At 37.2% G+C, this 72,089-nt stretch overlaps 1 protein-coding gene across 2 annotated transcripts; it reads right to left on the bottom strand.

Moving 5' to 3' along the window:
- Positions 1-45,599: 45,599 nt before the first annotated feature.
- AREG (amphiregulin) lies at positions 45,600-66,297 on the bottom strand. Of its 2 annotated transcripts, XM_054554062.1 has the most exons (7): positions 65,910-66,297; positions 55,178-55,746; positions 53,840-54,088; positions 51,371-51,572; positions 50,061-50,213; positions 47,929-48,040; positions 45,603-45,846 (listed from the first exon to the last, which is right to left on the bottom strand). In XM_054554062.1, exons 2-6 carry the CDS (start codon positions 55,236-55,238, stop codon positions 47,947-47,949), a joined length of 759 nt encoding a protein of 252 aa, XP_054410037.1. In that variant the 5' UTR covers positions 55,239-55,746; positions 65,910-66,297; the 3' UTR covers positions 45,603-45,846; positions 47,929-47,946. The 2 variants fall into 2 exon arrangements, with proteins under 2 accessions (XP_002814920.3, XP_054410037.1); XM_002814874.5 differs by lacking the exon at positions 65,910-66,297 and having other exon boundaries at positions 45,600-45,846; positions 55,178-56,845.
- Between the last annotated feature and the right edge of the window lie 5,792 nt (positions 66,298-72,089).

Below are 72,089 nucleotides of genomic sequence, written 5' to 3'. Positions count from 1 at the left end.
AGAAATCTTGGAACTTAAGATTTTAATTAATGAAATAATACAATTGAAATAATCAATAATGAACCACATTAAGTAGGAATATAGAATCTGTGATTGAAGGTAGTTCTTTCAAAATAACTTAGAGGAAAAAGAAGAATAAAGAATGAAAAAGGATGAAGATAGCCTACAGGACTTCTGAAATATCATTAAGTGAACAAATATTAGTATTATGAAACTTCCAGAGAAAGACAGGACAGAGAAAGGAACATAAAGTTTATTTTAAAAAATATTTGCTGAAAACTTCCCAAGTGTGGGGAGAGATATTGACATCTAGATCCATGAAACTCAAAAGTCCCCATATAGACTCAACCCAAAGGCATCCTCCATGAGGCATATTATAATCAAACTGTCAAAGTCAAAGACAAAGAGAGAATTTTAAAAACCATAAAAGAAAAGCATCATGTTACACATTAGACTATCAAAATATTTTCAGGGGAAACCTTCAGATCAGGAAAGAATAAGACAATATATTCAAAGTGCTGAATGAAAAAAAGTCAGCCAAAAATTTAATACCCAGCAAAGCTGTCCTTCAGAAATGAATGAGAAATAAAGTCTTTCACAGACAAACTAAAGTTGAGGGAATTCATTACCACTAGACCTGCCTTACAAGAATACTTAAGGGAGTTTTTCAAGTGGAAATGAAATTTTGATCATTACTATCATAAATACATATGAAACTATAAAACTGGTAGAGGTAAATACATAGTCAAATCCAGAGTATTTTAATACCGTAATTGTGCTGTGCAAATCACACCTATTTCTACTATGAAGGTTAAAAGTCAAAATGGTAAAATATAACTAAAGCTACAAAAAATTTGTTAAGGAGCACACAATCTAAAAAGCTATAAATTCTAACGTCAAAATCATAAATGATGGATGGAAAAATAGAAGTCTGGAGGTTTTTGTATGCAACAGAAGTTAAGTTGTCATCAGCTAAAAATAATAGATTATAACTATAAGATGTTTTATGTAAACATCATGATAATCACAAAACAAAAATCTACAGCAGATATACAAATGATAAAGCAAAAGAAATCAAAGCTTAGCACTACAGACAACTATTAAATCACGAAGGCAGACAACAAGAAATAAAAAAAGAAAGGAACAAGGAACCCACAAAACAACTGGAAAACAGATAACAAAATGGTAATAGTGAGTACTTAACTATCAATATAGCCTTGAATGTAAATGGATTAAATTTTCCAATTAAAAGACACAGAGTGGCCTGCCTGCAAGAGACTCACTTAAGCTTTAAGAATACATAGGCTGAAAGTAAAAAGATAGAAGAAAATATGTTATGTAAATGGTAACTAAAAGAGAGTAGGAGTGGCTACATCTATATCTGATAAAATAGAATTCAAGTCAAACAGTGTCATAAGAGTCAAAGGTCATTATTTAACGTAAAAGGATGAATTCATCAAGAAGACATAACCTTTATAAATATATATGCAATCGACATTGGAGCACCTAAATATACAATCAAATGTTAATGAAAATGAAAGGAGAAAGAGCAGATAGCAATAATAGTAAGATATTTCAATACCTTACCTTAAACAATAGATAAAACAGACAGACTATTAATAAGAAAATGCTGGACTTGATTTGCACTTTTGACAAAATGGACCTAACAGACATAAATAGAATTTTCCATTCAACAACAATAGAGTGCGCATTTTTCTCCAGCACACATTAAATATTCTCCAGGACAGATCATATTCTGGCCACAAAGCAAGTCTTAACAAATTTAAGAAGATTGAAATGATGTCTACCATTGTTTCAGACCAAAATGGTATAAAACTAAAAACCAGTAAAAGGAGAAATCTTGGTAAATTCACAAATAGGCAAAAATTGAACAACATACTCTTAAATAATCAATGGGTCAAAGAAGACATCAAAAGGAAATTTTAAAAATATTTTGAGGCAAATGACAGTGGAAACACAATGTGCCAAAACCTACAGAATGCACCAAAAAAAGCTCCAACTGGAGAATTTATAGTGATAAGTGCCCACATTTAAAAAGAAGATAAATCTCAACTAAATAGTCAACAACACACCTCAAGGAACTAGAAAAAGAAGAACAAGCTAAACCCAAAATTAGAAGAAGGAAGAAAATAATAAAAATCAGAACAGAAATAAATAGAGAGCCGAAAAATGATAGAACGTATCAACAAAACTAAGAGGTGGTTTTATGAAAAGATGAAATTGATAAGCTCTTAGCTAGTCTAAGAGAAAAGAGCAAAGATTCAAATAAAATAAAAGGTGAAAGTGGAGAAATTTACAACAGATGCCTCAGAAATAAAATGGGTCATAAGAAACTATTAAGTACAATTAGACGCCAACAATTGGATAACCTAGAGAAAATGGAAAAATTCCTCAAAAAAACAAATGCAATCTACCAAGACTGAGTCAGGAAGAAATAGAAAGTGTGAACAGACCAATAACAAATAGATATTGAAGAAGTAATTAAAATAATTCCAACAAAGGAAAGCCCAGGACAAGATGGCTTTACAGTGGATTTTATCAAACACTCAAAAAAGAATTAATGTTAATACTTCCTCAACTATCATGAAAAATAGAACTAGAGAACATACTTCCAAACAAATTTTATGAGATTAGTATTACCTTGATACCTAAGCTGAATAAAGACATCACAAGAACAAAAACTATAGGCTATTTTTTTCTGATGAACATCGATGCAAAAATCTTCAATAAAATATCGAATATTAGCAAACTGAATCCAACAACACATTAAAAAGATTATATATCATGACAAAATGGAGAAATGGGATTTGTTTCTGTCATGCAAGGCTGATTTAACATATGAAAATCAATCAAGGTAATACACCATATTAACAGAATAAAATATTAAAAGTACATGAGTATCTCAGTTTAAATAGAAAAAGCATTTGACATAGTCTAACATCTTTTCTTGATAAAATGTCTCAACAGTTAAGTATAGAAGAAAAATTCCTTAACATAATAAAGGTAATTTATGAAAAGCCCACAGTTAAATTTTATAATCAATGGGGAAACACTAAAATCTTGACCTTGTACCAAGATTCAGTACAAGGCAAGGATGCCCACTTCTATTTAACATATTAGAAGTACTGGCCAGGTGCGTTGGCTCACACCTGTAATCCTAGCACTTTAGGAGGCCAAGGCAGGTGGATCACTTGACCAGGAGTTTGAGATCAGCCTGGCCAACGTGGCATAACCCTGTTTCTGCTAAAAAATATAATAATAATAACAATAATAATAATAATAATAATAATAATGGCCAGTTATGGTGGCACATGCTTGTAATCCCAGCTACTTGGGAGGCTGAGGCATGAGAATTGCTTGAATAGGGAGGCAGGTGTTGCAGTAAGATGAGGTCGTGCCACCGCGCCCCAGCCTGGGTGACAGAGCGAGACCCTGTCTCAAAAAAAAAAAAAAAAATATATATATTTATATATATGTAGATATATACTTAAAACCAAAACATATATATATATGCACACATAGACATATATATATATGTTTTCATATATATATATATAGACATATATATATATATATGAAGTACTAGCAAAAGCAATAAAATAAGTAAAAGTAATACAAATCAGAAAGGCCGGGCGCGGTGGCTCATGCCTGTAATCCCAGCACTTTGGGGGCCGAGGCAGGTGGATCACGAGGTCAGGAGATTGAGACCATCCTGGCTGACACGATGAAACCCCGTGTCTACTAAAAATACAAAAAATTAGCCGGGCTTGGTGGTGGGCACCTGTATTCCCAGCTACTTGGGAGGCTGAGGCAGGAGAATGGGGTGAACCTGGGAGGCGGAGCTTGCAGTGAGCCAAGATCAGCCACTGCACTCCAGCCTGGGCGACAGAGCGAGACTCCGTCTCAAAAAAAAAAAAAAATAAAAAACAAATCAGAAAGGAAGAAATAAAATTATAACTATTTACAGATGTTATGATGATTCTATATGTAGAAAACCCCAAAGATTCCGCAAAAATCCTGTTACACTAATAAATGAATCCAGTAAAGTTGCAGGACAGAAAATAAACACACAAAAATAAGTAGCATTGTTATACGCAAGTAATGACCTAGGGGAGAAAGAAATTTTTAAAAAGTCCCATTTACAACAGAATTAAAAAAAAAAATCTAGAAATAAATTTAACCAAGGAGGTAAAACATCTGTACAATGAAAACTATAAAACATTGATTAAAGGAATTGAAGAAGACAAACAAATGGGATGATATCCTGGGTTCATGGATCAGAAAAAATAATATTGTTAAAATATCATTACTACGCAAAGCAACATACAGATTCAATGCAATCTCTGTCAAAATCCAAATGGCATTCTCCATAGAAACAAAAAAAAATCCCAAAGTTTGTATGGAATTATAAAAAACTCCAGATATCTGAAAATGTTCTGGAAAAGACAAAACATAACAAATATTGGCAAGAATGTGAAGAAAAGGAAACTCTTGTGCACTGTTTGTGGGAATATAGATTGGTACAGTCATTCCGAAAAATAATATGGAGATTTCTAAAGAAATTAAAAATAGAACTATCATATTATTCAGCAATCTCTCTTCTGGATATTTATCCAAAGAAATGTAAAGATATCTGCACTCCAATGTTCATTGCAGCATTTTTCACAATACCCAAAATATAGAAACAATCTAAGTGTCCATCAATAGGCAAATGGGTAAAGAAACAAAATTATGGTACATATATACAATGGAGTATCATTTATCCCTAAAAAAAGAACAAGATGTTGCTATTTGCAAGAACATGAATAAGCCTGGAGGTCATCATGCTGAGTGAAATATGCCAGACACAGAAAGGAAAAATACTGCATTATCTTACTTATATGTGGCATCTAAAATTTTTAAAAAATTAAATGTACAGAGAAAAGAAAAAAACAGTAGTTATCAGAGGCTAGGAGGAAATGAGGATATAAAAGTCAGAGGATGCAAAGTAGCAGAAATTTTTTATGAACAAGTTGAGAGATCTAATGAACAACATGAGGACTATAGGTAATTAAATTATACTGTATACAGGTTCCATGCTAAATGAGAAGGTTTTTGATGGTCTTACCACAAAAACAAAACAATGGGTAACTATGTGAAATGATGGATATAGGGCTTTGTAACAGTCAGGGTTTGAAGAAAAAACAAAACAACAACAACAAAAAACAATTCTGCAACTCAGTAGTTGTAGCAAGTGACTTGGCATCTTTGAACCACAGTGTTTTTGTGTGTAAAATGGGTACAATTACATCAACCTTGCAGGTGTGTTGTTATATAAACCTAGCAAATTAAATACTGGCTATCATTATTAATAGTAGAATTTATTGATCATTTCTTTAAAGGGATCTCTTAGGTCCTGGCTCTTATGGCAAACTTTTCCATGTAAAGCGAGCTCCCAATCTCTGCCCTATGATATATCTTTTAGGGGCATATTGAACTTGTAGTAATTCACTGACTTGAAATGCAGAGTATTGTGCCTTCTATTGAAGGACACCCATAATTGAATTTGATTCATATCTTATAAAGTATTGATCATTTCAGGGAAAAGAGGACATTCACATATATAGAAATATGCAAAGTAGATTGTACTAATTATCTCAGCATAGTTTTTAGACATACTGAATTAGAAGGGCTGGTAAAATATCCAGGTAGAGATGTCTATCAAGAATTTGAAAATGTAGGGCTGGTTCTAAGGAATGAGATGCATGCTGGAAAGTAGAGACGAGGTAACTATTCACTTAATGGCATTTTAGTCTGCTTTTGCATTGCTATAAAGAAATACCTGAGGCTGGGTAATTTATAAAGAAAAGTGGTTTGTTTTGGCTCATGATTCTGCAGAGTGTACAGGAAGCATGGTGCTGGCATCTGCTTCTGATGAGGCCTCAGGAAGCTTATATTTATGGTAGAAGGCAAGAGGGAGCTGGTGTATCATATGGAAGGAGTGGGAGGAAGAGAAAGAGCGGGGAGATGCCACAGGATTTTAAACAACGAAACCTTGTGTGAACTCACTCATTACCATGAGGAGCGTACCATGCCATTTATGAAGAATCCACTCTTGTAACCCGAACGCCTCCCACCAGGTCCCATCTCCAACACTGGGGATTATATTTCAACAAGAGATTTGGAGGGGACAAACATCTAAACCATATCAGATGGTATCCTTGAAGACGTGGGATTCATAGTCTGAAAGGAAAGTGAAGTGAGGAAAAGGGAAGAGGAAGAAGGATAAGTAAAATGTTATGGAGCACCTCTACTGAGGCAGACCTCAAACAGTGCCAGTGCCCAGATCCTGTGCTTCTCCAGGGAGAGAGGTGAGACACAGACGACTGCAAAGCCACTAGAGATAGGCCTACTACTATTTCACTAAGTGGAACAAAGTAAAACAAATTTTAAGCATAAAATTAACATTTTATTTATATTAATGTCAAAGATCAATTTAACGTTATTTTTCTATTTAGTAGAAGGTTGCCTGGTGAGTGGTCAACTACAAATGTCAAAGAACTTGAATTTGGGAAAAAAAATATTTTAAGCCAACATACTTTCTCAAATAGAGGGGGGAAAAACCAATTAAGTCTAAACTATGTATGTGTTAGCATTCTATGTATCTGGGATAATTTTTTGGTTTTTCCAGTTGGAATATTCATATGGAGATATTTTTAAAGACAGATAACAATGCCATTAAAAAGTTCACTTTCAGCAAAAAGGTTGCAGAGGTGCGACATACTCAAGATTGCCTGAAAAGCATAAAAATAAATGAGAACAAATTGTTATGTAGTCATCAGAGTCTACTGTCCTCTCTTGGTTTTCCAATTGTGGTTATCTATTGGGTTAAACAGTTTTAAAATGGCTGAACTGGAAACCGTGGGCTGTACTTGTGTTTATTTTTAAAAGGTTTGTTTCTAGGAATAATTTCTGTACTTTGGTACAATAACTCAATTTTTCTCCTTGTGGGATTTTCTACAATCATCACAGTTCCTGTTTGTTGGAGACTATCCCTGAAGCAGAGCACGGCTTTGGCAGTGATAATCATAATTTATAGAGAAATGACCTGTTTTTACACCCAACTCAAAGAGCTGTCATTTTAAGAAAAACATTTATTATTGTTCAATTCTTGTTTACCTTGTCTTATTATTGAACATGGTCTTATTTTACCCAATTATTTTTAACAAAAAAAGGAAAACTTGACTAGTAGAATGCATGGTTGGTTTTGAAATTAGAACAAACTTGGTCATAGGGCTACATCTGAGATATTAAGCCATCTTGAGGCTGGCTGAGAGACTTGTCAATCTGAAATAATAAAAAGGATCAGAACCCAGTTTAAAAGCTGAGAATGGCCATTCAGATAACACAGACTCCAAAGGAATAGAGTTAGAAATCAAAGAAAATTAACAAGATTATGTTTCCTATATGAGACTTATGTGTTATAGCAATTTGATTGGCTACAAGCTTGTTTTATTTTCCTTTTCCAATTAAAAAGAATATATTTAACATTCCATCTTAGACAATGTGGTAGTCATGAGGCCTTTTTGTAAAAGAAGTAAGAAGGACGTTAATCTATGATGAAGATCAACAGCGGAGAGGGACAGGGTCTTCTTCTAGTGTGCTATACTCTTTCACAACATTTTACAAAAGAATGTAGGTAAAGAAAAATTTGTCTATTATCAGAGCAACAAAGGTTACAGCTTCCTAGTTATAGCTGCCTACCATGTGACTCAGGTCCCATAATCTCATTCCTTTAAGGCTCAAAATAATTTAAAATTTCAACAGCTTCGATTTTGAATGACTTATTTTTACAATCTAAAGTATAACAATTAAGATGCTCCACATTGTTTTGAAGAACTTTATTTTCTAACTTAATGTACTCCAAAACATGTGTTTACTTGTTAATTTATATATGACTAATTGGAGAACAGATTTGTGGTGGATTTTATAGTTCTAAGATACACTTAGGATGATGAAACATAGACTGAATGACCTGAACAAAATGAAAGTTAAGCCTTGAGAGATACAGATCTATGCTTTAACTAAATGGTTTCAAAATATTCAATGTGTCATTTACTCATCCCACTCAACAAAAATAAGATATATTGAGCCCCTGTTGTGTGCATTGTTCATGTCCTCATCAATCATTTAGTCTGTGGAGTGACATATGTTAAGCAAATACATACTTAATTATGTTTGTGATCCTACTTCAAAGAAATAATGGAATGTGCAAAGAGCATGTAACAGGGACACCTGACAGGGCCTGTCTGGGAGGGCATGGTCAGAGAAGACTTACCTGAGGAAGCAACATCTAAACTGAGGTTTGAAGAAGGAGTAGAAGCTGGACAGGGGATGGAAGAGGGGAAAGATAAGCCTTTGTGAGGTAACTAAAGATGGAGAAACCTTGGTACCTTTGGAGAACTCTAAGAAAGTCAGTGTGGCTGAAGCACAGTGAGAAGATGAGGCTGAAGGTGGCTGGGGACCAGTCACAGGATCTTGTATTATGTGACTGTGTTTCCTAGGGAGACAAGAAATAAAATGCAGACCCATGCTCGACAATGTTAACAACAATTGCAATGAAAACAGCATTGTTGAGTATTTACTCTGTTGAGCTCTGTCCTGGGAATTTTACACGTATCATTGCATTTAATTTTCACAACAACCTACAAGGTAGCTATTTATTATGTTCCCATATTAAAAGGATAAGTGTATTAACTTACAGACAATGTTCAACTTTAAATTTACGTGGCCAGTAAGTGATAAAGCCAGGAATGGAACCAAGAGTTTCCTAACATCAGAATCTGCACTCTGAATACCCCTGTAGGTGAATTAGCTGTAATAATTATTTCAACCTCTTTGTGTGTGGCAAGTACTGTTTTTATTTACTTCTTAGGCAAAGACTTGGCAAAAGATACAAAAGATACCTTTTCTTCTTTATGTGCTTTCATCTAGGAAAGCAAAATGAGAATTCACTTGCCTCTCAATTGGTAGAGATGTTTTATATGGCATCTGGGCTGAGAATGAAAGGGAAATAGGATTTTTAGACCACAAATTCTTTGCACTAGTTCCCTTAAAACACCAAATACAGTAAGTGACTGAGAATAATTTACCCATCCAGATGCTGGATGAAGTTGAGACATAACATTTTGACAAACTTCCTCAATACGTTGGAGACCCTAATGAAGCCTATTCTGAAACTTCGTAATATGGTTCAGAAGAGGGTTTAGAGTCTAGCACAGCATGATTGAGTTGAAACTCAGATACTTATTAGCTGTGGGATTTTGGCAGATTAATTAACCTCCCTGAATCTTTGCTTCTCATTCATATATAAAGATAGTGAGAACAATAAATAAGGGTTACATTGATACCTACTTCACATGAGTGTTGTGAAGATTAACTGAGATAATGTATATTCAAAGTTTAGTAATTGCTAGCCAGTCATTATTAATTAACTTTCTGGAGAAATTGAATACCAAGTAGTTTCAAATTTTAAGTCACTCACAAAAATAGGTCAATATGATGTATAATGCCCTAAATTATATAGCTAAAAAGGGCATGAAACATTAAATAGAAAAATTGAATAACCCATCTCAAATATAAAAATATTTTTTACAAAGATAAAAAAAAATCCAAGGGCAGTAGCCTTAAACAGATTTTATGTCTCCAATAATGTCTTATTTATCTTTATCTTTATAAGGTCAACACTTAATGCAATGCTGGAAAATACATATGTCTCAATAAATGCTTGTGAAATGAATGGATGAATAATAAATAAAAGAATTAATAAGTGGATGGATGAATATAGCTTCGTATATTGCGTAGTGTAAGTGTAAATTCAGTGACTGTCCAATGCAATAGTCACTTACTTCAAACTGAAACTAGTAAAGAGAAAACAAGTTTGGAAGATAATCGGAAAGCAAAGCAAAAAGATAAAACCTCCATTAGAATCAACAAGAAAAAAAGATGAAGAATCCCAATTCAATTATTCCTGACTATAAAGACAGGCTTTTAAAAGAATGCATATTTAATTTCAACTTAATGGACATACCTGTGACGTAAATGATCTTTCATAAAGGGCAGCTCTGCATTCACGCACACCTAAGCCTAGAATGGACACCTTCAGAAGCCATTTTAGAAGTCTGTTCTAAAGAATGCACATTTCCAGAAGATGAGATATTTGCTTATCCTTCAATTCATATATGCCACTTAGTCATGTTTAATTTCCCAGAAATTTCCATTATGCACTCTTGCTATCCAAATCAAGACTTTTAAAATACATTTGCCCTTCACTCCATCCTTCAAAAATCATGTATTCAAATTTTGGAGAGAAAACAAATCAGATGCAAATGATTGGCTGTTTGGAGAACCAAATCAAAATGTATTAAAGTTGAATTAATTAATATAGAATAGATATTAGCAAATGTGGCCATGAGGGTGTGTATGATACATGCTGTCATCGGAACTTTAATTTCCAGTAAAAGGCACACACATAAGTTGAGAATGCTATTTATGGACTTTCCTTAATATATATATATATGTATACATACATGAAGAATACATACGTGTGTGTATATATATACATATGCACACTTATAGTATTTATATATAGACAAACTTATATGATATCGAGAACACAATGTCTTAAGAATACATATGTGTGTATATGAGGGATCTAGCAACTGGAAGTTAAGAGCAGACTTTGGTTTATTATATTTGCGGAAGGCTGAGGGTAGATTATACTAAAATTTAGAAGAGCTGTCTTTACATGGCTCAATATTTTTCCATTCTGTCTTTGTCAAGAAAGCCATGAAAAAGAATCAGTAAAAAGTTGGTTTAATGCAACGCAATAAGAATAAAGTATAGAGAAACTTTGGCTGCGTGTATTAACAATGAACACAAGCTGGATTTGGGCCCTCTTCACATAATCCTTTGTTGGTTTAGATACAGTACTTGGCATTTATCAACATGTGTGTTAACAATGAACTGTTTTGTTTATATTTGTAGGGAATGTAGGACCAAGGAAAGCAGGTAAAGAACAGCGTGTTCATAAAGCACAAAAGGAATAAAGATGATTAAGAAGTCATTTAAAAGAATATTTGTGACAATACCCACAATATACCAGTGCACCTGTGGGCATTTATCTTTATAAGACTGTAATGTTTATTATCATGATATCTCTGTCCTGCACAAGAAATGTGAAAATTGAAGTAGCTCTTATTGCAAAGGTAAAACTACTCTTAAACAACAACAAAAGGCCAATGTGTCCCACATAAATCCCTCCTTCATTCTACAGTTCCTAGAATTCATGAAAATTTTCTCCTCTTGCTTCATACAGTGTATATAGGTAAGCATACACACATATACTATAGCATGTATATATATATGCATACTCTAAATATACTGTATATACACATATATGCTTGATGTGTAACTAATAAGATTATATATTCTTCCTGGGCAAATAGTGTCTTCTATTCATTTTGCACAACATATTTTCTTCTTTCTTCTAATACTCCATATTCTGTTTCATATTAGAGAAGCCCTAAATGTGTGTGGATGAACAAATAAATGAAGGAATGCATAAACATGGTTTTAGACTGCTAGATGATAAGCCCCTTGGAGGGTAGGAAACTTTTCCCAACTTTGCGCATTAATTGTGACACAAGAGTGCCCTCCAGAAACAAACTCTCCAAAGTAAACAATCTCTGAAGATGTGTTGCCATTACCTCTTCTCAAGTCCCAAACTACTGAGACTAGACTTGGTGTCAGTGTCTTTCTCAGTTACAAGCCACTTCAGTTGCTTCCCAGTCAATTATGAGTACCTGTTTTTGAGTCATCTCTGGTACACAGCAGTGAATGTTTGCCAAATTGTAGATGTCATCTACCATTTTCCATTAAAACAGAAACCAAAATGCGGAGAAAAAGTGAGACAAATGCAAAAACGCAATATTGTGGTTTATATTGCTTTAAGTGGGAACACTGGAAGGGTCTTTATTTTATATGCTCTTTCCTTGCTTCCATAGGTACTAAGCATGATGTGCATTTATTTTAACATTTATTCAGGTTAACAATCACCAAACTGCTCCAGCCAAATATTTAACCAGATTGTTTGCCACATCCCCATCACACCGATAATAGAGAGCCACAGGCCTGGAACAGAAAGCAAAATGAGGGAAGAGGATGACATTTCCAGTTACTGCATTTCTCAGGGGCTAAAATGAATAGCAGGCCTTTTGGATGAATATAAATACTTAGAGTTACCTCTTTCACAGGAATAAAGGATTGCTTTTTAGGCCTTGCACTGGAAATGCCTTTATTTCCTCTCATACATCAAGAAAATTTAGTTATGATTATATGATGTAAACAGTAAGCAGGAGGAGTAATAGTCATAATAACAATGTTGGAGATCATGATTCCATATAGACAATTGTCACTAAAATTAGACTTAGACTTAACTAAAATTTATGTTAATAAACTGACTTTCAATGTATTAGAAAAAACTAATATTAATATCAAATATATTTTATTTTGAGTATTTTTGTAAAGTGAATCCTCACAACATATTCTTTATCTAAATGTGGATTTTTATATATTGCTTTTTTTCCAAAGTAGCCACTAAAATATTGCTTTTTCTTTCTGTTTTTGTATTTTTAATTGATATATCATAGTTGTACATATTTTGGGGGTACATATGATAGTATGATACATGTATACAACATGTAATAATCAAGTCAGAGAAATTAGGATATCCATCACCTCAATTTTGATTATAATTCTTCTAGCCATTTTGAAATATACAAAAATTACTATTAACTATAATTTCCCTACTGTACTATTGAATACTATAAGTTGTTCCTTCTATCTAACTTGGAAATCCCTTTTTATTTCATATTTGTGGCTACTACAGCTCAAGTGGTAAACTCAGTCAAACATCGCCTCTTGACTATATTATGTACCAGAGTTTTAACTAGGAATGCTGCTAGGTTTCAGCCCTGCATCTTTGAATCTTAAAAAAAAAAAAAAAGATGTGCATTTGTAACAGTCTATTGTTAAAATGATCTGATTTGTAAATAAGCATATCAGCCAAAAAAGGTTTAACAAATTGCATAAATACAGAAAGCACTTAAGACTATTCAAAAACCATGAAAACTGGGGGCATTATCTTCAGAAAAAGAAGGCAAAGCCTTCAAGTGGGCACTGGTCTTTATTTTTTAGTTCATTGCTCATAAACATTGGTATTAATTAGCACTTCTTATAGCATCTATAGCATCTTATCACATTACATTGTAATATTTGAATCTCTGTTTCTCCTGTTAGAACCTCCGTAATAAGAAATGTATCTTAGGCATTTTTCCAGCCCCAGCATTAAGGATACTGCCAGGAACCCCTGGGAGGTGATTGAATTTTCCCTTGTAATTGAGTAAATAAATGAAGATTGCATCTGTGAATAGATTTCCACTCTCCAAGCTTTAGCTCTCCATGGATTAAAAACTCAATGTTAGCCCACAAGACATAGTTGCACATAAGCAGAGGAGTTCCTGGTACAACAGGTTACAATCGTAGGCAGGTATGGGTGGAGGAATAAGAAAGTTTTGTTTTGCTTTGATTTACTGGTCAGATACCCTTGCAACATAAAGAAATCAGCTAGATTCATTGGAATATTTTTTTTTCAGTTGCTTTTTAGAGAGTCAGGGAGTTCATATGTCTGTGAAACTACATATAAAAGGATGGAGCTTTCCAGATACTTGGGAGAAATACAGGCTTCTTTCACTAGTGCTGACTTAGAATCTTGCACATACAAACTAAAAGGGAAACTAGTCTCCAATTTCTAGGTGTTTAGCGACTCCAAACCAGGGAAAGGTAAAATTTAAAAATATAAATGAGGAAGTGTTTATCATTGTAGAGCACCATCTTCCACTGGGGAAATCTCTGCTCAGGCTTCATTGATTTTTAGGGTTTTTTTATTTTTTTTTTTTTTTTATTTTTTTTCTTTATTACTATTATTATTATTATTATTATTATACTTTAGGCTCTATGGTACATGTGCACAACGTGCAGGTAAGTTACATATGTATACATGTGCCATGCTGGTGCGCTGCACCCATTAACTCGTCATTTAGCATTAGGTATATCTCCCAATGCTATCCCTCCCCCCTCCCCCCACCCCACAACAGTCCCCGAAGTGTGATGTTCCCCTTCCTGTGTCCATGTGTTCTCATTGTTCAATTCCCACCTATGAGTGAGAATATGCGGTGTTTGGTTTTTTGTTCTTGCGATAGTTTACTGAGAATGATGATTTCCAATTTCATCCATGTCCCTACAAAGGACATGAACTCATCATTTTTTTATGGCTGCATAGTATTCCATGGTGTATATGTGCCACATTTTCTTAATCCAGTCTATCATTGTTGGACATTTGGGTTGGTTCCAAGTCTTTGCTATTGTGAATAATGCTGCAATAAACATACGTGTGCATGTGTCTTTATAGCAGCATGATTTATAGTCCTTCGGGTATATACCCAGTAATGGGATGGCTGGGTCAAATGGAATTTCTAGTTCTAGATCCCTGAGGAATCACCACACTGACTTCCACAAGGGTTGAACTAGTTTACAGTCCCACCAACAGTGTAAAAGTGTTCCTATTTCTCCACATCCTCTCCAGCACCTGTTGTTTCCTGACTTTTTAATGATTGCCATTCTAACTGGTGTGAGATGGTATCTCATTGTGGTTTTGATTTGCATTTCTCTGATGGCCAGTGATGTATATTTTCATTACTTAACTTTGGTAGATCTTGGAAAAGTTTTAACTTTTTTGGTTGCCTGACACCTGAGGCTGGGGTGGAACCTGCTATTTATCTTAATCGAGATTCTTATCCCTCACACTTCATCTCTTATTTGTGTTGGACCACAGTTGACTTCAAAGGAGACTTTGGATGAAAAAGAGATACAGACTGGTGGAAAAAATAAAGGATAACTGGATATCTTGTATTGTAAAGAAAATTTCCCCGAACTTTACATAAAAACAGAAATTTCTGTGTTTTTACACAAAATCTGGATTTAAGCCATTCAGGTATATTAATAAAGTATCCTTTTCTGCCCCCACCAAGAAAATAAATTTCCCCAATGACTTTTAACAGACATTGAATCCAACTATTCATAGGGGGAAAATCTGGGAACAAAGGGAATAATTGTCTCTTTTTCATCTTCTGAAAGGTATGAAATCAAGAGTTATCCTGATTATATACTCTCATTTCACCAGTCTTGTACTGATGTTATTGGTATAAAAATGCACTGCATTTTTTTTTCCAATTAGTTCATCTAATGTATAACATATAAGCCACAAAGAGAATATATTTATTTTTGTTAATTGCTATATCCTGCCAATTGTCTACATTAATTTGAGATAATTACAAGATCTCCACTTCAATTGGACATATTTTCTTACAGCTGGGATTATGGCTTTTCTGCATATATTTGCATGCTCTGATAACTTCAGTCCAATGTCTAACAGCCCATGTAATTAGGTGAACTGGGGACGTATCCAGCAAAATGTGTCACTTTATTTGACCAGATGTCCAAAATTTCACTTTCTTTTTCTTTCTATTCCATGAATGTTGCAATGAGTAATTTCTGCGTATATTGTTCTGAACCATAGTTTGGGGATTTCTTATTTATTAATTGAGACTCTACATTATCCAGAATGAGACTGCCACATTTCTATGAGAAAGGAGATTATACTGTCTGGCAAAAGATCACATCTACTTGGTAAATGACGTCTTGATCTCAGCGGAGTATGATCTCCTTTCTTGGATGATACTGGACTTCCAAAAACCATTTGAATGCACCACTGCTTTGTGGGATTAGGTCTGTGAACATAGTTTATGCTGTCTTAGGAGGATCCTGGAAATACAGTTAAATACAGTTCTTTCTTCCTCTCCACGGTTCAACTACCACTTTATAAAACAGAAGTGAAAACTTAACGCGTGTGGGTGGAGTGATAAGTAACAATTATAACCTGGCCAACCTGCTTTTGGCAGAGAGTATCTGGGAGAATGTGATCTGCATTTTGGAGAGGGGGGTGATGCTGCCTTACTCCTATCTGAGGTAGTTCTCAGTGCTATGGCATCTACCTGTGTGTATTGATACAGACAAACTAGTAAAATCAGCCCAAACCACTTCTGGCTTGTGTCTGCCTCTAGATAAGGCACTCACACTCTAGACATATAAGAGTGGGGGAAATAAGGTGCCTCACCAGATAACATCACCTGGAGAAAAGCTATCTGTGCAATAGTAGCATTGTGCTCTCTTAATGTTGAAGATTTCTGTCCCCGATAAAAAGGACGTAAGAGATTCTTATCTCTACTTTCCCCCACCCTTTCTTCATGACTCTTTTCAGTACCTAGAATTCCTGGATACCTTGTTCTCTGAATGAATCAAATATCATAACATGTATTATGACAAACTGGTAACATATTAAAAGACTGATAATCTTCAGTGTTGGCAAGGGGTACACTTTACATTGTCACTGGAGTTCAAAATAGTGCAACCTTGGGGGTTGGGAGCAATTTGGCATTACATATCAAGATGTAAAGTGTGAACACCTTAGACATGGCCCTCGGAATGCCCACTAGCAGTGGGGTGCTAGAGCCAGCTTCAAGCCAGCAGAGACGATTTTACACATTTTGAGTCACTTCTAGGTCATCTATCATGAGAGTGTAAAGATACATATACTATTAGCTAATATTTACTGAACACTTTTTGTGTGCCAGGTATTGTTTTAAGCATGTGTGTTAATTTTCTTAATCCTTATGAGAGTACGAGATACTATTACTATCAATCTCAATTTGCAGATTATGAAATTCAGGTAAGAAGAGGATAAATAACTTGCTTAAAGTCACACAGATAGTCAGTGGCTGGCCAGAATTTGAACTCAAATAATGTCCCCCAAGGAATCACCAAAATTAACCACATACCCCCTCCTTATGAAGTTGCATATTTCAGCATATTTGTAATAGTTGAAGAATATAAAACCATCTGAATAGCAGCACTTTGAAGCTATTTCTGGGATTTTTAAACAGCTATTAAAAGGAACTATATAGATTTAAATGAGCTCATTGAAAAAATACCATTATGTGTCTTAACTGAAAAATCAAGGCTTAAGCTATATATAATATGATCTCATTTTTGTATAACATTACAACAAACACATTAAAAATGACAATAAAAGCCCTAATTATCTGAATACCAATAGGTAGAAACCTTGAATGATATATGCCAAATTATTAAAAGTGGTTGATGCTAAGGTGTGTAAATGTAGGTGAGAAGGAGGGAAATAGTGCTTTTACTTGGTAGCTCTCTATATTGTTTTATTTTTATTTCCATGAGAATTTACTTTTGGAATTAAAAAAAAGAATGAAAACATATCCAGGGAGAGTCTACATGGCACTGCTCAAACACTGAACTATCTGATGCCACATTTGAACCAGCGCAAGGTGAGATTTCTCTATCTCAGACACCCTCCTGAAGACCATCTCAGAGAACCGGTATTGGTGTTGATGATTGCTCACAAGTCTTTCCCAAGACTCTCAACAGCACAATGCTAGATAAAGATGCAGGCTGCCCTGTCCTCACCCCTGTATCCTTCTCAGTTATTCTGAATAATTTTAAAGCCAGGTAAGAACACTGATTACTCACAACAGCAGTGAGCAGAAACAGGCAGAAATGAAATTTCTGAAGAAGATCTTAGATGACTGCTGTTTAGGCTCCACCTGTGACTTTTGACCTCTGTCAAGTGGTGCTTACTCCAGAATGACTGACTGTAGTTACAGCCCCAGTACGAGCAGGCCTACTAGATATCTACAAGTACTTCTTGTCGGATCTTTCTCAAAAACTCAATTTTTCAGCTAAATGACTAACTTGGTTTTGCACAGTGATATGGTTTGGATGTGTGCCCTCTCCAAATTTCATGTTGAAATATGATCTCCAATGCTGGAGGTGGGGCCTCATGTGAGGTGTTGGATCATGGGGACAGATCCTTCATGAACGACTTAGCCTCATAGTTTTGATGATGAGTAAGTTCTCGCTCTATTAGTTCGTGGGGGATCTAGTTGTTTAAAGGAGCCTGAAATCTTTCTTGTTTCCTCTCTTGCCATGTTACACATCTGCTCCCACTCCCATCCTCTCACCCCCATTGCCTTCCACCATGAGTGGAAGCTTCCTGAGGCCTCACCAGAAGCAGATGCTAGTGCTACGCTTCTTGTACAGTCTGCAAAACCGTGAGCCAAATAAACATTTTTTTCTTTATAAATTACTCAGTTTCAGATATCCTTTTATGGCAAGGCAAAACAGACTAACGCACACATGAAAGGACCTCAGGAGTGCCCTCAGGAAGTGGTGTGCTGGAGCCAGCTCAGATTGGCTTGCTAAAGGGGGTTGTGCTTACTTCTTCCCAACTCTAAGCTTTGTGAACTCACCACAGTAGCTTGAAATCAGCTATAGTGGAAGTATTTACACCAGGGAAATCAGTAAGTGCCATAAATCAAGGCTCCTCCAGCAAGCTGTTAAATATTTATCTGCACACCATTGCCCTCAAAGGATTCTACATTATTAACACAGAAACTTTGTAAGTTGTCTAAAGGCTTCAAGAGTACACTGTCTACCCTGAGAAATTCAGAATGTTTGATCCCTACTCTCCCTCTTATAAAGGAGCAGTCACACAGAAATAGATGAAACACAAGTATCGCTTGTCCAGGAAGACAGTGATCATTCTCCAGAAGGCTCAGAAATAGCACCAGAAGAACTGTAAGCCTATTTCTTATGTTGCAGTTCCCTCCACCATTCCCTACAGAGCCCCCATCCCTAAAATGGCAGAGAAAGAAAAATATTTATCATCATGACCTGCATGGTAAATGAACTTGGTGGGGGAGAAGAAACTGCCAAGGTAAATCCCAAGCAAACTCATCTCTGCATCCCTGAACCCTGTCCTGTTGAGGTCCTCTCACACCCAGGACAGAAGTCTCACTCAGAATAATTCTTCCTGAGCTTTTTATTACTCTTTGTTCAAAGTTATAGAGGTTTAGCTGGCCTCTATTGTGGGGAAATCTTCTGTTTATTTCTAGAGCAAATCATGAAGCAGCAACAGCAACAAACTGCATTTTTTCCTTACTGTATTTAATGAGAAGTAAACAACTTTTAAGCAGTGACAGCTACTATACCAGCAGCGCTTCTCGCCAAACCTGTCTGGGAACACAGCCTGAAGGGATTCTAACTCCAACACACCTCTTCACCTGGCACAAAGCTTCCACTGCCAGAGATGTTCCATACCTCACAGTCTTTATCCAGTCAGTCTAAAAAACCATAATACCTACCCCTAGACCACTGAGGCAGATAACACGAGAGTAACAGTTTCTGAGTAGAAAGAGTCTCAAGTCATCTTGCCAGCCACCTCCTTTTACGGACAAATAAACTAACAAAGAGATGTTTGACGATTTGCCCAAAATCACATAGTGAAGTAGCAGAGCCACAACCAGGATGCAGGACTTTCTCACTGCAAAGCTGGTGCTTCTTCTGATCATGAGGCTGTAATAGGTAAAACCTTCATCATCTTTCAAACTCTGGAAAAGTGGCACACATTGTTCCTTGGACCCTAGTTGGGTATCATGCCTGTCTACTCTGAACCATCCTTATATCTGCATATATTTATCATTCTCTATCTTGTATTAAAATCACTAGTCTTCTTATCGTTTTCCTTCCCATTGGAATATATATTTCTTGGGCTGAAACCAGGTCTTCCTTTAATGTTTCCTCAGCAGCAACTAGTTTAGTGCCTTGTACTTGGTAGGTACTTAATAAATATTTTCTGAATGGGATTGGATTGACCTGAGCTTTGAGTTGATTTTTTACTGCAGTGGCTCTCAATTTTGCAGGCATGTAAAAAGCAACTCGAAAGCTTATTAAAATGTGGATGCCTGGAATTCTGATTCCATAGTTTAGTGAGGGTGCCAGGAACCTGTGTTTTCAAATAGCCAACAGGTAATTCTGAAGCATGGATCTATTTATGCTCTCGTTCCAAGTCTTTCTCATGATAAAATATAGTTGTGATTGTTGGCCAATATTAGGGATGTCACTGAGTGCAGAAAGCATGGGAAAGATCCAAACATGGCTGGATGCTATAGTCTTAGATGCATTAAAAAAATCTCTAACACAAAAGTTCTCAAATTGACTATGGGGAAAAAAATCTAATGTTCTGTTAGGTGCCATCTTCACCAAGTGTCTCTACTCCCCAAACTGAGAGAAAGTTCTCTAGGAGTAGAGATGGTGGGACAAAGAAAGGATTTCTTTGTCAGTTGAAGTCAATGTAGAAGTCACAACTTCAAAGAGTAGACAGGCATATTAGAAAGAAATAGAGCTTAAACAGAGACTCATTACTAGACTAACAATCTGCAACCTGGTATGCTCAATTAGTTAATGTTTGTAAAGTGCTTTGATCTTATAAAGCAGTGAGATAATCCCAGTCCTTGTTTACCAAGTGCCTTTCTTCCCAAGGGCTCAAAGTGATTTATAGGCAATGAGCCCAATTCTTTGCTTGCCAGTTCAGAGGGACACTCAGATTTAACGGAGATTGGTAGTTGCTTTGGAGCCATACTATAGAAGGGCACTGAGGGGTATAGTGATGGCCAAGGGTGGGGGAAGACCGCAGACCCTTGTCAAGTTCCAGGAGGTATGGCTGATCCTCTACACTCACTGATCAACTGTGTGGGGTGCTATCATAGCATTTATCATGCTGTAGTGTAGTGTAAACATTTATTTATATGTCTGCCTTCTGAACTAGATTATGAGTTACTTTGGCAGAGAAACTGGGTCTTTTAACTTTGCATGATGGTTCCTTGTCCAACTCCCCAACCTTAATTCATACAGCTTTCTCCAGCCCTCACCAAGAGCTAGCCAAACGAGTCTTTCTGTTTCTTAAGCATACCAAGTTTGATCTCTCCTTTGGCCCTTTTGTACAAAGACACCTTCTCATCATTCAAATTTCAACTCAGCTGTCACCTCCTCAGGTGACCTTGACCACTCTTATCTAAATGTGTCACTCCCTAGTCACTATCACATTATTCTGTTTTATTGCTGTTCTATTTTCTTCATAGTGTTTTTCTGACATTATCTCTTATTTTTTATTCCATACTACTCGTTTACTTTTTGATATCCTGACATTATCTCATTATTTTGGGAGGGGAGGTGGCTATCTTCATTTTTTTTTCTCTCACTTACCTTGGTTTTATTCCTTCTACAATCGTCTGTAAGCTTCTTGAGAGCAGGTGCTTTATCTACCTTCTTCACCATTATACCTATAGTACTTAGGAGATTTTCAGTGGTCAATGAAAAGTTGTTGATTGAAATGTTGGTTGTTTCAGTATCTTGTACAGTGCTCAATGGATACCTATTAAGTGCATAAATGCACAAATAAATTAAAGACTTAGAGGATGGGCTGATGCTTCAGGATAAATTCCTTACTCTACTGAATTGTTGGTTGGCCCTTTTCTTCATAAAGTGTGACAGGATTATATTAATATAATTTAATAATGCTGTATATATTTATATACTACATTATAATTTACCAAGCACTTTCACATACGTTATCTAATTAAATATTGTCAACAAGATATTCATATGTATAGGCAGCTATTAAGAATTCAAATACCCCTAATAAAGGTCCCATAGATACTATAAAGAAATGAAGTATACCAAGTGGGACTCTGAAGTAGAGAAAGCAAGAACTAACTAAAGAGGACTCAGGCTAACAACTACCATAATATAATGAGGACCCATGTTGCCAAATTGTTCTATTTAAAACAAATAATTAACCAAAGTTTCATATTTTCATGTAATTTCCCAAATGTCCAACAATGATAGACTGGATTAAGAAAATGTGGCACATATACACCATGGAATACTATGCAGCCATAAAAAATGATGAGTTCATGTCCTTTGTAGGGACATGAATGAAATTAGAAATCATCATTCTCAGTAAACTATCGCAAGGATAAAAAACCAAACACAGCATGTTCTCACTTATAGATGGGAATTGAACAATGAGAACACATGGACACAGGAAGGGGAACATCACACTCTGGGGACTGTTGTGGGGTGGGGGGAGGGGGGAGGGATAGCATTAGGAGATATACCTAATGCTAAATGATGAGTTAATGGGTGCAGCACACCAGCATGGCACATGTATACGTATGTAACTAACCTGCACATTGTGCACATGTACCCTAAAACTTAAAGCATAATAAAAAAAAATTTGATTGCATAAAAAAGAAAAAAGAAAAAAAAGAAATCAGGAAAAAAAAAAGTTTAAATTTTGGCAAGTAATCCTATAATCAGGTCTCCAAAGAAAGCAGGTATGTAGACCAAATTCAGACAGTGGACCATGATTTTGCCACTTCCAGTATAAACTAGCCATCTGATTCTTTGCTATCTCTTAGCCAAGAGCCCTCAAACTTGCTGATTTCTTTTTTTTTTTTTAATTGTATCTCTCTCTTTCTTTCACATTTCTATTGCTTCTCTCTAGTCCACACTTTTAAAATTTTACATCTATATGATTTCAGTATTGCACTGATTGAACTGCTGCCTCCAGAAAGCGCCACTCAATAGGTTCTAAGTGCATATTGATAGATTTAACCCCGTGTCGTCCTGTCATTCCTCTTCTCTGAATATTCCAATTATTTACCCTCAAATGCTCGGGCTCCTCTGTTTACCAGCTGTGAAACCCATGGGCAAGTTATTTAACATAATTTATTATTCTGTCAAAAAGAGGCTGATTAACAGTACCCTAACTTATATCTTGTCATGAAGATTAGAGGAGTTAGTTAACGCGCATAAAGGGATAGTCACAGTTCCTAGCATGAAATAGGAAACCACCAAATGGTAGCTCTTCTTATTTTCTTATTAAAACAATGGTTATAATATTAAGCAAAAATGCCTTAGCTAAGATCTTGAATTCTGGTCCGGCACTATCTTTCTATCCTAGTTATCCCTACTCTTGACATTTCTTTCCATCTTTACTTTTCCAAATTTGAATCGCAAGATTCAAATTTCCTCACCTAGACTGTTATTTCTTCTAATTGAGAATTTGATGAGAACAGTGTTACTGACGATGTTGATTTTTTCACTTCTCCATTTTCTCTCTTTCTTCTGAAATTCTTTAATTCTCTATATTGCTTTCTTTATTATTATTACTATTTTTTTTTCTGAGACAGAGTTTTGCTCTTATGCCCAGGCTGAAGTGAAGTGGTGTGATCTCAGCTCATGGCGGCCTCCACCCTCCAGGTTCAAGCGATTCTCCTGCCTCAGCCTCCCAAGTAGCTGGGATTACAGGTGCCCGCCACCACGCCCAGCTAATTTTTGTACTTAATAGCAGAGACAGGGTTTCACATGTTGGCCAGGCTGGTCTTGAACTCCTGACCTCAGGTGATCCACCTGCCTCAGCCTCCCAAAGTGCTGGGATTACAGAGGTGAGCCACTGTGCCCAGCCTACTTTCATAATACATATGCTGGCTGTGGTATCCGTTCTAATATTGTACTTTTTTTTAAGAGAGTCTTGCTCTCTGTACTTCAACTCTTGTTTTTGTTTAATTGTAATTAGACTGCTGAAATGTGGGATACCTTTGAGTCCAAGTAGAATATACAGCATTTATCTTTTGCTTCTTATGTTTATTTCTTGTATTAGCAAACTTCTTGTATTAGCAAACTACTTACACTGACAACGATAACCTGTAAGGAAAGCATTGGATAGCACAAACCACAATATCTCTTTCAATATCTCCTTATTCATTAGTAAGCAGAAGTAAAATAAAACACTTGAGTTAGTTTAGTCATGTCCAGTGTTTCTACTATTCTGGGAAGAAAGAAATGCATATGCATATATGAACTACAAAGTAAGAATCGTGCAATATTATTGATTCTGTATACAAGCTAAATGATGTTACATTTGCATTTAAAACTGTTATTGCACAATATAAAGATGAATGGTAAAATTCAAGTTAATATAAATTTATTAATTTTTTTACTTGGACATTTAAAAACACCATGAAAAGCCAAAGGAAAGACTGCAAAAACATATTTTATATTTTATTTCATTTAATGAAAATTCTTTCCTGTGCTTTGAACCAGTAGCCCCCCCATTTTCACTGTGCACTGGACTCCATAAATTATGTAGCTACCCTGATAAGTATTAATGCTTATGTAACTTAATTTGGGACTTATTAATATTAAGATTATATGTGTATTTTGTATTCTTATTCTAAGGAAATTAACTTACATGAATATACATGGGTTTGGAGTAAACTTTTAGAGCAGGCTTTGTTCACATGTTCTTAATTTCAGCGAAAAGGGATTTGAAATATGGCTCTTGTTTAGTTTTGTTTAGAAAATAAATAAAGCAATTTTAATTATTCCTTTTCTCTTCTTTGCTGGCATGTTTATGTTCAAAAGATTGTCATATTGACCCCAATTTTATTGCAGCAAACCCATTACCATTTCATCAACAGAGCTCATTAAGCCATCACTACAAGTTCTTAAATTAAATGATGACTGGACCACAGCCAAACCTGCTGGAGTTGTACGACTCCTGGTCCAGGGTGACTTTTGCTGTACAAACATATATAAATGCACCCAAATAAAGAAATCATAGCTCACAGAGCCTCTGACATCTTTTTCTTTTTTCCTCTCTAATATTCTTTTTGCAGCCTCACGAACTTTATCAGCTTTAAAGATGGCATGCCTCTGACCTACCAGTTCCAGGCCCTGCTTATTGTACTCATGCACAGGAGCACAGCCCCCTTGATGCCTTGTATACAATGACTGCAAGACTGTGAACTTGGTGCACTCTCCCAAAGCCACGCCTTCTCCTGGCAAAGCCAAGAACCCAGGGCCATAAGCAAAGACTTGAGCTGAGGCAGGTTAGATGAGGGCATGTTGCCCTGTTTTAACAACCTGTCAACAACTTAAGGGGAATTACAGAACATTTTAGTTGGCAAAGTAAGGAGATCGACCTAAGCTGTCAAGTTGCCCAGATTTAAAGGAGCCTTAATTACATATATAAAACCATAAAGATCACAGGATTTTTCTCTCTCCCCGTCTTCCCACCCACACTTTCTGTACCCACCCTCCTGCTTTAGGAATGCATTTCCTCCTGTGGCAGCTCATCGATTTCATGTTATTGATATAATTAATGGTTAACTATGATACTAATAGGCTTGGATGTATGCACAAGGCTCCAGTTGGAGTGTGGCTGCAGAAAAACTTTTTGGGTTCCTTTCATGATTCATTGCCTGACAGTGTGGGAACACTACATCTGGGCCGGTCAGTACCTCAATGACAGGATTTCCTGGAGGGAAGGAGAGGGATAAATGTGCCAAGAATATTTCTGGGTCTCTTATTAAAATAGAAATCCTGGTAAGACACCTTAGAAGATTGCTGGATAGATGGGCTGAGGTTAATTCCTCACATCGATCCAGTACTACTCTTACAGACTAGACTTGTCTTGGAAAACCGTCTTTTAAAAGAGGAACTTGTAGGCATGCTTGAGTACTGAGTAAGGAGTAGTGTTTTGATTCTGGGAGCCAGATCATCCTAACCACATGGAGGCAGCTGAGGATGGGAACTTGGCCTTGACTTACAAACTTAATGTGCTTAAAAACTCCCTACTAAGTAGAAGTTGCTGAGCAGTGGTAGTGAGGGGAATAGACGGGGGATCTCATCTATAGGAAAATAAAGGGTGCATCTCAGAAGTAATATTGGAAGCTACTCCCAGGATTATGTGTCCACTTCATATTTCCAGGGAATAATGAGTATGCAGGAATGGGTGGTCATTTAGGAAATAAAAGAGAATAATGACATCGGATATTTAAAGAGCAAAATTATATGACCAGTGATTTGTTCCAGTAATATTAATCAGGCAATTCTATGAAACATTAATGGGAGAGGAAAGTAATGAACTGTTGAGATGCAGGAAATTCATGAGAGAAAGGCTTTGCAACTGTTTAAACAAGTGCGAATTAGAGCTAAGTAATAGCAGAGAATGAAAAATAGAAAACCAACCAATGTAAGAAGTTTTATTCAGGAAGATTCAGTACTATTAGATATTCAGTAAAGAAAGGAGAAAAGAGAGGGAGACGTTTTAAGCAATAAATGTAAATTAGAAACACAGCAGGTTTAGGAATAAAGGTAATGAGTTCTGTTCGGGAAATGTTCGTTGAGATGCCATCCTTACACTAAGATGTATGGACAGATTGTCACGGAAGAAAATTAGAGTGACGTGGTGACCTCCAAGAGGAGAAAAGAGCCCAAGCCTGAGGTAAGCAGTGTAACCTGGGAAGGAGAGGCCATCTCTGAAGAAAAACTATGTGGAGAAATGAAGAGGTCCTGGAGAAAAAGCTCAAGCACTCTCAAAGATAGCATCTTTTCTGAAAAAAAAATTTAAATAAATAGACAAAAATTAGAGTGCAGGGGATCAGTTCCCTAGGAAAGCATTAAGATGAGGACAAGGCAAGATGACAAGGGAAAACTGATTCTGACATGTCTGGCTCCACTTCAAAGTGAAATTATGGGAAGCTAAGGTTGTGTGTATGGAAAAGCAGGCAGGCAGCATAAAGGTCTCCTTTGGGTTGAAGAGCATGGGTTGAGTGAGAATCTAGTCTTGGACTCACTCCACCCAGGCTTTGGGTCAAAAAGAGCCTACTCCCATTCTCTGAAAGTGGATAATAGATCTGTTTCTTCTGCCCCTCATAAAGCTTGGGGATTAATCCAGTACTGTCTTGACCACTGATCAGCAGCAGCCTTTTTCTCTAACCATGTCCTTTTGGGGCTCATCTGCTAAGCCAATCCTTTGCCCAGATACAAGCTTTCATAGTTCTCTATGGCAAGTGGAGCCCAGCTGGAACCCAGCCCTTCCTGTCATCTCTAACCAGCACCTCCCTGCATAACTGCCCAAATCTCACCCAATGCTGAGAGCAATAAATGTCCCAAAGTTTCTCAATCCTACACATCCTTTCCTAATAGAGCCATGGACAGGGATATAGAGACTAGACCTGAATCTAGAAGGCAAGGTTCTCCTGGACCCTGCTTCCTGCAGTCAATATTCATCTTGTCCAACCCCCTTGGAGCAACTTCATTTCAGCTGATTCTCTTTTCCCTGACTGAATTCCAGCATGGCTTAGTCAGCACGGCTCTGATTATGAAAGATCTGACATGTCTATTAATAGAATAACTTGATCTGAGAGTAAAGAAATGTATCTGTGCTCAGAAAGGAAGTAATCCACACTTCACAAAGGACCTAGTCCCCTGAAAGGAAGTGCTCAACCTAAGTCTAGCAAGTAGAGTGCCCTAAGAAGATATGTTCAAAATATTGGCTAAATGGGGTTCTATGCTGGAAGAAGAATCAAAAGTAGTGCCTGGAAAAGAGTGCTTAATTCCTTGAATTCCTTAAACTAAGGAATATGACATTTTGTGACATGATATTATGTTGCATACGACAAATTTGTGCACTGGGATTCTATCAATGGTGATAATTCATAGGATGACATACCTGCAGACAGGAATATTCTGGGCAACAGAAAGTGGGGATAAGACCTCTAAGCTATCCCAACAGCAAGGCCTTTTGAAGAAAAATAAACCAGCCATCCATCAATTGCTCAGAAGATGCTAAACCAATATTGCCAGAAGCAAACAATGATGAGGATATATAGTGGGGGAGCCAAGGAGGGCCATTTCAACACATGAACCCAAAGGCCAATACCAGTGGATAAATACAAGGGCTACACCTCTAAAAAACTACCTAGAACGTAGTCACAGAAGCAATACTCTGTGTTAGCTGAATCACCAGTGAGTTTTTTGCTAAAAAGGCTATTTTGCACTCTATGTGGTCTTGGAGTATATTCTTTTGAGCCAAACTTCCCTCCACTATGGTGCTAGGCTGGGCATTTTGATTCCTTTCTCATGGATGGCAGTATGTAGTTGCTAAAGACACGTGTTCCGGGATTAGACTGCAAGGTACAGTGCTCAGCTTTACCACTATCGTTAGCTATGGTATCTTGCTTAAATTGCTTAAGTTCTCTACAGCCTAATCCTCCTCCTCATCTGTAGACAGGGAATAATTATACCTACTCATAGTATAATAATGACTAAATAAGGTAATACATATAGAGAAGTGCCTGGAATATGGTTTATCCTCCACAAATGTAACTTACTTTATTATTCTAAGTTGTGAACAAACAAGAAAGTTTTCATATCTGATTTAAACTGGCTCCTTAGCAGTCAACTCAATTCAGTTTCATAATTACTTATTGATTATTGCTTATTTATATCAATTCACTAAAGACATACTCAGTGTCACCTCATAGTGTGCTGTTTTTTAATTCTGTTTTCCAGAATTTTTCAAGTTTCAATCAATGTATTGTTCTGCCTAACCTAATGTGGCAAGATATAGTAGGAGGGTATATGTTTTGTATGAGATAACACCTTTATTTGAATACTTTCAAACAATATTTTAGTAGTTTAACTTTTTTAAAACTTATGGTCTTTTCAGTTTAACCCATAGCAGTTTCTTCCTGTGAGTCTCCACAGCCCGTTTCTCAGACAGCTATGTTAGCAGTGGTTCTCAAACAAAATGTGAACAGTATTCTCCTGGAGATTGTGTTCAAATGCAGATTCATCACACCTGCATTGGGGTCTCAGATCCTGTGCTCCTAACAAACTCTCAAGTGCCCCACCACACAGTGAGCAACAAGCATTAGTTTATAGTTAATGTTTCATTAAAGTTGGTTAAATGTTCTCTGAACCCATTCTTCCCTCCTAGAGATCCCTTTCCTTCCAGCTTTCCCTCTCTCACCCACCTTCTTTTCACAACTCCCTCTACCTCATCCCTGTTCCATAATGTTGGTCAAATTTCCTATTCTCCATCCCCTTATTTTTGTTACTCTCTAGAGCTTGGTAGCTAGTTGTCAGAAGACTTGGGTGTGCCCCAATGCCACAGGCAATCTCTGCTTTTACATGAGAAGCTCTACTCAGAGCCTGCAGTTCTACCCTAAAGAGCTTTTGTTGTGTGTCAAAAGGTAATCTAACTGATCAGCTGGCCCTCCCAGAACAAGTTCAAACAGCACATTTCCCTGAAGTGTCTAGCTAGATCTCTGGGCTTTTCAATTAGAAAGGCCCCTCCCTTCACCTCTCTCTTATATAGGTCTTGCTTCCCAGAGGCGTGTTAATTGTCAGTGATTCCCCAGAAAGCTCACAGATCCATGAACTCCCAGAGGGGAGTCATGCCTTCTGGGGCATCATCCCTAGAAAAAAAAAAAAAAAAGATTTTCTTCCACTGAAAAGAAGATAGGCTTTTAATAGGGATAATTTTGATTCATTTTTCTGTTACCTGGTACAAGTATTCCCTACTTTAGCTTTAAAGGAGATTGAAAATGCCAATGTCAAATAGGAGCTTACATGCCTCGTGGGAAGAGTTACTGTCCAGAAAGTGAAACATCTCAAAATCCGTAATTTTGTCACTTTTTTCAAATAATTTTGATGGTACTTGTTACTTCTGTTCTTTCCTTTCCCAAATGAAAGTAATCACAACATGTGTCTGACCAGGATTAAAAACTTGTCACTTTGGCAGTCTATTAATGTGTATCTATGACTTAATTATATGAAGTTATTCATGTTTCTACTTTTCTATTTCCATTTATTTTATGAGATAATGATAGAAATATAAAATTCTATTAGTGATTTTTTATTGTTTTGAAGTTATACAGAGTTTATTCTAATGAGAACCTTCTTAGAAGTCCAATTCAACACACACGGAAGCAGAGATTTCTAATTGCAATGGGAGTGGAAGACACAGAACTTAATCGAATTGCCCTCACCTCAACTCAGAATATAATTCAGATGCACTTCCCAATTTCATGTTTGAAAACAACTACAGTAAAATATTGAAGTAATGGCACAAATAAAAACTGTCGTACTAACAAAGAACACAATAGTCTCCAACTGAATTCTTGGTTGATAGGAAGCTCTGCCACATAATGACTTGAAATGTGTATGTGTTGGTGCATGAAGGGTCAAGTAAGGTTTATTAAAACTAGTTTAAGAATGTCAGTTTCTAATGCATGAAAGTAAAGGATGAAAATTAAATGCTTGGAAATTCAGGAGTGTTTTTATGAAATGGAACATTAAACTCTTCACTGCCTTCGTGTAACTTTACTCTCTATCAGGTCATCTGGTGTAGAGTAAGTATTCAATATGTGCTAAATTGAGCGGCATAAAATTGTTTTCATGGCCTTTTTTATAGAGTTGATGTATCATTTATTCTTTAAGAATTGTCTTAGTAAATTATGAGATGTAATATTGTCACTTTATTTGAGGTGAGACTAGAAAACAAACAAATGGAGGCTCATTTTCTCTAGTCTTTTGTAGTTCCCAGAAAGTGCCCCCTCCCCACCCTTGCAGTAGCATCTTGCATTATGTTCCACCCTGTAGTCCCACTGTGCTTCAAGGGGAGCCTAAAAGCCTTGAAGTAACAGCAGAGGGGAATAGAAAGTCATGGTGCTTCATTTTTGGTAGAAATGTGTATTATTTAGAGTAGAGCTTTCTTATTAGCTTTGGATGGGCTCAAATACATCTTTGAGGTATGTAAATGAAACTCCTTGGAAGAAAGTACCATCCAGAACAGAAGTTTTTGGGAGCCGCATAGTATATATAAATGATAGGCAATGCACGACCATATACACCTAACCATGTGCAATTGTACCTTACTGTCCGGGCACCTGACAATCCAGAAAAATGCTACAATTGCCAAAGCCATCGTTTAGTCAATGGACTGTTAAATGTGACAAGACAGCTAAAGAGTTCATGTAGTTTAAGATAGAGACTTATTTTGAAGAAAAGTTTGATTAGAAACAAATTTAAGATATGGTAACAAACAGAATTTGAAAAACAAGAGTTTGTGGTGGACATGACCAGAGACAGGAAGCCTGTGCCAGGGGGCCCAGCACTGCTGCAGGGTTGGACCTTTAATTGAACAAACCAGACTTTCCCAGTGAAACCCCTGTGGGCTTAAGGGCCAAGCTGGGGTTCTTGTCAGAAGGACCTTTGGTTATTGCACCACTCTTTTGCACCAGGCCTGTTTGTCTTGAAGGTCAAATGCCTTCAGGAGACAGAGAAAGTTTGGGATGGTAGCTTCAGTGCCCAGCATATCAGATTGATTTCCACAGCCTAGAAAGGGTCTCTGGCTAGAATCAGCCCATGCTGATAGCACCAGCATTCAAGGGCCAACAGCCCACACATTGTCTAAAACATGGAATATTTTTAAACAAATGAGGATTTTTAAAGGAATGAGATGCAGTTTATAAGGAAAATTTTAAATGAGAAGTTTGAGCACCACTGGGTTAAGAATAGAGATTCCCAGCAGGCCACTACAGACCATAGTGTTTTAGTTATAGTGAAGTATGAAGGAAAAAAAAAAAACTTTTTGATGTGCCTGAATTACCATTGTTGCTATGCTTTCATCCTTTTGCTTGTAATAATACAAATCCACAATCACTTATCAAAAATTTTGGAACCAAATTTTTCTGATTTTAGAAAGGTAAAATTCTTACATATTCCATAAATTTCATAATATCTCTAATTGGGACTGGGTTACAAGAAAAATCATTCATTGTTGTTTCTGCAATGAAATAAGTAAATGTTTTCACTAATACAAATAAAGAAAAAATGTTGATTTGGGGGATTTTTAGATTTTCTAATTGCCTATAGGGAATTAATGATATGTATTTTAAAGACCCCCTAAGTAGCCTCCTACATAACTAAATATTTTCAGATATTGATGTCATCATAAATGTTTATATATGTTATTCTTTAGATTAAAATGCATCTCTGAGAAAGTGTTCACTTATATTGTGTTTGAAAACAACGGACACATGCTTTAGAAAACTTTTTTTTTTAATTTATGGGTTAAAGTAACTTACTAATGAAATATTAAATAGATAATATTAAAAGAATATCTGGGGAAGAAATTTATTACCAGCAATAATTGTACATCTCAGGATGTTATGACATTCCCAGGTACAGGAAAAAATCACATTCAACACAACACTTTTGACATGACAGATATGTGGAGAGGTGTTTTCCCACAAATCGAGAAATTCTCTAGCAGACACCAGCTGGGTGGCCTATAATTATTCAGTTTTGACACCACCTACCTGGAAGTAGTATCAGATCTCGCAGGGTGAGGGCTCAGGCCCACAAGACTTCCCCCACTTGGGATGCCAATAGCAAGTACAGGGCATTTCACCTGTGCTTCTGACCAACCAGCTATAAGCCTGGCTTCACACAACTCCGTTCTCAGGTTACACTCTATTTGCATTTACTGATGTTTTTATGAAGGTATTACAAAGGACATAGATGAACACCAGATAGAAGAAATGCAAAGGGCAAGGCATGTGGGAAGGGGCACAGAGCTTCCATGCCCTCTTCAGGTATAGCACCGTCCAGGAACCTTCATGTGTTCAGCTACCAGGAAGTTCCCCAACACAATCTTTTTGGATTCTGAAGACTTCAATACATAGGATGACTGATTAAATCTTTGGCCATTGGTAATCAACTCAACTTTTAGCCCCTTTCACCTCCTAGATGTTGAGGAGTGGGGCTGAGAGTCCTAACCCTCTAATCCTGCCTTGGTCTTTTGTGTTAACCATCCCCCTCCTAGATGCCATCTAGGGAACCCCAGCTACTAGTAATCTTATTAGTACATAAAGGACACTCTTGTCACTGCAGAGCTTCCAAGGGTTTTAGGAGCTATGTGCCCAGAACCAGGAGCAAAGAACAAATTTCTATTTCTCACCACATCTCAGTATCTTAGGTATCTAATGTTTTTATAGCACTATTGTTAGCAAAGCATTTTCAGATATTTGATTCTCATCAGAATTTGATGGGGTAAATAGGATAGTGTTACTATTAGTCTCAATTTGCAAATGAGAAAATTGAGGTTGGGAAAACCCCCACATATTTTCAAAAGCTACTCTGGGCTTTCGATGGCAAATAGAGTGTTCATTTCATTATACTTTATTGTCAATTCAACTGCATCAAACTTTTGTTTGTTATATTTTAAATTATTGTAAGATACTTCACATTACAGTAACATTTCACATTCTAAGAAGTCATTCATGCCTTCTACATGGATTAAAAAACCCTCATTCATTCATTTTATTAAAAATAAAATGTACTGAGTGTGTATCGTGACTTCTAGGCATTCTTCTAAACACTGTAGGAAGAGTCACAGGTGCAGCTCAGCTGAAATAAAGAATCCTAACTTAGGTGGCCCTCAGAAATTGGCTTTTGAAAAGTGGAGGAACTCTATCCCCAACTTTCTGAAAAGACTATTTACATTTTCTAAAATATTTATTAGGCACCTTTCTGAATGGGAATAGTAAAACGACCTGTGCCCAAGAAACCATTTCAGTATTCGAAGAGAGTTCATGGTCATCTTTTCCATGACCCTCATTTTCAGATGAGGCCAGTTTTGAGTGATAAGGAACAGCTCAGGAGAGGCAGACTGTTTATGAGATCCAAGTCTCCTGAATTGGGGTTCTGTGTCCTTTGCCGTCCTTTCTGCAAAGTTCATAGTATTTTAAAGATAGCCTTATCTTCTCTCACTGGAGGAGCCTAATCCTTTATAAATGAGCAAAAATGGCACGCAGAAGAGAGAATGCAAAATTACACAGTTAAGTCTAGGTCTGATCAGGAAAAAACACAGTTCCTTAAAGCCCCTTCTAGTGACACTGGCCCTTTTACCGTACGTGCATGACAGGAAGAATCGAGAGTGGAAGGAGCACCTATGCCTGTGGTGTGCTTCACGTCTTCATGAAAGCAGTCTCTGAAATCCTCCATGAACTTGAGTGATAGAGTCAGCTGATTAAGATTTAATTAGGTGCTTTGCTTTCCTTGTTCATGATCTATCTCCAATAGAATCCTGGCCAATTAAGATTCTCCCTGCTTACTTTTAATTGAAAGCTATGAATGTGCCACATCTGTAGCCTTTTCCCTAGTATTGAGTTTATTGGCTCTAAAAGCCTTTGTGGAATGAGTCATGTGCTTGAAGTGATCCTTGGGGGAAGCCTAATAGGCAGGCTCCCAAGTTACCTGAGTGGCAGGTGACCCTCCACTAAACAAAGCACCTGAAAATTAATGGATCACTGATTTCAAGCCATGCTGAGAATCACAGAATACTTTTAAATAATTAGTTAATTAATTATTCAATAGACATTTGATCATCAAGCACCAGGGAGTTCAGGGGATTTATGTTTACATGGATGGCATGGTATGGTCATTAGAAGCCAGTGCCCTGGAATAAGGCCCTAACCAACACCTCCTCCTCCTTAATACCTAAGGATCACAGGGGTAATACAACGCTTATACTACAGCACACTCGTTAATATAACTGCAATGAAATAAGTCTATATTCCCACTCACTGGGATGTGTCTGAATATACAGACCACATTAATGTATATGTATAAATGCTTAACTCATATGCAGCATGAATTGTTGAGATCAACATGATTGCATCAAATGCAACATGATTATACTCAAGTTCACTCTGGGTATACTGTATGTGCGCTCATTTATTAACAAGGCAGCATAATTTTCAGCTAAGTCTCAGCCTGCACAATGAGAATCTTGCAAGAAAAAAAAAAGAGTTCAGGAATTCTTACCTGGAAAGAAGATGTGCCAAATGAATGGGGAAGGAGAAACAAGAATGAAGAAAGAAGCTGCCAATTTATGCGGAACCTCACAGGGCCTTTGTTTTAAGCCTGACCAAAGGTTTATGTCGGCCCTCCTGATCTTTCGACTGTTTGCCCATCCCTGTTATTTTTCACAAGTTTCTTTGCATACTTTCAACAGCACAAGGAAAAGCGTCTTTGTGCCTCCAGAGTCCAGTGTTATTCTTATCCTGCCAATCTTTCTGCACTAAGTTCTTCCTCTACTTCATCACTTTCTTGGTACTCTAAATTGCTAATCAGAAATTTTCTCCAAATTTTCTCTCATAATTAGAGAAGGCTGCTTTTTGTGGATTCCACCAAGCACCCTATGTTCAGCAGGAGGGTCAGGGCTATGATTAAAGGAGTTTTTATTTATTTACAAACCCCTAGAATTGGAGTTTTGTTTTTCAGAATACTAAACAGTTTTTTAGTGCAATCGAGGTTTTAAAAAATTAAGGTATGTAGGACCTGTTAGAAGTTTGTAATCCAGGGATTCTTAAACCTGATCCATGGACTTGAGTAGTTAATATAGAATAGGGATTTTGTAAGGAATAAATGGATTTACATATGTAAACTGGTTAAAGCTCATTTGGCACATGGTAAGTAAGCACTCAAAGCTAGCTCTTATTTACTGAGGCCTTGGAATCTGTCCAGTATGAAAGATCCTTCAAACTTAGCTCTTCTAGCCATATAATTTTATAGTATATGTCATACATATTATCTAGAAAGTCTCATCACCCCTGTTTCAAAATTATCCCTAAACTCTCAGGATTGGTACACAATGACAGGCTCCATAGCACTAAAAGTTATATTACAGAATAATATGTAATGATATGGGAAAGATATCTATCATATATTGCCAAATAAAATATGATGTGTTAAAGCAGTATGAAAAGAACAAAAAAATTCTTACATTATATATATATGTTGATAAAGTGTTTGGAATAATATACACCAGAATATTAAAAGTGTTATTTCTGATTAGTGGAATTTGGGGTGATTTTTAAATTTTCTTTCTTCTTAAGTTTCAACAATAAACATGCACTTCTATGAAAAATAATTGAAGTTCTTTTTTTCTTTTTTTCTCCCACTACTCACCTCTAATTGAGGTTATTTTAAAGAAAATAATTCAAACTCAACTCCTTCAAGAAGATATTTGAGACCTGATTCTATTGACTCCAACTATAAGCACATTGCTAGAGTGATCTTAATGTTTTCATTATCCTAAGACTGAGCCACAATGTATTTCACAATTTATTTGGATCCGCAGTCAACTGTTTTTTGACAAAGATACCAAGAACATTCACTGGGAAAGGACAGTTTCTTCAATAAATGGTGCTGGGAACTTAGCTTTCTGCTCTTTTCATAGAATGAATGCTACTTGACTTTGGAAGACACCATAAAAGTCACTTAGCCCTACCTCTTGGTATTGCATAGATTTCTCTACTGCTACTCATTCTTTTCCACCACAGATTCAGACGTATTTTTGGCTTAAGTGATTTATTGACTGAAAATCCAGAAATTCAGGGACAGTGAAGTCCACCATTAGACAGTTCTCAGGAATTTCTTATTTATTCTAAACCAAAATCAATCCATAAAGGACTGGAATAATAGATGCATTTTGTTTTCTCTAGAGTGACAGAGTAATCATACTTTTTTATAGCTAAGACTTTATACACTAAACTAGAGCTAATATTTTCCCCAATCATCTGTCCCCTAGGCTAAGCCTCTCCCACTCTTCCAACAGCTATTTGTCTCCATTTACACTGCCACCACTGTGGTTTAGACTCCCTTCATCTCCCTCACCTGACCCCCTGAAAGAGCTGCTTCCCTAGTTGATCCCTCTGCTTCCCCCACTGCATTTCTCCAGTCCTCTCTGCAGATAGAAACATGATACGTTAATCAGATCATGAGACTTTCCACTTCTTAGACAATCCATAATTCCCCATTGCCTTCACACAAAAATCTAAACTTCTCCAATGTCCTGTGGAAGATTTGGCCCTGCCTTCCCTCCTCCATCCCATTCTCATCACAGCTCTTCAGGGGCCAAACATCTTTCCATACCACTGTCTTGCTGGGTACCCCCGTTGTCTCAGGGTCGTCCCTTCTTATCCTTCAAGTGTCAGCTAAATGACACCTCCTCAATAAGGCCTTCCACCTGGTCTACAGTAGCCCTTTCGCTTAATCACAAAGTGAGCCTCATGTTTATTAGCTTCATTTCCTTGTCATCATTGGTCATTTTCTGCATATATAGAGAAATACATGGGAGACAGTGTTGCAGAAGGCTGAATTAAACATTCTTGGTGCATGGCATGCCACCAGCATTGTTCCAGGGAAGGCCTCCTGTTGTTTTATTTAGTTATTTTTCATTACCTTCCCTACCACTTCTCTGCTCTCATCATTTCCCTGACCATTAGGCAACCATTCTGATGTGTTCTATGTGTATTGCATCATGATCTTGTAAATGTGTATTTTAATTAACAGAAATACATATGGATGTTATTGGCTTCTTTCTTCTTTGACTCAACACCTCCTTTTAAAATTTCAACATTAAAAAAATCTACATTATTACTATGAATACATTTCCTTCATTTCTAATGGTTGCATAGTATTTCCCAGTGAGCATCCACACCATTGATTTCTGCATTATCCAGTTTGAACACATCAGTTGCCTCTAATCTCTAACATTAAAAAAAACTATAATGAACACCCTCATGCAAGTCTTTACATGTGTCAGGAATATATTTACTTTGGATAATATGGTATATTCATTTTTCATTTTACTAAGTACTTCCATAATGGCAGCTCCAGGCTAATCTCCAGTCAGTAATGTTTAAGGATTCCTATGTCCACAAGCTTCTGCCGACATTTGGCATTACCCAGCTTCTATTTTTGCAAATCTTAGGGTCATTAAGTGATATCCTATTGTCATTTGATTTGTATTTCTGTTTATTTCAAGAAGTTTGAGCATGTTTATATGTAGGGCCATGATATATGGATGTGGGTACTTACAAAAGAACACCTAGCCAAGAATGTGAGTGGGAGCTCAAAACCAGCTTGTGCCCTGTGTGCACTGGCATGGATGGGACAATAGCTATTTGAAGGAAAGGCTGACTGTTTATTTCTAATTCCACCAAAGCAACAAATGAGCTGTCACTAGTCATAGCCACAGGGTTATTTGTTACTTAGGTTTTAAATTCTGTGAATTCCTAGCTCATATCCTTTCCCCTCTTTAAATGGAAGGTCCTAAGTTGAAGGTGTTTCTTTGTTGACTTTTTAGTCATTACTTGAATATTATAATCTCTTTTTGTTTTTAGACCTTGTACGTTCCTTCTCCCATTTTGTCAGCTGTCGCAGATTTGTCCATGACATTCTTCTTGTAACAGAACTTTTAAATTTTGATGTAATGTAAAATAATAGCTAATTTTCTCTTTATGTTTTTAAATTATGGGATTTTGCTTAAATCCTTTCCCACCTTTAAATTACATGTATATTTTCTACACTATTTTTGTATCAACTTCATAGATGTACATTTTACTTAAGATATTTTATCTTTGTGAAATCTATCATTGTCTATGGTATAAGGTAGCCATCTGAATTTATTTTTCTTTGTATTCTAAGACCCCCCACCTTTTTTTTACATTTACTAAGCAGTTTATTTTTCCCTATTAATTTATAGGACAATTTTATTGTTTAATAACAAATTGGCTCTGAGCTCCATGTGTCTTTGCACTGGTCTATTTGTTCATGATTACATGAGAATGTCATTGTTTCAACTCTATATATTCTTGGGCAATACAGTATATTCATTTATAATTTCACTAAGTACTATTGTAATGGCAGCTTCAAGCTAATATCCAACCAGCAATGTTTACAGGAACCAGTAAGCCAAAAATCCTTTATTGTTTTTGTTTGTTTGTTTTTAAACGACAGCTGTTTATGGACTATCACTTTCCTATGAAAATTTTAAAATATGATTTATCAAGTTCCTAAAAATATCCAGTTGAAATTTTGATTAACATTTTAATGAATTTAAAGATGATTTGGAGAGAGAATTACCCTCTGTACACTATAAAGTCTAAAAGAAGGGAATGTCACCCCATGACAGATTTCTTTGTTTTCTTTTAATAGGTGTCTAAAATTTTCTTCAATGAAATCTTATATATTCATTGTAAATATATAAATAACATAGTTTGCTAATGATTGTGAATACCATTTTATTTTTATCTTGCTAATGATTGTGAATACCATTTTATTTTTATCTTAATATTGCTCTTTGTAAAAAAAAGCTGTTAATTTTGAAATTTTGTACTTGGAAATTCATGAAATTCTCTTAAAATTTCTAATAGTTGCTATTTTGATTCTGTTGGCTCTTCTAGGTAGATTACCATTGTGACTGCAAACAAAGACACAGTTATTTCTTTCCTACCAAATCTTACACTTTTTATGTTTCTTTTCCTTATACTTTTTATCAGAAATTTCATACTGTGTTAAACAGTAGTAGTAATAATGGGTATCCCTGCCTTAATTTTAAAAGAAAAAACAGCTATTACTTTGACAGTAAGTATAAATTCTGTTATAGGTTCTAGTATATAGCTTTTATCAAGTTCAGGAATTGTTCTTTCACTGTTAGCTTAAAAACTATTTTAAATTATACAATTTTGCACTTAAATGCTTTTTCTTCCTTTAATGACAAAACCCTATGTTGTTTTAAATTATATTTTATATAACAATGATACCCTTTTTGATGGTCAACCATCCTTGCATTCCTGGCAAAAAGTCTGCTTTAATGATATAATTTTTTAAAATATTACTTTCAATTTTCGTATCTGTGTATAAGTAAAATGTGCCTATGATTATCTTCTTATATTGCCCTTCAACATATTGGCATCAAGATTGCCCTATCTTCATAAAATGAGTTGGGCATATGTCACTTTCTTTTACATTCTGAACAACTGTAAAGCCATGTGAGCTGGGTTGGGGGGTCTTTCCTTTCTTTTTTGGGAGAATGGGAGAAGATGAACATTGATTATCTTTTCAATTTTGTATTGCTTATTGGTTTATTTAAGGGTTGTTTTCTCCATCACACATTTTGTACTTTTTTTGTATTTTTGTAGCAATTTATCCATTGCATCTAGTGCTTTTATATATTACTGCCTTCTAGTAACTATGAGGATAGAACAGTAGCAATAGGGAAACAACCTAGTTCTTAGTTACTATTACTGGACCATTGAATTAATAAAACTTATAGTGTCCTACTTCTATATTTATTTTATTAGAGATAATAATAAATTATCTTATTTTTAAGCCACTATAATTTACTTACATATGTGGATCCTCATACTCTTTTTTAACTTTTAAAATTTATTATTTCTATAGTTACTAGATAACCCAGCAATTAACCCAGGTATCTACGGTCAACTGTTTTTTGGCAAAGATACCAAGAACATTCACTGGGAAAAGGAGAGTTTATTCAATAAATTGTACTGGGAATACTGGATATGCATATACAGAAGAATAAAACTTGACCCTTATCTCTCATTCTATTCAGAAATCAACTCAAAATGGATTAAAGTCTAAATATAAGACCTGAAACTTTAAAACTAACAAGAGAAAATATAGGGAAAATCCTTCAGGACATTGATCTGAGAAAAGATTTTATCAATAAGACCTCAGAAGCATAGGCAATAAAAGCAAAAATAAACAAATGGAATCATATCAAAGTTAAAAGCTTTTGCACAACAAGGGAAACAATCAACAGGATAAAGAGACAACTTACAGAATGAGAGAAAATATTTGCAAACTTCATCCAACAGGGGATTAATATCCACAATATAAAAGAAACTCAAGCATCTCAACAGCAAACAAACAGTCTGGTTAAAAAATTGGCAAATGATCTGAACAGATATTTCTCCAAAGAAGACATACAAATGGCTAACAAATATTTTTAAAAGTTTAATATTACTAATCATCAGGGAACTGCAAATGAAAACTATAATGAAATATCATCTCACTCCAGTTAGGATGGCTATTATCAAAAAAAGACAAAAAATAGCAAATGCTGGTAAGGATGTGGAAAAAAGAGAACTCATGCACTCTCGGTGGGAACGTAAACTACAACAGTCAGCTACAACTACAGTGAACTAATAAACATACAGTAAACTAGTATGGAGAACAGTATGGATGTCTCTCAGAAAACTACAAATAGAACTACCATGTGATCCGGCAATCCTACTACTGGGCATTTACACAAAGGAAAGGCAATCAGGATATCAAAGAGATATCTCCATCCCCGTGTTTATTGCATGTTTATTGCAGTACTATTCACAGTAGCCAAGATATGGAATTAACCCAAGTGGCCAAAACATAGGAATGGTTTTAAAACTGTGGTGTATATACACAATGGAATACTATTCAGCCATGAAAAAGAATGAAATCCTGCCATTCACAGCAACAAGAATGAAACTGGAGGATATTATGTTACATGAAATAAATAAGCCAGGAACAGAAAATTAACTGCCACATGTTCTTACTCATATGTGGAAGCTTTAAAATAGTTGATCTCATAGAAGTAATGAGTAAAAATAGAAGATACCCGAGGCTAGGAAGGGTATAAAGGAAGAAAGAATAGGGAGAGATCTGGACACAAAGGAACCAAAATTATCACTAGATAAGAGAAATAACTCCTACTGTTTCGAAGAAAAAAAATAAAGAAGGAAGGAGGATCTAACATCAGAAGCAATTTCAAACAAAAGAAACTTCCCCTGAAAGGAACAGCCAAGCGAGGGCCATGAAAACTGAACATTTTGAGTATAATTTTTACACACTCTTACATAAAGTGGGAATTACATCCATTGAGAAGTTATTACTGTCACTTTATAACCCATAAAAGGGTTTTTGCTAGTGAGTAAACACATTATGTAGGACTTCAAACCCATACACTTCTGCCAGTTGCAAAACGCTTTCTGTCATGACAATTATAAAAAGAAATGATATTGAAAGGCATCTAATCATTCCTTCTTCAATCAACATATATTTATTGAGCAGTAAAAAAGACACAGTCCCTGCCCTTGGGAGATTATAGACCAGTGGGGGAATAAGATATTAAATAAAGAATTATACAAATAATTATTGAATTGAAAGTTAGTAAGTGTTATGAGAGTATATAACAGGATAATTTTACCTAGCCTGGGGGCAAAAAGAAGAGGGGATAAACTTATCTGGGAGAAAGAATTAGTTCAGCTGAAATAGGCTTAGGCAGAATTTTATGATTCTTAAGCTACTAAGTAGGTTTTTTCATATACAAAATAAGCACCTAAGCTTGGGCACAATACAGGCAAATAAGGAAAATATTTTGCTGTTCTCTGAGATAAATTCACAAAATAAGGATCTCTTGAGGACCTGGCTATGATAATAGCATGCCCCTCTCCCAAAGTGCCACAGTGCTGGAGATACCCAGGGAAGAGAAAACAAATGTTGTTGATACACACTCATTTAACCTGCCTAGTCATCTAAAATTAACTTTGACTCCAGACTTTTAGCTTCTGAGATCATGAACAGGGGAAAATGAAAAACTGAATGTTATTTATCACATCCTGGAATTAATTGAGTTTGCCTCCAAGAAGGAATGCTGTAGTCTAACCTAACCAGCATTTCATAAATTGCCTTTAGCTTCAGCAAAACACACATATGTAGATGATATCTAACCAATTAAAAAACAGCCTTTTTGGAAAGTGGGGTGGCTAATGAGCAGTATCCAGCTTTAAATCCAATATTTATTTGGTTGTTATATCATTGTCTCTGTTTTTCATTCTGTGTGTGCACATAAATAAGAGCTCAGTTGTATTTTAGGAGATGATGAGGAAATTTTGTGGCTATAGCACAGGTACATAAAATACAATGCCACCTTATTTGGGTCTTAAAGAGATAAACCAGCTATTTAAATATTTTATAAATGAATGGCAGTCAAAACCATGCTAAACTAACATACATATAGAATTCTCCAAAACCAAAACAAACACCTTGACTATAGGAGGAGTAGAGAGAGGAGTCTAAGCGGACCAACTCTGTAGCCAGAGATCCTGACACTGTCATTTACTAGCTATGTGACCGTGGTCAAGTTTCTTAATCTCTCTGAGCCTCACTTTACTTATTTATAGAATGTATCTACCCTCTAAAAAAATAGAAGAGTTACCACTTGTAAAGCACTTAGAAGAGCCTATAGGATACCAAACTACTCAATAAATTTGAGATTTATTATTATTTTTAAGGTAGTAGTGTTTTCCCTTCTACTCCACTGTAATGACTTTATAAACTTTTGTTTTAAGGGCTACAAAAGTATATGGGATAGCAAGTCTAGAACCTTCACAGTGGTGACCACTGGCAAAAATTGTCAACACGTGTATTTCTTCTGACTTATCATAGCCTCCTTTGGTAATCTTGAGCGCTTACGTGGCTTTTGTTACCAAATATATTTTGATAACTCTCAATCTACAAGTTTTTTTTTTCTCCATGAACTTCTTGTGTATCTAACCACTTACTGGATGCCTTCCAGCACCTCAGACTCCACAGATCCAAAGCAGAATTCATTATCACACTTGTAGGCCTTCTCTTTTTCTTCCCTATGTTCAGTCTCACATGTGAGATAAGGATCAGGGTTGATTCAGTTGACTAACTGGCCAGGCTGATAGTTATTTCCTCCTAAATCTGTACGAATTTAAAACGATGACTTTACAAAATAGAGAAGAGCCATTCTTCAGTCAAAAATAAATGAAAAGCTATGTTTCCCTTCTAAAATATAGAACAAGCCAGTTCAAGGATTCCTTACTTTAAATCATTTCACCAGCCACCTAGTCATTGAAGCCAGGAATCTGAGAGTGATCCCAGATTTCTTCTCTTCTTCCATTATCTCATTACTTTCAGCTTTGTTTTTATAATAAATAATCTTTTTTGTTGTTTTTGTTTGTTTTGCTTTTTTCAGATATGAGGTCTTGCAATGCTTCCGAGGCTGGAGTGCAGTAGCTATTCACAGGTGTGATCATAACACACTACAGCCTCGAACTCCTGGGCTCAAGCTTTCCTCCCGACTCAGCCTGGCAAGCAGCTGAGACTACAGGTGCACTTCATTGCCCCCTGCTACATTTTTGTGTTCTTATAAAACTTCAAATCCATGTTGAGTTTCCCTTCTTAGCTTCAGGTATTCTTTACATCCCACCTGGAATAGCTCAATTGCTTCTAAGCCTATCTTCTGACCTTTGGCTTGGCTAAAATCCCTCCCCAACACTGTGGTCTGATGACCTATCTGGAATGCAAATCTGATCAAGTTTGTACCCTAATTTCCCATTGCTCTCCATGGCCTACAGTGTGACCCTGCCCTCACCACCCAGCTTCCTTAGATCCTCTTTTGACTTCACAGGTTGATACTGAATGGTTTTCTGCATTTTCTCTTTCAGGTCATATTGTTTGGTGATTTTGTAATTTTGCTTATGCCTATAACAATCTTGTCTCATAACTCCTATTCATCCTTCAAAAATGTTTCAGATAGCATCTCTCCTGGAAGCCCTCCCTGACTCACTCGGGCTGAGCTAGGTGATAGCTTCCTGGGAGCGATCCTAGGGATTCCTGCTGCACACCTCAGCCAGTTACTTACTGCACTGCATTGAGAAAACATACCACCTCCTGCTAACTAGGTGGTAAATGTCTTGAAGGCAGAGCTTTTCTGTCTTACACGATACTTGAATCACCTGCAATAAATATTTAGTGAACTAGGATGAGGCTCAACACTAGTTGCATATAGGAAATATCTAGGGATCTTTTAAAAATGTTAATACCAACAACTCACTCTAGTCCACTGAAATGGGAGGCTCTGGGAGGGGAGTCTAGGAGCTTAGACATTTAAAACTTTTCAAGTGGTGATAAGGTATAGCCGAGGCTGGGAGCTCATTGGTTAGATGATCACTGGGCAAGGATCTGGTGGATAATATGCCAGAGACATATGAAGGTGTTGATGCTCAATGCACCTTTCATTCATGAATTTCTCTTCCATGAGATGATTGCTGGTAATATTCCCCATCCCCCTATACACATATCATAAAGGTTGTTTTGTTTTATAAATAGGCAACTTAGTTCATCAGCCAGACATCAAACTGTGAGGCATCCCATAACCTTAGCGTTCTTGAAAGAGCATCCACCACCAATACATACACATTTGTTTAAAATACAATACTGTAAGAAAATAGTAAGAAGAGGAGGGAAAGAAGGAGTGGGTTTTAGATACCTCATACATTCATGTCTTGATATTAGGGAAAGAAGTCTCAAATGTAAATACTTCCTAGTTCTCTTAAAATGTCACTTTTGTAATATTCAAACTTATTTTTCTCTCATTGTCTATGATGGTCATAGTGATGGGCAGTGAGTTTGCTTTCTTTTATAATATCTAGGTCCACTGTAACAGAGAGGTAGCACCTTATCTTGATTCTAGATGCTTTTCCAATTAACAGCACTTGGTATAAGTTCTACATTGGATAAGTAAGACCAATTTGGGATTATTATTATAAACATTCCTGTTTGTGGGAGAACTATGTGACTCTAGATTATAATTCTCCCATGAAGAGTGTCATCTAATAAAAAATAAGTTTTAAAAACCAACATAAAGACAGTAAAAAGAGGGAGAAAAGCCTTTTTAAATGATCAACCGTCAGCAGAAAAATACACTGGAGTCTTGCCATATCAAAACTAATATTCAAACTCTCAATCTGTTTGGTTAAAAAAGTTTAATGAGCTGTAAAATAAATACACTTCCATTAAATATTAAATAAATTATTTACAACTTGAAAAAATACTTTTTACCTTCGTGCACCTTTATATACAGAAATAGCATAAAAAGTGACAATTGAAAGTTTAAAACCATCATAACAAAAAGTGTCCATTGTCTTATGATCCACTGGAAAGAGGACCGACTCATCATTTATGGCTATGACTTGGCAGTGACTCCAATGTGATATCCTGTTAGAAAATAAAATAAAATAAGACAAAATGTTACAGATAAGCTCAATTCTAGCAGAGCTTTAAGAAACTTTAAAGCATAATCAGGAATCAGAATTTCTGTCAGTTGTTTTCTAGTACATCGTATGAGAAATGCTAAGATTTTTCAGAGACCAACTCTTACTTAGGCTTGAATTCCTCTTTCACACTTGCTTTGATTATACACCTACTTCAGTAGAAGTCTGCATATGCTCAAATCTGTTGCATCAAATTCTGCTTAATAAAAATGCAACAGCAGTCATGAGAAATAGTTTTCCTAACCAAATCTATGCAGTGGACATAATTAAAATCAAAGATTAACTGTCTCAGCATATTTATGACATACAGTTAATTTAGGAAAATTAGTACCAAGGGCATAATGATAGTAACTACCAGTTAATAGGCACCCACTATGTGCTAGCACAGCATATTCTTTTTCCTAAAATAATTCTGGGATCTATGCTAAAAAATCTCAGTGGCAAATAACCAAAAATCCATCCTTATTCACATCGGTGGTCTTAGCTTTACCACAGTAAGCCAATACATTAAAAATTTTGATGCAATAAATACTGAGTATAGCATTGGTATGAATAATTACCCATTTTATGAATTATTGAGCTAATTCTGCAATAGGCTAAGAACAAAATATCTGTACTTAACGAATGCTAAATATAGCGTTGTTCAAGTATCAGAACCATCTGGAGTGTACATTAAAAATAGAATTCTGATTCAGTAGATTTAGGGCTGGGCTTAGGAATATGCATACTCAACAAGCATCTCAAGTAATTCTTTTTCTTTTTTTTTTTTAAGATGGAGTTTCGCTCTTGTTGCCCAGGTTGGAGTGCAATGGCGCAATCTTGGCTTACTACAACCTCCGCCTTGCAGTTCAAGCAATTCTCCTGCCTCAGCCTCTCAAGTAGCTGAGATTATAGGCATTCATCACCACACCCAGCTAATTTTTTGTATTTTTAGTATAGAAAAGGTTTCACCATGTTGGCCAGGCTGGTCTTGCACTCCTGACCTCAGGTGATCCGCCCACCTCAGCCTCCCAAAGCGCTGGGATTACAGTCCTGAGCCACTGTGCCCAGCCCTCAAGTAACTCTTAAACCTACTGAAGTTAGACAATCAATAACTGAAATGACATCATCTTTCTTGAATGTTTAAGGAAATAAAGTTCCTTCTTCCGACAAACTTTAAGTGTGTTCTTGATTTCCTTGCCTCCCTCTTCCTCTGGGAGTTTTCTTCCCTAGCTGCTCACTTTCATTATCAATGAAATATTCCTCTTCACACCTTTTTACCTTATACCTACAACATGCTCAGTTCTCTCTCTTACAAGAAAATAAAATACACGTTTTCACCAACCTATTTACCAAATTTACATCCCCCTCCCTTTCTACTTCCTTTTGTAAAAAAAGAGCATTCAACCTATTGTCTGTCTCCATGCCCTGACATTATCAGTGCAAGCACCCCCAACTGTGGCTCTCCACCATGTGAGCTCAACCTAGCATCACAGCTGTATCTCCCCTAACACTCATTTAGATTAAGCCATTTTTCACAAGTTTCTAAAATTATCTATTCCATTTCTCAGTATAACCCTTTCTTTCCCTTCACAGTTTCTTGAACCAATCTCACTAGTCCTTGAACATTCACTTCCAAGGCCACCCTGAACACATCTTTTCCTCCTCCCTAAATAAATTCCACTGGATTCTTTCTGTTTTTCACTGGAAACTTCTCATACTCCATTGGTTCCTTTCTCATGACATTTATTTTATATCCCTAGTATTCTGGTTTCTTACATTTTTTTTTCCTATCTACTAAACAATAAGTTCTTTGAGAATAGGACCAGTGTCTCTCATATTTATATCCCTAATAATACTGATTAAACACATAGTCTATTCTCAATATGGAATCCATCTTATACTCAAAGAATAATACTTTAACATAGCCATTTTTCATAGTGTATACATAATTAAGAACATATTCCATATTTTTCTTGAGATTATATAGTGTTAAATTTTTCAAAATTATAGGATATGATCTAAAGATATATTTTAAAACTCAAACCTGTAATTTTATCTTCAGTTATGCTATAACATGTACATTTCCATTCTCTTGTCGAAGTTTCTTTCGTTCCTCAGCTTCTCCTTCATATTTCCTGATGTATCGTCTTCTAAGCCTTCAGAGAACAAGGCATTCTAATATTATCAAAGTTCTATTCATCTATATGTTTGATTGGAGTTTTTATGAGTAGAGGGGGTTCCACTTCATGAGTAGTGACAGACCAGCAATCACTATACTTGACACTAAACCTAAACCTGGCTATGAAATATTACCAATTTCTAAGGGGGTATTTATGTTGACTTTATATAAATCCATTTCCAGAGAGCTTATATTTAAATATATGTGTCTTGATATACCAATTCTGAGAAGGTATGAAACACATCCATATGTCTTGTTTTTGCAGAACTTAGTACAGCTGCCATGCACAATTGGAGAAGATGATGGTATAGTTTTGCCATAGGAGGATTCTATACTTACACAAATTAAATGATTAAATATTTTTAAAACAGGCTTACAAAACAAGTTGAGCTTTATTTATTTCTAGGTATAAAATATATCCTTCTAGTTAAATTTACTGCTACTTTCCACTTTAAAAACTCAATTATTTAAAAACTTCTTGTTGTTGTATAAAAATCCCCTGTTGTTAGGAGGTCTTTAACCCACCACAAAACATTATCATTAAAATCATAAAAAGTTTTCTTTTATTGTAATAGTTGAGGGAAAAACTCACCTCAATTATGAAAACAAACCCAGCAACTTTTGCTTAGGTTTAGTGTTTGTTTTATGTTTCAAACACAAGGAGAATATGGGAGACAAGGGGAAAAAAGCCACTGCTTAATTTTAAGAGTGCTAACATTAACAAAATCTATCCATTCTTTCCCAAAAAAGTATTAAATATTTCAAGTCGAATAATTACAAGTTTAATTATTACAAAACATCTTCCTTAACTAGCGATTATTTTGTTCTATCCTTTAAAATAATAATGGTTTGTCTGAGAGTATCTCTCCTAAACACCTTTGCATATTTGGCTTGAGGTACTAAAAAACCAGGACAAATTCTAGGGTGTGCAAAACAAATTTAAGCTACATATCAAACTTGATATGCATGATGAAACAATTTTTATGTGTCATTTTATCACGATCTCATCTAAATTTAAAATAATTGTAAACAATGGCAGAAGATAACCCCTTGTTTCCTGAATGGTAGTCGTAGTAGATCATGTACACAAGTGGATAGCTGTTAAAAGTTATTTACCAAGACCTAAAATTAGAAGAATGAGTCCCTTGCTTTTCCCAAGCTCTAGTAGCACATGAGTCATCACAGAGCCATTCATGTCCTCCCCCATCTTCCCTTATTCAGTGACTTCTGTTTGACAGACAATGCCATTTTGATGCACCCATCAGTGCCTACTACCTGGGACAGTCTAGTCCTAACATTCACTGGCCATGAAGTGAAGTGTATGATCTGTTATTATGAGCACAGGGAAGATACACTGGAGTCAAACAGTAATAGAATTGTCCTTGCTTGCTCTGCCATGTCTTATGATGGAAATTTATTTTTAATAATTGAGTTCTCATATTTGATAGTAACAAAATAAGCATAAGCTCTAAGTAAATTAGTACCATGTTATAATATTCCTAACTCAGAATTTTGCATTCTAATATGAGCAGAAAACATATCTATTCTTTACTGCTGATGATTTGTAGTTCTTTGTCATTTTTAGTATCAAAGCAGTATGTCTGATACTACGAACCTCCTATAAACCAGGTCTTAATTAGCTTCTGAGGCTTGATGAAGCATAGGATTTCACAGTAGATATAAATATTTTCTGAGATTCTAAAGTAACCATGAGTAGAAAAATAACATGAAATAAAACCTTCAATTATTTAAGTTCAAAAAATTTCTAGATCTTCTGTAAAAGGGCTTTACACGTTAAATTTCAATGGTGGCCACAAGTCATAAACACTGACCACTTTCTGTGATATTTGTCAATAAAATATAAAAATATAAACCAAAGATCATGAGACAACAATATAATAATTCATCTAAAATACCAGAGTAGAGTATGAGAGAAATACTGAAAAAATTAACCTCCCATTATTGTATTAAGAATTTGTAATTTATGTCATACTTACTGGACTGTAATAACAGCAATAGCTGTGAGGATCACAGCAGACATAAAGGCAGCTATGGCTGCTAATGCAATTTTGGATAAACTACTGTCAATCATGCTGTGAGTTTTCATGGACTTTTCCCCACACCGTTCACCGAAATATTCTTGCTGACATCTGCAAACAATTCACATTTAAAAATTATAATCACAAAAACATTCAGTGTGTTTTAAGCTTACTTTCCAGATCATAAAGAACCATTTAATTCCGACATTAAAATAGTTATGCCATGTACTCGTATTTTAAATAATGAGACACAGAATGCATTCTAACTAAGGATCTATTAGTATAAGAACAAGTTGAGATTACTTTGGGTGTGATATTCCAAGAAGACACACCTTGTCATTCTTTGTGTTTCTTTTATGACCAACTGATGAGTTCAGTGATTTGTTATGCAGTTGATACATTCCACTATTATTTAATGTGCTAGCTGCTTGTGGGAGGTAAGGGGGGAGGAGGTTAAAACAACGTGAAAGATTATGCAAAAATTACCTTTAGGTCCTTTTTTAAAGGAGTTTTTAAAAAATGCATACACACATATATGTGTATATATACATATATACGTATATAGGTATATATACATACACACACATACATACATATATATATAGAGAGAGAGAGAGAGCAAGCACGAGCATGCACAAAAAATAATGGTTTATACCAGGGGTCAGGAAACTACAGCCCATGGATCAAATCTGGCCATTTGCTGCTTGTTTTGTTAAACAACCTGCAAGCTAAGAATAGTTTTTACATTTTTGTTTTGTTTTGAGACAGGGCCTCGCTCTGTCACCCAGGCTGGAGTGTAGTGGTGCGATCACGGCTCACTGCAGTCTCAACCTCCTGAGCTCAAGCAATTAATTCTCCTACCTCAGCCTCCCAGACTGCTGGGACTATAGGCTGTCACCATTGTACTCAGCTAAACTTTTTTGTATTTTTTGTAGAGATGGGGTTTCACCCCATGTTGCCCAGGCTGGTCTCAAACTCTTGGGCCCAAGGGATCTGCCCATCTCGCCCCCGCAAAATGCTGGGAATACAGGTGTGAACCACTGCACCCACCAATTTTTACATTTTTAAATGGTTACACTTTAATTGGTTGTTTAAGTACATATAACAATCTTGGCCCACTAAGCCTATAATATTTACTATCTGGTACTTTAACAAAAAGTTCACTGACCCTTGGTTTATACATTGGAAAAATAAATGTTTTCCTGCAGTTAGGGGTTTCAGACATGGTGCTAGAAATACAGAATTCTATATGCTTTAGGAAAACTTACTTGCATGTTACTGCTTCCAGGTGCTGTATATATTTGCATTCTCCGTGAATGCAGAAATTTTGAAATTCTGCATTACATGGATTTTTCTTCTTTCTGTTTCTTCTATTTTTTCCATTTTTGCCTCCCTTTTTCTTTCTTTTGGGTTTATCTGAAGTATTTTCACTTTCCGTCTTGTTTTTGGGGGGCTTAACTACCTGTTCAACTAAAAAAGAAAAGATTTATTGACAAGAGTCTCTCAAACTTGAATATCATTTTAGAGACATGAGAGAAAGATGTCATAGCGGTGAACGCTCACACGGGTAACAGCCATGCGCGCCTCATTACCTAACACAATATAAAAGTTAGAGAGGATTAAATAACTCTAATTCATAATTTTCAGTTTTTTCTACCTGAAAGTAGTGTCCACTCATGATTATAGTTGGGAATTAGTGAGTACTACTTGCAGGTGGAAAAAACTGAGAATTATAAATTAGAGTTACTCTATGTTACAATGCTCCAACTCCCAGATTATAAACAGATTATAATCAAATTAATAATTTCCATGGAGCTAATTTTCGTGGTTAATCTATTTGAAAACAGGAGCCCAGGAATATTTGTATTCAGTGCTTCAGAGATTTATCTTATCAGATCCACAGAAACTTGTGTTCAGTCTTGTAGTTATGCAAGGTGTAGTTTACCCACATACTAAAGATAGGAAAGGGCTTTGCGTGTTAGTGCTGTGCATTTTGTTACATTAATGTCTGAAGAGGTTTATCCAAGTGAATATTTAGCAAACAGATTTCAGTAAAGAGAAAATACCATTAGTCATAATGGTCATGCAGCACCCATTAAATACAAAACATTAGAAACATAGTGAAGGTCAACTAGGGTATCAAAGATAGAATATCTGTGATTAAGGAAATGGAAAATAAATACTGAGTATTTTAGCAGATTATTATAATAACATTTAACAAAAGTAAAATTAGTAGCAGATGTTTAAGAGGTGGTTATGCAATTTTTATATTGAAACTTTTCTCCGATGATAAAAAAGCACAAGACAGAAAAGTCCTTTAAGAGAAATATTTTGAATGAAAGTAACTTCGCTTTATCAAATAGATTACAAACTATAGACAGAGGCAAATAAAAAATAGTCACTGTGCTGAAGTGTTGCAATAAGCACTAACATCATGGACATTTAACTTAGCCTTTCGAAGGTGTTCAGTCAACATTTTCACTCTATTTCACAATGCATTGCAATTTTGAGCACTAGTCATCATTTGTACTACTAATTATTTACTTGGCCTTCTGAAGTGTTAACAACTTGAAACATGTTCAAGAGAACAGTTTCTAGACACCTTGATGGGTCTAATCTCATGCCTTCAAAAATAAGCACAAATGAACCCCTTCCCCACCTCACAGAAAAGCACACTTTCAGAAGGAAGGGAATTAAGTGGAGTGTTCGCTAAAGGTTTTCTCACTTCCCACTCACCCCAGTCACTGTCCCTCTGGTACCACTTGATGTCCCTTCACCAGTTCTGAGAACCACACAGTGGGGGAGAAGCCAGGGAAACTCAAGTCAGGACAGAAAAGGCCTTCAAGAGCTCTGAAACCATCTTGGCCTGCCTCTGTAGTGGATGTTCTTAGGATATTTAGATCTTATTTACTGTTAACCTCTTCTTCCTTCAAACTCCAAAGTATGCAATATTTCTCTCTTACTTTGATACTTTCACTCCAAGCAAAGGGCCTTTTTAAAATATGACATAACAGGAAAGTGAAAGAAACCATGGGTTATATAACTAACAAATGGGATTTGGGGTTAAAGAGTGATTTTAGCAATACAAAATCTAAGTATATTCACCCTTCTTTAATATTTCCAGATGGCATTATTATTATTATTCCATCAGTTTCCCATCACCTAGTACTTAAATGCTAAAGTCTAATGCCTCCTGTCCCATTACTTCTTCTTTTCCCTTATTTGTATTAAAATGCAGTTATCTGGGGAAGGGTGGTGTGGGGGAAGGGGATACAATAGCTAAGATACAAAGTAGATAGGAATGGTTAATGTCTAAATTTGTCTCTCAGAATGGGAGTCATGTAGCATAGTGGGAAAGAGCTTAGCGTCTCTTCTGCATAGAATCAAACAGACTGGAGCTCTAATTCTAGTTCATCTGCTTGTTACCTGTGGAACCTAGAGCAAAACCTTTTGGGCTTCAGTTATCACATCTATAAAATGAGGATAACAATTCCTACTTAAAGTCATTGTGAAGATTAGGTTTAAAAATGAGACATACACCATTTATGATCACTCTGGCCATATAGGATGTGCCCACATTATGGTTCTTTTTGTCTCAGTTTACCTAGGGGCTATCCAACAGATGGACAAACAATAAAGCCACTAGAAAATCTGGGGAGCAGCTTTACTTCTGAAGCAGCTTTGCTCATATAAACCCACATCTCATAGGCCATATTTTTGCTTTATCCCCTACTCACCTCTGACTGAATCATCGACAATATAGCCAGGTATTTGTGGTTCATTATCATACTCTTCTGGGTAGTCATAGTCGGCTCCCGAGGACAGTTCACTACTAGAAGGCATTTCACTCACAGGGGAAATCTCACTTCCTGAAGACATCTCACTTCTTGAGGTAACCTCAAATCCATCAGCACTGTGATCCCCAGAAAATGGTTCACGCTTCCCAGAGTAGGTGTCATTGAGGTCCAATCCAGCAGCATAATGGCCTGCAGGGGAGGGAATAAGGGAAGAAAAGAAAAGGTAAAGTAGGGTGCCTTTCGATCCAGCTGTGTTAGGTAGAAAAGTTTATCTTTTGACATCAAAGCAGTTATTGCACGTGTGCTATTGTTTGTGATTCAGTCATTTCTATGAAAGAAACTTTACATTTCTGCCAGCAAACAAATTCAGCTGTCCCAATTACAGAGCTGCTTTTCTGAAGTTTTTCTTTTCCACAGATGATCCACATTAATTTCCACATCAAAAATATCCCGCCAAATTGGCAAATTAATCTAACACAATTACTTGATGGGTAATGTCTAAAAATTCGCATCACTTCACATTCCAAATGCATTTCATTTTTTGCTAGAATGCCATCCTGGCCTATTTCGATAGGTTCTAGATACAAATATCAGATTTTCTTCATATGTGTTCATATTTTTAAAAGATGTGTTCATATTTTTAAAAGATAATCTTTTAAAATAATAGAAACAGTGGTTAATTATATCGATTATTATTGTCATTTTTCATTATTATTATTATTACTACATAGACAATAAAACTGAGTACTAAGTAAGATTTGGGGCCCAGAGTTAAGCCACTGCTTTATCTTGCTTTTTCTTAGGTCTCAATAAAACAGCATCAGAGTGGTGCTTTTAACCTCTCGCCGGGACACTCTAAGTCCCTCTAGGAAGGTAAAGAAGAAATCACTAGACAAAGGAGATGGAGAATTAGGCAGGAGGCAGGAAACACTGCTGGGTCCAATATCTGCGGAAATCACTTCACCTCTCTAGATCTTGGTCTTTTTAATCTTTTTAATCTGTGAAACGAAAGGTTAGGTTCAAATGATCTCTCCCGTCTTCTCAGCTGAACTAAAGAAATAGTACAGCGATTCTCTGGGACACCTTGTCCTGGACGTCTGAGACATCTGCCCTTCTCTCTTCCTCCTAGGGAGGGAGCTACAGTGATCACCTTCTGCGGCGCAGGGTTGGGGGAGCTAAAGGGCGATTTTTAGAGAAGCAAGAGCCAAACTCAAGAGGCAACAGCTTTTGCCTGCCATGGGAGGAGAGCCCAGCAGTTCAGCGCCGGTGAATCCTCACCTGAGCCGAGTATCAAGAGCGACAGCACCACCGGCGCTGGCGGTAGCAGCGGGGCTCTCATTGGTCCTTCGGAGCGGCGGCGTCGCGGTCTCTGGGGCAACTCGGTCTCTGGGACGCGAGCTGCTGCCAAAACGAGCGGGTGTTGGAAGAGGGAGTGGAGACCGGGAGTGTGCGCCGCTCTCCAAGGCTTGGGGAGCTCGGGGCGGCGGGCGCGGCGCCTCGGGCTGTCCCGGGACCTCTGGGGCGCTGGCACCCAGGTGTGCGAACTTCTGTAGGGCGGCGCGCACCTGCAGCTTTATAGGCTCAGCTGGGAGGGGGCCGCAGCCCATGACGTCAAGGCCCAGCAGTGGGTGGAGGCAGGCGGCGCCCCAGAAGGTGCTACCCGAAAACCAAGAGCGGAGGACACACGCCCCGCCTCCCTCGTGCGTAAGGATTCGCGGAGAGGAAGTGGAACTTAAACCTCTAGCTGCAAGCCGTTTTTGAGGGTGAGCAGGCTGGAGTTCCGGAGCTAGTACCTGACAGAAGTCCCGATGTTTCAAACTCTGACAACCTCTTTGTATACTTAACATCTACAACAGACAGGGATTAAATAGAAGAGTTCAGTATTTAGATGTAAAAGTACTTTAAGACCAAGAGTGACTGCCTGATGTTTCCAACAAGGATAAAGGACGAGAGAGAACGCTTAATGAGGAATTGCTTCATGTAGGATGGGCTTCTATCTCAATCAAGAGCCCCTTCCCACCCATTTCTGTGAAGTGGCCAGAATTTCAAATCTCCTCACTCCCTATTTCTTTATGTGGCCCAGGGTCCTCATCAACATTAATATTTATTGATGATTTATTATTGCCAAATTATGCACTTGAAATTTTACCTACACCATCCCACAGCCGATAATGTTCAAAGCCAGGTGGATATGAATTCTTCATCTGACTCTGAAATCTGCTGTTTTCCACTGTGATGAATTTAGGTTTAAACTGATCTTTGAAAAGAGGGTTTCTGGGAAGAACAATATTTAGCCTAAAGGATAATTTCTACTGGTGGCATATTGGCATTTAGGTGAAGGGTAGTGCTCTAGACTGTGCTTCTCAAATCGCAAGATAAAAAGGTCAGCGTTGAGGGCCCACTTACAACCTAGTAGGATATTTAATCATGACAAGTAGATAAAATGAAGAGAAGACAGGAAGCTACTTAATTTGACTAACTTGGATGTACTGTCAACTAAAGAACTGGATTTTTCTTGACTTGAGGAAGAGAAAAAGCATTGTTCATTTTCCTTCACCTGGAGATATGTATCTCTTTCCTGATTGTTTCAGTAACACAGCCCTTTTAAGAATGTAGGTCAGGCCAGGCGCAGTGGCTCATGCCTGTAATCCCAGCACTTTGGGAAGCCGAGGCGGGTGGATCGATCACCTGAGGTCAGGAGTTCGAGAGCAGCCTGGCGAAGATGGCAAAACCCCATCTTTACTAAAAAGACAATTAGCCGGGCATGATGGCGCGCGCCTGTACTCCCAGCTACTCGGGCGGGCTGAGGCAGGAGACTCCCTTAAATCCGGGAGACAGAGGTTGCAGTGAGCCAAGGTCATGCCTCTATACTCCAGCATGGGTGATAGAGCAAGACTCCGACTCAAAATAATAATAATAATAATAATAATAATAATAATGTGAGTCACAGTGCATCTGTCCTAATTCTGGAAATATTTTTAAAAAGATCACATTTTTAATGGTATATCACAGTGCATAGTCCAAATAATATGCATTTAGTAGAATGAAATAATAATGAATCATGCCTTCTATTCCACATTTGTTGAGAGTGTATTTTGTGTGAGCCACCTGCTTTACATTTTATGAAGCGGAGCAGTATAGGTTCACCAGGAGCTCAGTGGTGTGGGCCAGATACATAGATAAGTAATTCTAACAGATCACATGATAAGAAGGGTTCAGAGTGCCATGGAAAACAAGGACATGGTTTAATTTTGCCTCTGTTTAATGGAAAGCTCTGTGGAAAGATGAAGAGGCCCCTCAAAGGCCTTCCCAGCAAATCTTTTACACGGAATAAAGACCTGATGTCAGGGTATGACCAAGTATGGGAAATAAGGCTAGAAAAGTGTCATGCCCATTCCAAAGTGAAGTAGGGGCCTGCACTGTCATCTGTTCTGGTGGATGAGGCAGTTGTGATTCACAGAGATTGAGAGACTTGCCCAAAGATTTCAAAAGATTCTTTTGGAGATTTTGTTTGGAGCTCATGCAGTTGGTCTACGCTGTTGCACCTTTATGCTCTCATAGGCTTCGTTTCTGTTCTAGCCCTGTTTTTCTCTTTTCTTCTTTTTTTTTTTTTTTTGATTGAGAAGTAACTTCATATTTGTAGTATATGACATGATGTTTTGATATATGTATACATTGAGGTTAAATCAAGCTATTTAACGTATGCAATACTTTCCATTTTCTTACTCTTCTTATTGAGATGAAAACACATTTGCAGATCAGTCAGCAGAAATGTTTCACTTTTGGGAAGGTGGACTGTTTATATTGGAAACTGCTTAGTCTTTTTCCAGTTGGAAATTTAGAGGGTGATCATTTACATGATCTAGGCATAGAACCTAGATCATGGGGGCAGCATAGCTTAGTGCTTTGGATGAGCTTTAGATTCAAACCAATGTGGGTTTTCATATACAAATTCCACCACATACTAAGTTCCTTAATATTTGAAAGATTCAGATTCCTCATCTGAAAATAAAAAATAAAGATAACTACATGCTTTTAAGCAGATCAAATAGATGAGATACATGAACAAGTAATACCAGATCCTAGCATATGGTGAGTGCTCAATAAATGGCAACTATCATGAATACCCTTGATATTATGACAGTTACACTATGTAAATTATATTTAATAACTGAAGGACTCTTATAAATGGAGCTACAGAGCAAGTGAAGTAATCTTCAATATTTTCAAGCCATGAACTTAGTATTTACTTCACATTAAGACTAACCATTTTGGGTATTTTATGGTGCATCATTGGGCAGCATGGAGCGTCATCACAACCACATCACATTGCAGCACCCATTGATGTGTCATGGCATTCTGGAATATATGCATGAGTTGGAAGCCAACCCCGTGTAAATGTAGGATTCTTTACATTCAACATTCTGCATGCTAGGCAGAGACAAAGGGGAACAATTTCAAAAAGTTTGAGTAGTAGCCCTTTTTTATCATGATAAATTGATGGTCCCTTAATCTATGTATAGGTTAAGGGCAGCCCTAAGAGCAAATGCTCCTAACCACTCAATTTGATGCCTACTTCATGAGTCCTGATATTTCATATGAATAGTGAAATGATTTCACTTTGGCTCTGCTGAAAGATGTGCTGTAACACCAAAAGTATAATCATGTTCATATAATTGATATTGAATTTTTATAGATAGTCCTAGAGTGAGTATTGCATCACAGTTACTTTTATGAGTCAACACGCAAACCCCCAAACCAGAATTAAGAAATCCTCCAATGTATAAGCAACATTCCCTATATTATTAATAAATGCACTAGCTCCATTTATACATATATAATGTTCTTTTTATTTTATAATTTATCCATACTGAAGAATACATCCAGCAGGCTGGGCACAGTGGCTCACGCCTGTAATCGCAGCACTTTGGGAGGCCAAGGCAGGCGGATCATCTCAGGTCAGGAGTTTGAGACCAGCCTGGCCAAAATGATGAAACCCTGTCTCTACTAAAACGACAAAACTTAGCCGTGTGCAGTGGCAGTCACCTGTAGTCCCAGCTACTCGGGAGCAGGGACTGAGGCAGGGGAATCACTTGAATGCAGGAGACGGAGGTTGCAGTGAGCCAAGATCATGCCACTGTGCTCCAGACTGGGTGACAGAGAGTGAGACTCTGTATCAAAATACATATATATATAAAATTTTTAGTTCCTTCAAAAAGAAGCCTTAACTGAGCATTTCGAGTACCTTGATATACTAATAAAGTCAATTTACAGTTGACTTTTTAACACTGTGGTGTGAAACGGTGCCTACCTGACATGAGAAAAATCCATGTCTAACTTTTGACTCCCCCAAAACTTAACTACTAATTCCCTACTTGTGCCCAGAACACTTATTGATAATATAAAGTTGATTAACATTATTTTGTGTTATATGTATTGTATAATCTCTTCTTAAAATAGGCTAGAGATAAAAATTCTTAAGAAAATCATAAGAGAAATATATTTACTATTTATTAAGCAAAAGTGGTAATTATAAAGGTCGTTATCCTCATTATCTTCATGTTGAATAAGCTGAGGAGGAGAAGGAAGAGGAAGGGCTGGTCTTGCTGTCTCAGGAGTGGCAGAAGCAGAAGAGGTGGAAGGGGAGGCAGGAAATATTTTTAGGCCATACAGTTCATCTGCAGATTTTTTCAAACTGTTGCAAATATCAGAAAACTTTTCCAATACATTTACTGTAAAAAGTCTGTGTATAAGTGGACCTTCGTATTTCAAACCCATAGTGTTCAAGGCTCAACTATACTTTCACGGCCTCAACAGTGTGGCTTTTGCACAGCAAGAACTGGCAGATGGGGCTGAGGGCAGTGGATGATTATATACAATAGAAACTAAGTAAATGTAATATGCTATTGAGGCAGGAGAATAGGTTATGGAGGCAGGGAACCTAAGGCCAACTCAGGCTGACTGGATATCAGAGGCTACTCCCTTTGAAACCCTCCTTTTGCTGTGTGGCAGTTGCTGCCTGGCAGCTGGAAAATGAAAGTACCTCTGATTGGTCCGCTCCCACAACCAATCAGACTGGTCACAGGCTTACGCTTCAACCAATCAGACTGGTCGCAGGGCACTAGCGTGAACCAATGGGAAACCTTTAGAGGGTATATAAACTCCAGAAAATTCTGTAACCAGTGCTCCTGAGCTTCTTGCTTGAACTCGCTTTGTCCCTGTGAAGTGTACTTTCATTTAAAATAAATCTGTGCTTTGGCTTGCCTTGCTTGTGTGCTTTGTCAAATTCTTTGTTCTAAATGCCAAGAACCTGGACAACTACCCTCAACCAGTAACATGTTTTGGCAAGCCAGCCAGGAAGTAAGCCCAAAGTTTAGGTTTTATATTTCTTTTTCTGTCTCTCTTTTCCTTTCCGACTCAGGACCTTCGGTGGACAGCGTCTAAGCACAGAGGCAACTGCAGGTTTCTGGCCGGGGCCACTCTCTGGTGAAACTGAAAGGTTTCGCCGGGGACGCCGCCTGGTTTCGGTGAGGGACCTGAGTCCTTTTCTTTCTCGGTCTTTCAGTGGCTGTTTCCTAGTAGCCCCTGGGTAATTGAGGGTAACTGGCTGGGACCACTCTCCAGTGTTACTTGAAAGCCGAGGAGTGAATGGGGATAGCTGGCCTTGCCCAGAAGGGGAAAGAACTATTTTCTATCTTATAGTCCCTGATCCCTATGTATGACAGAATTGGCAGCAGCGGCTTGTCCAGGGCAAATTCACACACATTTCAGGTGATTTAAACCTTCTTTCTTTATACGAAATTCTCTTCTTCCCCTACTTGACTTGTTAAGGGCAAGTCAGGGGTTTGGCCATGTTGTAGATGGTCTGTGTGAGTCATGGGGGACAGGGTGTGATTCGTGGAAGGTAATCTATTATAATTTAATCTTGCCTAAATTTAGAGAGTTAAAGAATTGTTTTAAGTGGGATAGGAAAACCCAAAGGGTTGTAATTGTAGAAGTCGAAGCCTTCTAGAAGCTGAGGCCTTCATCAGGGGACAAGAAGGAAAATTCATAGTGGGTCATCAGTGGTGAAAGTGGTGCCGGCACTCATCTAAGGTCAGAGGCATCTGACAGACTAAGTCAGGGGCTCTAAAGTGGGGAAACCCCCAGGGACCCCGGTCAGGACCCAAAATTCTTCCAGGAGGACACCCCAGATAAAATTTGGGTCTTCTAATACTTTTCTAAGTCCAGACCACTATGGGCAACTCTCCATCTATCACACCTGATTCTTCTATGGGCAACTCTCCATCTGTTCCACTTGATTCCCCGCCTGGCTGCATCCTCCACCATTGGACACTATCCTGCAATTAGGCCTATTTTGTACAAGGCAGGGAAAATGGTCAGAAATCCCATATGTACAGGTCTTCATGGCCCTATACCAAAACCTAATAGATACTATAGATGACCCCCTTTTACAAGAGCCACCTGTCTCAGGGTGAACAGTAACCACCCCCTTATAGCCCCTTGCCAAGTGTTCCTGAGGCTAAAAACCCAACACTGGGGACCTTACCAAGTTCCCCTCACACTCAGAGGTGAACACCATATTTGACTCTCTCTCTATCCCTTCTACTCCTTAAGGAAGTAGCAAGAGCTGAGGGGCAATTCCTAGTGCAGGCTCCTTCTCCATAACTAATATACAACAATGTAAGGAAAGGCCAGGAAACTACCCTGAGAATCCTAGGAAATTTGCAGATGGTTTCATTCTAGCAAATTGTTGCACCCCGTTTGAAAAGGAATGAATCTTTGAGGACACCCATTGGGAAGTGGACAATTTATTCACCCGAAACCCTCAGGGAAATCACCTGGGCCCAGACACTGTCCCCACTACTGATCGTAATTGGGACTATAACACATCCATGGGAATGAACAACTAGGCTAAATTGCTTGAGACCCTCCTTGAAGAAATGAGAAAGGGAATAACTAAGGCAGTAAATTATGATAAAGTAAGGGAGATTACACAGGGCAAGGAGGAAAATCCAGCCATGTTTTATGGCAAGCTGAAGGAAGCTTTTTAAAAATATGCTAATCTGGACCCTTCCTTTCCCAAAGGTAAAATATTAATGGCACAACATTTTATTAGCCAATCCACACCAGATACTAGATACAAGCTCCAAAAGCTACAGATGGAGCCATAAACTAATCAAAATCAAGTTCATGATACCACCTATATGGTGTATAACTACCGTGACCTGGAAGAAGGAAAAAGGGAACAGAGTAAAGAAAAACAGCAAGCCAAAATTATGGCAGCCATCATTGGTGATGCCCTAAATGCCCAAAAAGCATCCAAGGGAAACCCAAAGGGCCACAAGGATAATGCCAATAGGGGCTCTTGCTTCAAGTGCAAGGAACCTGGGCATTGGACAAAGGACTATACCAAGCCTCTGCCAAAACCCGGCCAAAAATGTGAGGGTGCCAGTTATGATCCTTGGCACTGGAGGGTTGACTGCCTCCACTCCCACCAAGGAGCTCAGTCAGGCAAAACTCCAGCAGTGCTAAAAGAGGAATCAGATGAAGACTGAAGAGGCCCGGGGTCTTTCTTATCAACCCTGTCCAGGAACACAGTAGTTACTACTGAGGAGCCCTGAGTAACTCTGGACATCATGAGCACCCAAATTCAGTTTCTTTTCGATACAGGTCTAAATTACACTGTCCTTACTGCTCATGCAGGAAAACTTTCCCTAGGGTCGACAAGTGTTAGGGAAATAGAAGGAAAGTCACAAACAAGATTCTTTACTCCTTTGTCAATTTGAGAAATCTTCCAACAGAAATTTCTATAAGTACCAAGCTGCCCAGTCCCCCTGTTGGGAAGAGATATTATGGTTAAAGTAAGGGCACTACTACAATTGCAGTGTCACCCAGTGAAATTGCTAAAAGTCAAAAATATAGACAATGCCCCAGACCACACTAATAAACAGGTTAACCCACTGGCATGGCATACTGGGAAACCGGGGAAGGCTAAAACAGCAGTGCCAGTCAAAATACAGCTTAAAGACCCCAACTATTTTTCCAATCAAAAACAATACTCAATTAAGTTGGAAGCAGGAAGAGGCCTAGCACCCATAGTTAAGGTATTATTTACCCCCGGGCTCTTGAAACCCTGTGGTTCTTCCTGCAACACCTCCATCTTACCCATTCTAAAGTCAGGGTAATGCCAGTTAGTACAGGACCTCAGAATAATTAATGAGGCTGTTATCCCTGTCTACCCATTGGTGGCAGATCCATATACCCTCCTGTCTCAAGTGCCATGGGATACAAAATGGCTCTGAGTCCTAGACTTACAAGATACTTTATTCTCTATTCCTCTGGCCCCAGGGTCCCAATACCTTTTTTCCCTTTGAATAGGAAAATCCTAATACCAGAGAAAAACAACAATACACTTGGATAGTGCTCCCTCAGGGATTTTGCGATAGCCTCCGTTTCTTTGCCCAAGCCTTAGAGAGGGATCTGAGGGATCTGCAACTGGAGAATGGGAGTGTACTCCAGTATGTGGATGACCTCTTGTATGTAGCCCAACTCAGGAGGCTTCTACCAAAGTACTATAAAAACCTTGAATTTCCTGGCTGACAGGGGATACAAAGTGTCCAAAAAGAAGGCTCAGATTACCCTCCAATGGGTCCAATATTTATGGTATGTCTTAAAACCCATGAAAATATCCATGAAACAAGTGCAAGCCATATGTGGTTTGCCTTCCCTACCCCCGCTACCCTCCCTGCCCTGCCCCCCACTGCCAAGCAGCAGCTTTGTTCTTTTTTGGGAATGGCCAGGTTTTGCAGGATATGGGTACCAAATTTTGGGCTCATGGCAAAGCCTCTATATGAAGCAACAAGGTGGCCTGAAAATGAGCTAATGGAATGGATCTCAGACATGAGGGAAGCCTTCACCAAGCCAAAACAGGCCTTACCCAGGCTCCTGCTCTTGGCATCCCAGGCCTAACTTAAGCAGAGAAGAAGGGCATAGCTGTGGGAGTGCTAGCCCAGAAGTTAGGATCAGAACTCAGACCAACCACCTACTTTTCAAAAAAGTTTGATGGAGTGGTCTTGGGATGGCCAAGTTGCCTGCTGGCAATACCAGCCCCAGCTGTGTTAGTGGAGGAAGCGACGAAAGTTGCTTTGGGCCAACCAATGGAAATTAGGTAAAGTCAGTCTTAGAGATAAAGGGACACATCTGGATGATGGGGGAAAGGTTAACCAACTACCAGGCCATGCTCCCAGACAATCCAGATGTAACCCTTACAACCTGTAACACTTCGAATCCAGCTTCATTGCTACCCTTAGGCCCAATAACCAATCATTCCTATGAGCAGGTCATTGTAAACACATATGTTAGCCAGCCTGATTTAAAAAGATCAGCCTCTCCCACATTCTGAGGATGATTGTTTCACAGACAGCAGTAGTTTTGTGTCAAATTGGGCACACAGAGCTGGATATGCAATAGTAAATCACAACACCATTTATGTAATAGTAAATCACAACACCATTATTGAAACCCAGCCACTGACCCCTGGCACATCAGCAAAAAAGGCTGAAATCATTGCTCTTACCCAAGCATAAATGTTGGGACAAAAGCTTGACATCTATAGAGATTCTACATATGCATTCCTTGTGGTTCATGCTCATGCTACAATCTGGAAAGGGGACTACTGACTAGCCAACACTCCCCTATAAAACATGGGCCTGAAATTTTCAGCTATTGGAAGCAATACACCTGCCAAAGGCCATAGCTATAATCCATTATAGGGAGCATCAAAGGGGCCTAACCCCTATAGCACAAGGGAACAGAAAGGCTGATAGAGAAGCTAAAGCTGCAGCCCTCAGTGTACAATCCCAACAGACCCTAGTACAGATTCCTTTCTATGACTGATTCCCCAGTGGAACCTAAATATACACTACATGAAGAACAGTTAATAAAGGGGAAAGGGGGACAAAAAATAGGATCCTGGTGGCATATGGGAGCGAAAATATGTCTCCCTCAAAAAACCCCAATGGAGGATTATAAAACCTCTGCATGACTCTTTCTATATGGTGAGAGATGCCACCCTGACCATGCTCTTCATTGGGCCTAACTTAGCTTTGGTGGTTAAGCAGGTCTTTCAAGCCTGCTCACCGTGTGCACTTAACAAACCAGGAAACAAAATGCCTCCTTTAATAGAATCAGTCCAGAGGAGAGCAACTTACCCAGGGAAAGACTGGCAATTAGACTTCACCCATATGCCAGTTTGCAGAGGATTCAAGTTTTTGTTAGTGTTAATAGATATATACCTTTACTGGCTGGGTCAAAGCTTACCCTACCAGAACAGAGAAGGCTAATGAAGTTATAAAGTTTCTCTTAAAAGAAATAATCCCCTGGTTTGGGTTACCTCAGAGTCTCCAAAGTGACAAAGGTCTATCCTTTATCTCCCAAATAACTCAAGGGGTTGCTAAAAGCTCTTGGAATCAAATACTATTTACATTCAGCATGGTGGCCTCAATCCTCTGGGAAAGTAGAAAGTGCTAATCAAACTCTAAAATGAGCATTGGTTAAGCTATATAAGGAAACATCAGAAACTTGGATCAGCTTACTGCCCACAGCTCTTTTAAGGATTTGTAATACCACTAGAGAAAAAATTAATATAAGCCCATATAAAATGTTATACAGAAACCATTCTTAAGTAATGATCTAATTACTGAAATTAATTAATTAACCTGTCCAGAAACAGCCAGTTTAGTCAAATACCTAGTTAACCTAGGACAATTTCAGCAGGCTTTACAAAAGTTTGCAACTCAAAGGCTTCCCACACCAGGAACTAACCAACAATCCAAAATCAGGCCAGGAGATAAAGTACTTGTTAAAACATGGAAGGAGGGATCATCTGTTCAATAACTGCAACCCAAATGGAAGGGACTGTTTTCAGTGGTACTGGCCACACCTTCTGTGGTCAAGGTACTAGGATTAGATAGTGGGATACATCTATCAAGAATTAAGTCTGTGATACCTGAAGCCCTGGACCTGGAACCTCAAGTTCCCATCAGCCACTACACCTGTGATCCTGTGGACGACCTGAAGTACCTGTTTAGAAGACAGACAAAATATAGTATCTACAAACTTTCCTTGGTGTTTTTGTTATATAGTTACTGTAGACTGGATAATGGTCACCATGTTTCTATCTATCTATCTATCTATCTATCTATCTATCTATCTATATCTATCTATCTATCTGTCATCTATCTATCTATATACATAGATATATTTTGCAGTTTAATTGCCTTTTTTCAAATGGTTGGAATCATTTCTGTTGTAGTAATTAAGCAGAATGTTTTAATTCATTCCTGACAGCATAGGTATTCAACCTTTGAAGTTCCCATTAAATCTTTTAACCAAATTCATTTCCTCTTGCCTAAAGACCATCAAGCTTCAGATGACCAGGCAACAAAGCTTCCAGCAAGTTCCAAATGAAGATAATACCCCTGGCCATCAAGAAACTACCCGGTTTCTACTAGACAGAGCATGGAAAGAGTCCCATGATCCCCACTAGGTAGGGACTCCACCCCAACTCAGCATGAAGCAGTTATACAAGAAAGACCATCAGTCCCTCTGCCTCTCATAAAGATTTATGGGGATCACATTTCTCAGTGGGGGAAATAAGGCAGGAGAATAGGGTCTGGAGGCAGGGAACCTAACTAAGGCTGACTCGTGCTGACTGGATATCAGAGGCTACTCCCCTTTAAACAAACCCCTCCTTTTTCTGTGTGGCAGTTGCTGCCTGGCAGTTAGAAAATGAAAGTACCTCCGATTGGTCCCTTTCCACAACCAATTAGACTGGACACAGGCCTACTCTTCAACCAATCAGACTGGTCACAGGCCACTAGAGTGAACCAATGGGAAACCTCTAGAGGGTATATAAGCCCCAGAAAATTGTGTAACCAGCATCCCTGAGTGTCTTGGTCAAGCCCACTCACACCCTGTGGAGTGTACTCCTATTTAAAATAAATCTCTGCTTTGGCTTCTTTGTTTGTGTATGTCCAATTCTTTGTTCAAAATGCAAAGAACCTGGGCAACTACCCTCAAATGGTAACACTGTTAACCACATTTATAGAAAACTGAATCTTCTAGGTAGTTCATTTATTCCTCAGATATGTTTTGAGAACTAGGCACTATTCTAGGCACTGGGGATAAAACTGAATAAGTTGTAATGCCCCTGTTTAAGGACCTATATCCTATGAAGGGGGAAGAGATAAGCAATACACAAAATAATCTTAGATGGAAAGGAAATAAAATATGTAACATAGAGAACTTGGAATGTTGGAGGGAGATGGTGCAAAGAAGTATGAGACAGCCCCTACACTTAAGTAATTCACAGTTTCTCTCTGAATTTTAGGACATTGTAGAAGAATTCATTTCACTAGTCATTTCTCAAACATCCCTCTAAACACTGCTAGATAAAAGCTTTTTTTTTTTAAGCTCCTTAACGAGTCAGCTGATCAGACTCACCTGATAACTCTTTTAAAATGTACATTCCATTCTCCTTTCTTGGTTCAGTAGGTTTATGGAGTGGGCTCCAGGCCTGTGATTTTTTTTTTTTTTAATAACTCTCAAGAAAATTCTGATGTGCACCCTTAAGAATTGCTCCACTTAGGGGATACATGGGCGAAAAAAAAATCCAAGATTCCTGCATTCAGTGAGATTATAAACTAGTGGGGCTGTATATTCACATATGTGGAAGTTTTGTTGGAAACGTGAAGAATGGATAAGTTAATTTCAACAGGAAGCTTACACGGGTTGAGGTGAATGTGATCTAAATGTGATGAAGATTTTTTTTTATAGCTAAAAAACTCATGTTAGAAAATTATTCAATTACTATTCCTTTAAATAGGAAACTAATATACTAAAAATATGTTTGAATATATGAAAAAGAAAAAAATTACTTTGCACATAATTCTTAAAGAACCAATTAATCACATAAATGCAATATCTGCATTAAATTATTATGAATCTTCATTAATTCAATTGTGAATCTAAGATCAGAAAATAAAGTTTACAACTATCATACACTGATTCAGGAAGCTTTCAAATTTTAGTATGCTATTAAGTCTTTATGAATTTATAAGTTCAGGATAAGATTTGGCATTTTATTATTTCAGAAAAATCATGTGTTAAAGTCAGGTGATCAAAATAGTCAGAGTCCAATAGAGTTTTATGAACTCCAATTATAGTCACTAAATATTTATGTCTCTTCGTGTTATTTCTATTATTATTTTATTTTTCAGACAGAGTCTTGCTCTGTTGCCCAGGCTGGAATGCAGTGGCACAATCTTGGCTCACTGCAACCTCCACTTCCTGGCCTTAGCCTCTGCAGTAGCTGGGGTTACAGGCATGCACCACCATGCCTGACTAATTTTTGTGTTTTTAGTAGAGATGGGGTTTCACTGTGTTGGCCAGGCTGGTCTCAAGCTCCTGGCCTCAAGTCATCCACCCACCTCGGCCTCCCAAAGTGCTGGGATTTACAGGTGTGAGCCACCATGCCCAGACACTTTTTGTTATTTCTAAAAAAAATTTTGAATGTGCTTAAAACCCATTTCTACACTTTCCTTGTTTTCTTACATTTTATTTTACATTTTATCACTGCAGTTATTGTACATTGAAAGATTGTGTGATAGCCTTTATTTTTATTTTTATGTTTTTTGAGATGGAGTCTTACTCTGTCTCCCAGGCTGGAGTGTAGTGGTGCCATCTCGGCTCACTGCAACATCCTCCTCCTGGGTTCAGGCGATTCTTCTGTCTCAGCCTCTTGAGTAGCTGGGATCACAAACGCACGCCACCACGCCCGGCTAATTTTTGTATTTTTAGTAGATACTGGGTTTCACCATGTTGTCCAGGCTGGTCTCAAAATCCTGACCTCGTGATCCACCTGCCTTGGCCTCCCAAAGTGCTGGGATTACATGCACAAGCCACCGCACCCAGCCGTTATTTTTCATAGTTGCCAAACTTCTCTGTTGGCCTTCTTGTTATTCAAAACTTGAAAACAGATGCATACCTCTAAGAACTATAGGGTAGTATTATTAATGATCAGTATTTCATGCATTTCTGTTATGAGTTTAAATAATCTCTTTAAACATTTATGCATTTTTAGCAAAACTAAGCTATATTATATACAGGTTTTGCTGTATTTTCTCATGAACACAACAGGCTTTGTCTCAGTTAATGAGAATAGCAGTTTTGTAATATCATAAGTGAAGCAATTACTAACTTATCACTGACTTGTGGTATAGACCACTCCTGTACAGTCTGTCCTAAGCAGGAACAGATTAAACCACAAAGGAACTGGTCTTTGTGTTTCATACGTCAAAAAGCTTCCTAAACATGTGTGCTAAAATTACATGGCCAGAATAAGAAAAAGTATTTGTTAGTTAATGTGGAAAAGTACAGACACATGTAGAATTTGTAGAAAAGAGGAATTGTAAATCCAGTTATAAATTTTATGAATGTCAAATGTGTCAAGTATTTTTCCTGAAATCAATAGTTTTGTTCTTGTTTGGAGTTTCAGATGATTTTGCCATTTATAGTAGGTATAATTTCACCCTTAGATTTCTTTCCTTTCATAGGAACTTCAAACATCGCTCATTTTGGTTACTTCTCAATGTAACAAGCATTTTAACAATATTTTTATTAACAATTTTCTAAAAATTTTGAGATTCTCAATCACTACCTTGTGCCAATTAAGGAAATATTTGGCTTTTCAACAGTTCAGCTGGTCTGAGCTAATTCTGATACATGGTGGGGTGGGGGAGGCTACTTAAATGATAATAAATTCTAAAGGATTTTTAAAAAGAAATTTAAATTTAAATTTTCCATCTCAAAATGATATGTAATATAATTTATATGCTTATTTAAATAGAAAAAATAGAAACTTTGAAGACATGCTTTGCCTAAAATACATCTTAGAAAAAAATTATCCAGATTGCACTTTGAAAAGTTATTTTAACTGTGGATAAGAATATAGTCACTCATAAAAACTCTTTATTAAATTTTATGTCACTAAATCTACCCAATTTGGAGATATTTCAACATATGCCTCTGCTACATTATGATACATACTTTTTTCCTTATAATAATATTGCAATCTGTGCAAAATTACTAGTTTTAATGGAATTTATAAGACATACTAAGTGCATCTTTATTTATCTGCACTTATAGATTTTGAAGGGTAATATACATATACACACATGAGGAAACAAAAAACAACAGTATGAGAGCAAGTCTGTATTTTTTAAAAATTTATTATTTTTAAGAGTAAAACAAGTTATAGATATATATGTTTATTTATTGACATTAAAGAGATCTCTAATACTTACGTAAAATAGCCTAACAAAACTCTATAAAATGAAACTCAATATATTTACAAAGATTTATGTACATGTTATATATGAATATGTATCTACAAATATACATGCATAGAGACATTCAGAAAGAGTATATAAAAATGTTGTTTATCTTTTGGTTGGGGAATTAATTTCTTCCCTGTTATGTCTTAATATATGTGCAAAGATTGTGTATTACTTTTATATTTTAGGATAAAAAACCCAAACTATACAAGAAGATAATCTCCCAAGTAATCTGAGTTGTGATTTGTACAATTGATTATATCAGATTTTCCAATAAGAATGTCAGTTTTGAAAGAAAACAATCTCTTGAGCCGTCAGCCTTCCTTACGCTTGCATAGTTGCTCCCACATCTGTGCTGTCCTTTGTGTTACAGTGAAGAAGTAGAGTGAGGTGGTCTAGGTTCTATGAGCTGAGTCTGAGAATACTGGATTTTAACAGAGCTCTTTCCCTTGCCAACCAGAGAAATTAAATACCTTGTGGCTCCAGTTTTCTCATCTCTAAAAAGGGAGATGATGACAATAACAGTATTGAAATCATAGGGTTCTTGTGAGGTTTAAATACAATATTACATTAAAATACTTGCAACAGTATCTGACCTTTTGTAATTACTCAGTGTCTTAAGTATTTTTACTATAGTAATAATGAAATCAGGCAGAAAGTACTAGGAATTCTAATGAAAAATGTTCTGATGCATATTTCAGAATTCAATTAAAAATAAATATTGTTGTAAGTGATTTCATAACTTGAGAACCGCCGCTTACTATGGCCAATAAGCCTGTAAGAATTCAAAATGTTTCAGAATGATGAAGTCAAGAGTGAGCCCAATCAACACCAATGTAAAAGAAAGCTAGTTTGTAGATATTTGTAGATACGAATCCTGTATCAATAATTATGCCATAAACTCTAGTCAGTGTCCATTTTTCTCTCTTTCCTAGAAAGATAAATCAGGATAACAGAACCCTGATTGTATTCAGACTGGCAAAGTATCCAGCTAAAATATAACATTTCCCAGGATACTTTGAAGATAACGGTGGCCGCATGGCTAAATTCTGCTAGTTAGGTTCTGGTGAGCTGAAAGAAGTGATGTGTAGAATTTCCTGGAAGGCTTCTTGAAGGGAGCTGACAAAGGTGGGACACATTCCTATCATACTTCCCTCTTTACTCCTTTCTAGCTGCTTGGAATATGGACACTTGACTGCATCTCCAAGAATCATACTAGACCATGAACTAGTCCTGAATTTGGGAGGTAGGTGCTAGAATGGTGAAAAAAAAGAGAGCTGAAATCACTGATTTGGAGCCACTACAGCACTCTATTCTTTTTATCTTCAGACTTCTTTACATCAGAGAGAAAAACTTCCATCTTATTAGAGCCACTATTATTTTAGGTGTTCTAATATATGCAACTGAGCCCAATACCAGATGATTTGGTAATCAAGAAACTCGGTTGTATTCATTGTGATATTATCTTCTATGTCAATGTCCTCCAGCCAAAGACCACTAGGAACATAGCTGAACACATTGCAGCAAGGGAGAATATACAGCATGGGGACCCAGGGGCGTCTCCTAAGAGTGGGCTAGACGGGTCATACAAGATTTAGGCTTTAATCAGGTGATTTAGGGAGAGTTTAAGGGAGTAGGGCTTTGCTCTGCAATGGATGCTGTCAGGAACTTGGCATGATTCTGATTGGATACCTTAATAAATCTATACAAAGAGAGAGGCTAACCTGTAATTATTAAAGAATCAGCAGTCACCCATATGAGTCAGGATAGGGGATGTCTGGTTACGGTTGTGG

The sequence above is a fragment of the Pongo abelii genome, chromosome 3 (assembly GCF_028885655.2).
Source record: "Pongo abelii isolate AG06213 chromosome 3, NHGRI_mPonAbe1-v2.0_pri, whole genome shotgun sequence".
NCBI classification, from domain to species: Eukaryota; Metazoa; Chordata; class Mammalia; order Primates; family Hominidae; genus Pongo; species Pongo abelii.
Note: the sequence above shows the minus strand (reverse complement) of the source record. Positions and strands in the feature narration are given on the sequence as shown.

Bases quoted from the DNA above. Each gene is read 5' to 3' on its own strand.
- AREG (XM_054554062.1), bottom strand. From the start codon at position 55,238: ATGAGAGCCCCGCTGCTACCGCCAGCGCCGGTGGTGCTGTCGCTCTTG. The intron at 51,573-53,839 runs GTGAGTAGGGGA...TTTCTTTTTTAG, and splicing joins TGTCGATGATTCAGTCAGAG to TTGAACAGGTAGTTAAGCCC. The intron at 50,214-51,370 runs GTAAGTTTTCCT...AATTGTTTGCAG, and splicing joins CTGGAAGCAGTAACATGCAA to ATGTCAGCAAGAATATTTCG.